The sequence below is a fragment of the Hibiscus syriacus genome, unplaced genomic scaffold (genome assembly GCF_006381635.1).
Source record: "Hibiscus syriacus cultivar Baekdansim isolate YM2019G1 unplaced genomic scaffold, ASM638163v2 tig00110716_pilon, whole genome shotgun sequence".
In the NCBI taxonomy this organism is placed as follows: Eukaryota; Viridiplantae; Streptophyta; class Magnoliopsida; order Malvales; family Malvaceae; genus Hibiscus; species Hibiscus syriacus.
The window spans coordinates 521,504-593,592 of record NW_024062835.1 but is presented as its reverse complement, the minus strand read 5'-3'; the positions used below and the strand labels follow the sequence as shown (position 1 = coordinate 593,592).

General features: G+C 34.1%; 2 protein-coding genes across 7 annotated transcripts; both read left to right on the top strand.

Annotated features, from left to right (window-relative positions):
- The first annotated feature begins 45,721 nt into the window (after positions 1-45,721).
- LOC120138928 (kinesin-like protein KIN-4C) lies at positions 45,722-49,613 on the top strand. Of its 5 annotated transcripts, none has more exons than XM_039154303.1 (13): positions 45,722-45,818; positions 45,954-46,096; positions 46,520-46,630; positions 46,705-46,818; positions 46,909-46,989; positions 47,425-47,496; positions 47,606-47,699; positions 47,778-47,812; positions 48,151-48,224; positions 48,474-48,536; positions 48,636-48,774; positions 48,977-49,407; positions 49,580-49,613. In XM_039154303.1, the coding sequence occupies exons 2-12, from the start codon at positions 45,959-45,961 to the stop codon at positions 49,316-49,318; spliced, it is 1,263 nt and encodes a 420-aa protein (XP_039010234.1). In that variant the 5' UTR covers positions 45,722-45,818; positions 45,954-45,958; the 3' UTR covers positions 49,319-49,407; positions 49,580-49,613. The 5 variants fall into 5 exon arrangements, with proteins under 5 accessions (XP_039010234.1, XP_039010238.1, XP_039010235.1 ...); XM_039154307.1 differs by lacking the exon at positions 45,722-45,818 and having other exon boundaries at positions 45,909-46,096; positions 48,977-49,271; positions 49,305-49,407; XM_039154304.1 differs by lacking the exon at positions 45,722-45,818 and having other exon boundaries at positions 45,909-46,096; positions 47,781-47,812.
- A 16,204-nt stretch (positions 49,614-65,817) lies between these two features.
- LOC120138902 lies at positions 65,818-68,303 on the top strand. 2 transcript variants are annotated; one of them, XM_039154287.1, is made up of 3 exons: positions 65,818-65,908; positions 66,504-67,107; positions 67,282-67,422. In XM_039154287.1, the coding sequence occupies exons 2-3, from the start codon at positions 66,643-66,645 to the stop codon at positions 67,357-67,359; spliced, it is 543 nt and encodes a 180-aa protein (XP_039010218.1). In that variant the 5' UTR covers positions 65,818-65,908; positions 66,504-66,642; the 3' UTR covers positions 67,360-67,422. The 2 variants fall into 2 exon arrangements, with proteins under 2 accessions (XP_039010218.1, XP_039010219.1); XM_039154288.1 differs by lacking the exons at positions 65,818-65,908; positions 67,282-67,422 and adding an exon at positions 68,129-68,303 and having other exon boundaries at positions 66,170-67,105.
- Positions 68,304-72,089: the final 3,786 nt, after the last annotated feature.

The window sequence follows — 72,089 nt, the reverse complement described above, 5'->3', positions numbered from 1 at the left end:
AAAACTATTCTTAGTTTTGGTTTTGTTGTGAATGGTTCGGATGCTTGTGTGTATTCGAAGATGTTTGACACTGAATGTGTTATCATAAGTCTTTATGTTGATGACATGTTGATTTTCAGTTCTAACATTGAGTCCATTAACAAAGTTAAAAATTTCTTGTCCACAAAGTTTGAGATTACAGATTTGGGAGAAGTAGATGTAATCTTAGGAGTCAAAGTTACCAAAACTGAGAAGGGATTTTCTTTATGTCAAGCACATTATATAGAGAAAGTGCTAAAGAAATTTGACAGTTTTGATGTCGTCCCTATTCGAACTCCTTATGACCCTACCATACATCTAGTTAAGAATAAAGGAAGTTACAGGAATTTCAAATGATAACAACTGGTTTATGAGAGTTATCAGAAATTAAACAGCTTTGTACAGAGGAGACAAGCTGTTAATATCAGGAGTTACAGGAGTTATTTGATTTAATTCCATGGGTTACATGATATAATTTCGGGAGTTATAACAGCTGAACAATGATGCAATGAACCTGGACTATTTTTGAGTCAAGTTCATCTAGACGATTACAACAACTCCAAAGACACCAAATTACCGATCCAAACAGTAAATTCCAATCTGTCGAGTCAGTAGCAAAATAATAATGTCTCGTGAGATTAATAACCACCCAATGGTTCATGTCCATGCTACAAAATTCCTCCATCGGGAAGGTTGAACCAACTGCTGCCAAGTTGCTCGGGCTAGAGTACACTCTCAGAGCACATGTGAACTATATTCAATCGCTGCACCACAAACATCACAGTGCAGACTCGTAGTCATGTGTCTTCGCCCCCTTTTCTTGTTAGAAAGTAGTCGACCTTTTCAAATGATCCAAATAAGCATTCTAACCCGAGGTAAACCTCTGTACTTCAAAAGAAGACTCCATGTAGACTGATCGGCAGTCACATCAGCATTAGCTCACTGTAGATAGGAACTGCTTGTCGTGAAACGTTGGTGCTTCTCCTATCTCCAGGTTGGTTTATCCAACCCTCCCATAGCCAAAGGAGGCCGAACAACAACGATGGACAGAATAGCCGATGTAGGGAGTAAGTCATGAAACAAATCCCACTTCCACTCACCATTATGATCAACCATGTCAAGAACCTTGGGAGAGTCGAGCAAAGTCTCCTCATGTGATAACCGCACATCATTCAAAGGACCTAGATCATCAATCCAAATATCCTTCAAAAAAAAATATACGGTGGAACCATCCCCTAAAGTCCAAATAATACCTTCACGGACATCGTTCCAAACTAAATTAATCCCTTTCCAAAAACGTGAACAACCCTTACGCGCACTAGTTTGTGGAATTCTCTCCGTAATCTTGTACTACGCACGTAGGACACGCACCCAAAGATGATTTTCCTCGGATATAAGTCGAAAGGCTGCCCTCATGAGAAAAGTTTCGTTTTGGTGTTGTAGGTGTTCACATCTAGTCCCCCTTCCTTAGTAGGTCGACATAACTCCTCCCATCGGACAAGATGGACTTTACGTTTTTCATCAGAACCGCCCCAAATAAAACGACGGATGAGTTTTTCAATCTCATTGAAAATTGCTTTGGGGAGATAGAAAGTTTGCATGGCATAAGTCGGGAGGGCTGCAAGGACAAATTTCCTGCAAGTGATAGGTGACGAGCTTTCCAACCAGATAGCCTATCATGAACCTTTTGAACAATGTAATGATAAGTTGCACAAGTAACTCGATTGTGCAGCAATGGAACTCCCAGATAAGTACCCAAGTTATCAACGTAAGTGAATTGGAACCCATCACTAATGTCCATTTGAACTTGTTCAATCACATTTTTTGAAAAATAAATGTTAGTTTTGGAGAGGCTCACACGGTGACCTGAACTATCACAAAAATCCCGAAGCACCCTTTCAATAACATCCATTTGATCAAGAGATGCTTTCGCAAAGAGGATCAAATTGTCTGTAAGAAAGAGGTGGGACAATTTTGGACCACCCCTAGAAAGGAAATCGGCTTCCAATTTCCATCTTCCACTGACCTATGAATTGCTTGCACAAGCCGTTCCATACACAGAACAAATAAATAGGGTGAAAAAGGATCACCTTGACGGATCCCTCGAGACGGTCGAAAATAATTAGTCATATCTCCATTCCATAAAATATGAGTAGTTCTGTAGAGATACAATTCATGATCAAATTACGAAGATCATGTGGGATGCCAATATCAGAGAGAGTATTCATCTATGAAATTCCACTCCAAACGATCGTAAGCTTTCTCGAGATGAATCTTTATAGCCATCCACCCTTTCATGCCATTCTTCCGCTTCATTGAGTGAATCACCTCCTGCGCTATAAAAATATTATCTGAGATGTTACGGCCTGACACAAAGCTAGTTTTCCCCTCTTAAATCCAAGTAGGAAAATTTGCTTTAATCGGTTAACCACAATCTTTGTAATAGTTTTGAAAAGCACGGTACAAAGACTGATGGTTCGAAACTAACTAAAATTTTCGGGTGACGTAATCTTTGGTATGAGAACCAGAAGTGTTTGATTATTCCTCATTAGCACATCTACACTAGAAAAGCAATCTCGAATGAAACGACAGAAAGTAGGGCACTACCTCCCAGTTGTGCTAATAGAAAAAAACATGTATTCCATCCACACCAGGAGCTTTGGATGGATGAATGTCAAAAATAACTTGTCGGATTTCATCATCGACACTAGATTAGTTAGGGACAGCAGTTCGCTAGCCGAAATTGATGAAATTTTTACGAATATGATAGGTATATCCACCCTCTCCATTGTTGGAAAAAAGTTTAGAATAAATTCCAACATTTTTTGTCGAAGGAATGATCAAAGCTCCAAGATCCGTCTTCTAATAAAAGGGGGCGAATAGTATTTGATCTTCTTCTACTCTTTGCACAAGCATGAAAATAACACGTATTACAGTCACCATATAAAACTCAATTACATCATGATTTCTGGAACCAAATACTTTTCTCTTGCGCCAAAACCAACTCCAAGTAATCTTTTAATTTAGCTTAAGATTGGACAGAAAATCTAAGTATAACACTCATAGTTCATATATGTCTCGTAATATGAGTTACATATGTCACATCAACTCAACTGACATTTGCTGAACTTAAATACTTAAAAATTTTGTTTCATTTAATAATTTACTTTTTAACTTTAAAAGTTTTTTCCTTAATCATATAAATTTATAAAATATTGTTTGATAGTTGAAAACTAATATGGTTTAAGTCTAATTAGGTAGTTCAGTTTTGTTTCATATTTACATACAAGTGCCTAATACTGCTTGATTTTAAACTATATAAAATATAAGATTTATACTATTCGCTCATAAATACGATTAATACTAAAATTAGACAAAACTAAATAAAATAACCCTAATTACTATTACAAACCCTTTTAAAATAAATCTGATAAAACAACCCAATACATATAATGTACATGCCACTAATAAGTCAAAGTTAGGATGTTTTACGGATACTATCAGTAGGTTTGATTTTGCATAAGATGCTGACAAGCTCCTCACTTCACAGCCTCTACTTTATTTTAACCTACGCATGAAAATCATCACGCGCTAAGTAAAACTTAGAGAGACAGAAATATAACTAAAGTGATATAAAACCATAAATTTCATAAAATATAAGAAATAAATTGTAATTTAAATAAAAACATTAAACTTCCAAGCGGGCTAGTCAAACCATTTTTCCTTCTGAAAATCATCATCTCATGATTTTATCAAAAATCATGTAAGGCATCATCAAATATCATAAATAACTTTTTTTTTCTTTTTATTCGAACATATTTCCTAACTTTTTTCTATTCTATGTTCTTTTCTTTTATATATTGTCATAACTTTAACACTTACTGTTATATCCCAATGTATATGTAAGAGAATAAGGTATGTGAGTTTAAAGTGCGCACTAGGATCAACACGGTGCCAAATCATAACTGAAACTGCAATATGATGCACTTCATGCCATCATAACCTGAGCACCAATGGTGCTAAACATTGGTACACGAATGTATCAAAGCATAACTGATAATTGAAAAGTACTCACTAAATGGCATGCCAAATGTACCTATGACTCTCATGCAACATACAATGGGCTTATGTATCATTATAGAATCATTTATTAATATGCGTCTGATAACTGTAAAACATATGATATTGTAAATATCTTATAACTTAAAATCATCTAATAATTGTAAACATTTAGAATTCATCATCATAAATATCATACTTGGAAGTTCATACCCAAAATCATTCAAAAAACTTGATGAAAAATTTTATAGAAATATTCCATACTGAAAATGTATAAAGCATATTGAAAAATAAAATGAGGTTGACATATCGGAAGTTGTCCTTGACTATTATAATCAAATAAACAAAATGCACTCACATTAACACTTTATTTTTTTATTTTATTTTTTCAAAATATAAGTCTCACTAAGATTTAGATTTAAATCCTCTTCCTTTCAATACACAATTTATCAAAATTTCACATTTTGGCAATTTACATTACCTTAAAAAAATATTATTCTATATTAATTTATATACTAAAAAATTGTTCTATTTTCACCAATGAAAACAAGACTCGAATACGAATCTAACCATAAGGAAATCCATCTACTTCCACTTGTACAATTTATAGCAAATTTTCAAAGTTAACTGACAGAAGTTGTTTTAGGCAGAATTTGCTGCCATGTTTTCTGACCTATCACCTGTTAAAAATTCATATCTTTTGTATATCCATCAAAATCAGTTTCCGTTTGTTCTAAACAAAACTAGACTGATATACAAATCCAATGATATAAGATTCATTCCTCAATTGTTTTTTTGTAGAATTTTTGGTGATTTTCTAAACTCCCTATTTAGAACATAACATCTAAGCAGATTTCACTAACTTGCATCCTTAACTTATTCACTAAATCTATAAGCTTACCAATTAAACTGGCTCATCGCAAGCCAATGTTTGTTTTTATAACATAAATATAAGTTAAATGCACTCACATTTGTCTCGCTATTGAACCTTCTCCACGATAATCTTCTTGATCCCATACTTTTTCCTTCCCTTCAAGCTACTTAAATCATTAGATTTAAATTGATCTGACGACATTATATAATAACATAAATATTCAAACTATATATTAGCATCGAACTAACATAATCTAAACTAAAATAAAATTCGATAGAAATAAATCTGATACTTAAATCGATATAAAACTAAATCGTACTTCCATCGAAACTTTCAAACTTCTCAAAATACTTATTTGATCCTATGAATATTATTTTCACTATCAACCCTTCAACTTTGCCAACTACACATTCAACCACTAATTATGAATTCTTTCTAGAATTCACCTTAACTTTTCTATTAACTTCATAATGATCTTTCACCATTGGGATTATTCACATTAATCACATAAAATTTCCAGCACCTCAATAAAATTTTCAAATCACACTTAAACATTCAAAAACTTGCAAATTCATCCTAAACTTTCTTAAACTTTGTCAATTCAACCTCCAATCTCTATAAAATTGTAATTTGTTTCGAACTTAATAATTAAACAAAAAAATTTAGCAAGTTTCCAGAAATTCCAGAATTGTCCTAATTTACCCAAATGATAATTCTACATTTACTAACTTGCAAACAAGTCCCATTTTCTTTAGACCTTTCGAATTCCAACCCAAACTTTTACAAAATTTGCAATTTGATTCAAAATAACTTTCCACCTTAATTTTTCAGCATCTCAATGCTAAATATTATCATTGAATAATCCAAATCTCACATTCATGCTATAATGTCCCACAATTCACAATACTTATAAATTAGCCATTATTCTATTTCAAGCTTCCAATTAATCCAAATTTATCTCCAAATCAGATGCAACACTTCCAATATCAATTCTAAATCATAGGAAAATTTTCAATATTTTCCCCATAATTTATTTCTTATGACCGAATACCCTTAGTAGACTAGGACTTAATTTCCATTAAATTTCAAGAATGAATTCAACTCCTTGCATTAAATTCGTTCTATTTCAATCATTACAACATCAAATTTATTCACAACTCAATCAACTTCTATAAACCCTGACCATGCCAAACATAATATAAGCTTACACACTTGAATTTAAGCATCACCTAAGCTTTAGAATTACTCAACAACATCAAAACATAAAAATCTCCCATCAAATCTTCAAAATCAAACATGTTCTTCAACCACCTAGTTCATGAATCTCAACATCTAAGCATCATTTTTATGTAATTTTTATACCAAATGATAGATAATTTCAAGAAGATTAATTATCTATCGAATAGCTTAACCCAAAAATCAAAGAAAATGACTTCAAAATGGAAAATAAATTTTTTTCTCCCTTCCATGGAGTTCACGGTAGCAAGGGGGAGAAGATAAACAATTTTGTTGATTTTCCTTTCTTTTTAGCCTTTACACTGTTTTAATATAAAGAAAATGAATTTAAAATTTATTTCACGAGAAATTCCCAAAATACCTTTAATGAACCTTGAAAATTACCACTTGCCATTGAAAATATCTTCCATTAAAATATCTCAAAGTAAAAGATGAACCAAATTTAAGTTAACTTTCTACTTTGTCTATGAAATTTTCAAAAAATTGCATTTTAGTCATTAAAATTCCACTGTTCTGAGCCAAATTTATCTATTATAAAATATGGAAATAATATTACAACCATTTTCTAACATCCTTCAAATTTCATAAAATTCTAGTTTGATCTGATTATCCGATTTTAATACCGAACGTTATCGCTTTATAGATTTTAACACAAATCCTGTACCAAAAAATCCGATTCCCTCAAAAATCTTTGTTTAGGCCAAAGTGTTCATTTACGATCTAAAATCTATAACTTTTTAAAATTACATTTTTGGTCCCTAAACTTTATAAAGTTTATACTTTAGCCCTCAAACTTTCAAAACTTACATTTTAGGCACTAGTCAAAATTTATGGAATTTGTCCTCGAATTTTCTATTGGTATCTACATACCTAAGGTAAAGATATAAGGGAACTGTCTTTTCGTGTCTTTGCCTCGTTCCCAAGTCGCTTCCTATGATTTCACTAAAGAACTTTCACTAGTGGAATCGTCTTATTTCTCAGTTCTTTGTCTCCATATACTAAAATCTTTACTGGTTTCTCTTCATATAAAAAATCTGACTGAATCTAGATTTTCTACTGTGTAATCACATGTCATAGTATTCAATCTATACTTCCGAATATGCGATACATAAAACATATTAAAAACTTTGAAAAATACTTTATCATCTCTTTGATATTCGATTTCCTTTCTTCTTTTTTCGATCCTTTCTGAATATCTTTTATTTTTGTTGGGAATATTTAATCAAATCTGACAATATAGGTCTCAACATCAACTCTACAACAAGTACACCATTTTTCCCTTGAAAATCAAGTATTTAAAGCTTTCAAGTAGAGAAGATCTTTCGACTAAATGTGTCAACTACCATATTAACCTTTCCAAGATGATAATCCATAATCATATCCCATCTTTTAGAAGTTCGATCTAACTCCTTTATCTTAGATCCAATTCTTTCTGAATAAGCAAACACTTCAAACATTTATAATCTGTTTAAATATAGCATCGATCACCATATAGAAAGTGGTGCCATATTTTCTAAGTAAACACCACAGCCGTTAACTCTAAATTCTAAGTCGAATAATTCGTTCATGCTCTTTAGCTGCCTCGATGTATAAACTATCACTTTACGTTCTTGCATCAAGACACATCCCAACCATTAAAAACGCCTCATTACAAATCACATACTCTTTACCTGATTCTGACTGCGCTAAAACTGAAGTTTCTGTCAATTTTCTTAAGTGTATCGAAGTTTTCTTGTCATTTTCAGTCCAAACAATTGGTAAATCTATGAAAATATTTTGATGTTTCGATATAACAAATGAAGTTAAATGAATTTTAAGATTTTACAAATGATTTTCTAAGTATATTCGATACAACTATTCGAATATCAAATATTACTCCAAACTTTTCAAAATGTCAATTTTAATTCTTACTCAAGTGCAAAAATTAAAGTTTCAATCTTAAAATATTTTAAACAATTTTACAGTATTTCGAGCTCTATTCAAGCAAAAATTACAGTTTACTTAGAGGGTATCGATTCCCCCCAAATGAAGTACCGATACCCACTGCAAGGTTTTGCTCCGAGAAATACAGATTACTCGGAGGGTACCAATCTCCCCCAGGAGGTACCGATTCCCCCATCTCATAACGATCAAAATATTGAATTTTACACTACAGGAACCGATTCCCATTGAGGGGTTACCGATTCCCCATGAGGGGTTTCCGATTCCCCCCACGCTCTAAGCTTTTATTAATTACTTTCATAATAACGACTCTATTGACTCCACTAATGATCTCCAACATTCAATCAATTGAAGGAGTATTTAACAAGCTTAGAAGCCATTGATCAACAACATTATCAAGAATCAAGAGAGAATCAAAGAGAAAGCATCAAACCTCAAGTTTGAGCAATTTCAAGCCTATTTTATTCAATATTCATCTTCCCTTTCAAGACACTTATTGTACTCAATTGTATTATTATTGAGTGTTCTTTCTTTGTTATAGAATTGTGCAAACATCTTTCCTTGTGAGGATTTTCTTGTAAGTTTGCAAATTTGTATTGTTCTCTTTGGAAAGAGTGTTCTCAAGAATTTGAGGTATAATTCTTGAGGATTTGTAAGGTTACTCTTTGTCCCTCAAAAGAAAGACAAATTAGTGAATTTGTGGAAATCCTTAATGTGATAGCTAGGTAGTAGACGTAGACTTTGCTTGAGAAGTCGAACCACTCTAAATCGCTGTGCAATATTTTCAATTTTCTGCAAAAGCTTCCACCGAAATTTTATTACCAATTCACCCCCTCTTGTTAATTCCATCGATCGATTAACTCAAAAATTGGTATCAAAGCTTGGCTCATTTAAAGGTTTAATGCCTCTTGAGTAGATCCGGAAGAGTTTACATCGATATTCAAGTCATCAATGGTTGGCGCTTCAAACTCCGACTTCATTCTCGATTCAATACCCTTAACAAGCCTCATTTCTTCAATGGAGCTAACTATGGTTATGGAAGAATAGAATGATGTACTTTATTCAAAGTGACATGGGAGCATGGAATACATAGAAGATGATACATCAACCTTCCACTCACCCAAGATTGTAGAGTGAATGAGAGACAATATGTTCCAGCTCAACTCCAAAGCCATCCATATCATTTTTTGCGCACTTGGACCGGATGAATACGAATATTTTCATCATGTACAACCGTCAAGGAGAGATGGGATAACTACAAGTCACTCATGAAGGCACGAACGAGGTAAAAATATCTAAAATTAGTCTTTTAACTCATAGCTATGAAATTTCAGGATGAAACCGAATAAAGATATCAAGCTAGACGGATAGATTTTCAACGATTTTCAATGGTCTCAAATCATATGGAGAGATCATTTCCGAATGAAAAGCTCGTGAGGAAATTAGTTTACTCACTTCCAAAATCGTGGCAATCAAAGAATGGCAATCATCGAGGCTAAGAACTTGAAGTCCTTAACCCTTGAGAACTAATAGGTTCCCTCCTCACTGAAATGATGCTTGAAGATGAGGTAGACCTCGATAAGATTGACGAGACACCAAAAGAGAATGAAATAAGAAGATGTTGGAGTTGCTCTCAAATCCACAAAAGATGAGAGTGATTCGAATGGAGATGACGATGATGAAGAAATAGCATTATTTTGCCAAACCGGTTCAGAAAATTAATGAGGCCCACCGAGGAAGAAAATTCAAACAAATGAAGGCTTCAAAACTGAACCAAAGGAGAATGACCCGATTATTTGCTACTAATGCAAAAAGTCGGGACATGTCAATACGATTGCCCTCAATTAAAGAAAAATGGTCAATCCAAGAAGAAGCACAAGGCTCATATGCTACATGGAGCGATGAGGAAGGTTTCGATGAAGAGGAACAAGAGTAGCAAACTTGTGCTTGATGGCATTCGTGGAGGATTCTCAGGTAACCTCGCTCATTAATTTTGAAGATTATTCGTTTGATGAGCTATTAGAGGAATATATTGGGTTGGCTTCAGATTATGAGAAATTATTTTTAAAATATAAAATGATATTTCAAAAATGAAAATGAAAAAAATCTCATATCCAGACCAACTATGATCTTGAAGGTAAAATCAAAGATTTGCAAATCAAACTAGAAGAGTTTGAAGAGAAAAATTCTGATTTGCATAATTTACTTTCAAAGGTCAATGATGATCAAAAAAAATTGATGATCTTAAGGCTTCTTTTGATAAAGTTGTAACGAATGTTTTGGAAATGGAGAAAGTTCCAAATCCAACTTTGTTAGAAAAAGTTTTAAAAACTACATCATAGAGGTCCCCGAAGAATCTCTAATGGAAAATCATTAGAAGTATATGGGTTCCTAAGACTCTTACTGCTAAAGATAAGGATATCCTACACAAATGGATACCTAAGGGGACTAGGATTTTGGAAACTAATGAATATGGACCCAAAGAATTTGGGTACCAAAATCAAAAATTAATCTATGATTGTAGAGAAATGAGCATTGCTACAAGGAACGAGAAACAAATCCAAACTTGTGGTACCTTGATAGTGGATGCTCAAGACACATGACCGGAGACAAGATCCGGTTCATAGAGCTTAATGCCAAAATGGAGGAGAGGGACTTTTAGTGATAATTCAAAGGTCATATTGAAGGTATAGGTACAATAAGTAATACCTCTTTCATACAATTAAAAATGTTTTATAATGGATTAAAGCATAATCTTTTGAGTATTAGTCAATTATGATAAGGATTCAATTTTATGTTTGAAATTAACGGTTGTAAAGTCATAGACATTGCTCTAATCGATTATGCTTGTTGGGCATAGAATAGGAAACATATACATAGTGCATTTAGATTCTATAGATATGACTAATTTATGCCTAGCTAAGGATGAGCATGATAGTTGGTTATGGCATAGGAGACTATGATATGCTAGTATGAGTATTTTGCAATTAATTCAAGGAGACTTAGTTAAGGGTTGCCAAAGCTAAAATTTAATGATAAAATCTGTGATGCTTGTGCTAAAGGAAAACAAAAGCGAGTTTCTTTAAATCCATTAAAGACATATCTACTAGTAGAGTGTTACAATTGATCCATTTAGATCTTTTTAGGCCATCTAGGACTACTAGCTTGGGTGGAAAACAATATGCATTTGTATTGAAGAATGACTATTCTAGATATACTTGGATTCTATTCTTAAGTACTAAGATGAACATTAGAAAAATTCATCATGTTTTTAAAAGTAATCCAAACGAAAAAGGTTACTTTTATAACTAGTGTTAGAGTGATCATGGAACTGAATTTGATAATCTTGGATTTACTGAATTTTGTAATTCTAATGGTATTAGCCATTTTTCAGCACCTAGAACCCCTCAACAAAATGGAGTTGTTGAGAGGAAAAATCGAACTTTAGAAGAAATGCTAGAACCATGCTTTGTGAAATAATTTGCCAAAATATTTTGGTTTGGGCAGAAGCCACAAATACCGCTTGTTATGTTATTAATCGAGTAATAATTAGGCTTATTTTGAAGAAAACTCCATGAACTTTTAAAAAAAAAAGCCTAAATTAGCTATTTTCATTATTTTGGATGTAAATGTTTTGTTTTAAACAACGGTAAAGACAATCTTTGCAAATTTGATGCTAAAAGTGATGAGAATTTTTTTGGAGTTATTCCTTAAAATCTAAAGCTTATTGAGTATTTAATAAAGAACTTTAGTTGTAGAAGAGTCTATACACGTTGTTTTCAATAATAATCTTATTCCGAGGAAGGATTCTTGTGTAAATGATGTAGGTATTGTAACACAAATGATGTTAGACATGACATTGGAGAACCATCATCAAGAAAGAAACGAAAAATGAGGAAACTCAATATCTTCTCGAGAATCCAACCATTGATAAAGGGAAGTCTCTTACCCAAGGAATACAACTATGTCAAGGATGGTGAAATAATAGTGATCCATCCAAAGGGGTAACATCTCAATCTTCTCTGAGAAATGTATGTATTATGTTGCATTTATTTCATACATAGAGCCTAAGAATATTAAAAGCATTAAATGATGAAAATTGGATAATGGCTGCAAGATGAATTAAATCATTTGAGAGAAGTAGAGTATGGACACTAGTTGAAAGCCTAATAATAAATCTATTGGTATGTACTATATGGGTATTTAAGAATAAGCTTGATGAAAGTGGTAACATAGTGAGGAACAAGGCTAGACTTGTTGCTCAAGGTATACTCAAGAAGAAGACAGATTTTGATGAAACATATGCTCCCGTAGCTAGGATTGAAGCAATTAGAATGTTATTAGCATTGCATGTTTTAATGAATTTAATTATATCATATGGATGTTAAAAGTTCATTTTTAAATGGTTTCATAAAGAAGAAGTGTATGTGGAACAACTCCAGGTTTTGAAGATTCAGAATTTCCGGATCATCTTTTTAAATTGAAAAAAGCTCTTTATGGTTTAAAACAAGCTCCTAGAGCTTGGTATGAAAGATTTTCAAATTTCAATTGAAAAAGGTTTTTAAAAGGAAGGTTGACACTACATTGTTTTTAAAGCATAAAGGTAAAGATTTATTAGTAGTACAAATTTATGTTGATGATATAATATTTGGTTCTACTAATGATGTTCTTTGCCAAGATTTTTCTAAGCTAATGCAAGGTGAATTCAAGATGAGCATGATGGGGGAGCTCTCATATTTCTTGGGACTCCAAATCAAGCAAAGAAAAGATGACATCTTCATCAATCAAGAAAAATACTTCAAGGTATGCTCAAGAAGTTGGATTGTAAAATGGGAAACCACATGCCACTCCAATGAGCTCTTATACAAAGCTTGACATATATGAATGAGGTAAATGTGTGGATATTAAGTTGTATAGGTCAATGATTGGTTCTTTACTTTATCTAACCGCAAGTATAACGACATTATGTTTAGTGTTTGCTTATGTGCTAGATTTCAATCATGCCCTAAGGAATCACATTTACTAGCTGTTAAGAGAATCTTTAGATACCTTAAGGACACTCCTAGATTTTCAATTATGGAGGATGCAAATATAGGAAAAGCACCTCCGGTACTTGTTAATTCCTTGGAAATATGCTGATTTCATGGTTTTCAATGAAACAAAATTGTGTTGCATTATCTACCACTGAAGCAGAATATATTTCAGCCGGTAGTTGTTGTGCACAAGTTTTTATGGATGAAACAATAACTTTTTGATTATGGAATTGAAGTAGGTACCATTCCTATCAAGTGTGACAATACTAGTGTTATTTGTCTCACTAAAATCCTATTCAACACTCTAGAACTAAGCATATTGAAATTAGACATCTTTTCATTAGAGATCATGTCAATAAAGAAATATAGTTCTAGAATATGTTGATATTTGCATCAATTAGCGGATATTTTTACAAAACCCTTAGATAAAGAACGATTTTGGACACTTAGGAGAGAATTAGGTTTAACAAACCTACCTTGACTTAGTTTATAATTTAGCACTTTTAATTAAAAATGAAAAATGCTTATAATATAATATTTTTGATTGCATTCTTTGTTATTAGTTAGGAAGAGTTTATGATTCTTGGTGAAAATTAATTATATGTTCAAATTATGTTTAAGGATATAATTGATTGTTTGAACATAGTTAATCTTCTTAATATGAGTTGTCAATACTACTAGAGCAAATTAATTTAGCATTTTGAGTGTTTGAAAACATACATATTTTAATTTTTCTGGTGCTAGGAATCGATACCCCCCTTGAATGGGTACCGATTCCCCCTTTGAGTGGGTACCGATTCCCCCTTGAGGGAACCGATACTCCCATGGGGTCTGGTTTTTAAACGCCTAAAAATCTTCTTCTCTCAAAACCCTCTCTTCACTCTTCTCTCGTCGTTCCCTCATTATCACCCCTAATCTCCATTTTTTGCTAAAATCTTCAAAACAAGTCGGATTACTTCAATTTTCAACTCTAAAACCTGCTAGCATCATTAATTTCGTGCAAACAACATTAAAATCTACTCAATTCATCTTTCAGGTAATTTTTCTAAACCTACTATTTTATTTATTTTGAACATAGGACTAGTTTTAATTAGTTCTAGGTTGAAATAGATATTGGGCATTGTTTAAATTTTGATTTATAACTATAATCTACAACTAATTTCATCAAAAACACAAGATGTTTTCAAAATTATTTGAAATTTTTGAAATAATATAAAAAATTCAAATTGTTGTTGTTTTGATATAATTATATTGTTATTATAAAAACTATACGTATATTGATTTTCAAACCTTGTTTTCAAACTTAGTTTTCAAAATTATCCATTAGGATTGTTTTAGAAAACCTTGAAATAATGAGGACTCATTTGAGTTTTGGGATTGATATTATTGCATACATGTGTTTTAAAATTACAGGTTACTCTATTCCGATTTCCTTAGTCATGTCTCACAAACGCCCTAGGACATCCACTAGTCGATCAAACCAACCACCGAACCCACCTCCAAATCCTCCTCCTATCCAACAAATTTCTAATCTCGATGATCCTAATATGACTATTCGTAATTCATGCTTCAATGAACCCGATCGTAGACAAAATCGCTTCTTTAGGTTTTTTCAATACTTTGAGTCATACAAAATTAGGGAAGAACGAATCCCATCTCTTCAAGCTATGTTAGACATATATTTTAGATATCTTCCTACCCTACGAGAGTGGAAATTTGAAAACTCTTTGAACTGAACCAATAGTTTATCATCAACTCGTTCGAATTTTCTATTCTAATGTCGTTGCATTCAAAATTGGGCTAAACGCAACCATAGGAATTCGATCCTATCTTCTAGGAAATTTCTTTTATTGACCCGGAATACATAGCTAACACATTAGGATTTAATAATGAAGGCTTAGATAATGAAAAATATATGGTAGGTTCTCATTATAAAACAAGGGATAGTGCGAGTGTAGATCTCCATGAACATTTCCTTCATCCAATGATCTCTTGGTGGTTTCGACCATCCGGAGGTAATACTCCACTCTTCGAACCTTGGATCTTTGGTGGATACATTGTATCCAAAATAATCTTAAAATAAACCTACCCATATTATCTTTGCCAAAATTGTCGAAACCGTAAACCTTGTTCCTAATAAGAAACTCTATTCATCTCTAGTTTATGATTGTATTCTGAGTAATCTATTTTCTAAAGCAGCTTAGGGTTGGCCTTGATGCCTCTTTTCTTCTTAAAATCAAATTAATCTATTTTCCTTAACTAAATCGGGATGGAAGATAATGAAGATACTGGTCAATGGGTTTCGTACTTGTGAGCAAACTCCAGGAGCTAGTTCTTCGCGAGCTCCACCGGCACAGGCTGAGGGCAGCACGAGGAACAAGCACAACAAGAAGATCAAGTGCCTCCATACTACTGATCATTTATAGAGAATCTTGATATGAGATTTGCATCCATAGAATCATCTGGCTGCTAAAACGAAACGATGAATCGTCATTTGACACTTTGGACGAGAGGGTTGATGCACTTTCACGTGACGTGGTCAACATTTGGACACGTTTATCTCCTATTGATCCACCGATAGACGATTAGCCTTGTTTCTTGCTTAGCTTTATTAGATACAACTTCGAACATTGCTTTAACATTTAATGCTTATGGATGTTTAAATTTGTGAATGTTTAAATTTGTTTTAGATATTTGAACTTATTTGGTTTGGCTTAATTTCATTTTGTGCATCATTTACATCATTTTAGATATATGACCAATTTTTCCATTTCACATTATTTTTTAATATGAATTATGAAACTAATCGTTTCTCTTGATTGTGATCTTAGCAGCTTAAGCTATTTTTAGAAAATCAACTGGCTAAAATTTTCAAAAACCTTGTAAGTGTTTTAGAGTCTTTTTTAATTTAACAAAAGGGAGAGAAGTGTTATAGTAAGGGGGAGATTAACTATGTTCAAATATAAATTATATCCTTAAACATAATTTGAACATATAATTAATTTTCTCCAAGAATCATAAACTCCCCCTAACTAATAACAAAGAATGCAATCAAAAATATTATTATAAGCATTTTTCATTTTTAATTAAAGTGCTAAATTATTAAACACTAATTCAATGTAGGTTTGTTAAACCTAATTCTCTCCTAAGTGTCCAAAATCGTTCTTTATCTAAGTGTTTTGTAAATATATCCGCTAATTGATGCAAAGTATCAACATTTCTAGAACTTATCTTCTTTATTGACATGATCTCTAATGAAATGATGTCTAATTTCAATATGCTTAGTTCTTGAGTGTTGATAGGATTTTTTCAGTTAAGAAAATCTTAAAATTACTAAATGTTTTGTTATATCAAAAAAGGGGAGATTGTTGAAAACATTTTGATGTTTCGATATAAAAATTAAGTTAAATGAATTTTACGATTTTACAAATGATTTTCAAGTATATTCGAATATCAAAATATTACTCCAAACTTTTCAAAATGTCAATGTTAATTCTTACTCAAGTGCAAAAATTAAAGTTTCAATCTTAAATATTTTTAAAACAATTTTACAATATTTCGAGCTATATTCAAGCCAAAAATTACAGTTTAATCAAGGGTACCGATTCCCCCAAATGAGGGAACTGATACCCCTGAAAGGTTTTAGCTCTGAGAAATAACAGATTACTCAGAGGGTACCAATCCCCCAGGAGGTATCGATTCCCCCCATCTCATAACGGTCGAAATATTTGAATTTTACACTACATGAACCGATTCCCCCACGCTCCAAGCTGTTTTATTAATTGTTTTCACACAATAACGGCTCTATGACTCCACTAATGATCCCCAACATTCATAATCAATTGAAGGAGTATTTAAACAAGCTTATAAGCCATTGATCAACAACAATTATCAAGAATCAAGAGAGAATCAAAGAGAAAGCATCAACCTCAAGTTTGAGCATTTTCAAGCCTATTTCATTCAATATTCATCTTTGCTTTCAAGAACACTTATTATAATCAATTGTATTATTCTTGAGTGTTCTTTCTTTGTTCTAGAATTGTGCAAACATCTTTCCTTGTGAGGATTTTCTTGTAAGTTTGAAAAATTTGTATTGTTCTCTTTGGAAAAGAGTGTTCTCAAGAATTTGAGGTATAATTCTTGAGGGATTGTAAGGTTACTCTTTGTCCTCAAAAGAAAGACAAATTAGTGAATTTTTGGAAAATCCTTAGTGTGGATAGCTAAGATAGGGATGTAGACTTTGGTTGAGAAAGTCGAACCACTCTAAATCGTTGTGCAAATATTTTCAATTTTCTGCAAAAGCTTCCACCGAAATATTTATTACCAATTCACCCCCTCTTGGAAAATTCCATCGATCGATTAACTCAACAAAATCATTTCTAAGAAACTTTTTAAACAGAGTAATCATCGAGAAATTCTTCACAATCCCCGATAACCGCCAGTTAATCCCTGTAAATTACAAACTTTTTACATTCTTTGAGGTTTTCCATTCTATTATAACTTTACATTCTTGAATCTACTCAGATTCTTTCTGCTGAAATCACGAGGCTAAGGAAAAAATTCTGACAACCAAATTCATATTTTGATCTATTTACAACTAGAACATTTGATTCATTAATCTATAAATACTGTTGGAACATTAATTGATCCAAATGGCATCACTACAATCATAGTATCTATACGGTTCTGAAATCATCTTCAAAATATTACTCTTTAATATTTAACTAGTGATACTCTAATTGAAGATCAATCTTTGAAAATTCGATGTACCTTTGAGTTGATTAAATGATCCTCGATCCTTGAAAGAGGGTACTTATTTCTTAATGTTACTTTATTCAGCTGACCGTAATCTATATATAGTCAATCTATTCATTTTGTCTTTTACCAAAGTACCAATATAACACATGGAGATACTTTCGGTCTGATAAATTGCGGTAAAATAGCTCATGTAGTTTTACCTTTAAATCTATGAATTCTATCAGAGCTATCCGATATGGGACCATCAAAATTGGAACTGTACCTGGAAAATATAAAATTTAAACTCCACTTCTTTGATAAGGAGGTAATCCAGATAATTCATCAGGGTAACATCTAGAATTTCCCAAACTATCAGAATATCCTCTAATCTAACTTCAGTTGTTCAGTTTTCAATTACACTTACCATGATGATCTCAAATTCATCAAATGACAATTCATTAGATTTGCTAGAAATATTATTCCTTTAATTTTAAAAAATTCCTACTTATTTGTTTATTATAACGCTAAGACCTAGCGGTTTCGTTATTATAATAAATTCTAAGAGAATGTTTGTTTAAGGCAATTCTTTTATTACAACTATTCATAAATTCTATTTTCAACAATTAAATTACTACTCATCACTTGGAGTCATTCATATACTTTCTCATTTTTATAATCTTGCTCTAATTGCCATAATAGTGAAATCCTTCAAGTCTTTCAAACCAACAACTACTCTTTTTCAATCTCATTTTAGATCCTTTAGAAGATTAACATAATTATCATCTGCTTCATTAAAACTTAACTTTCTTTAAACTTTAACAGACAATTTACTTACCTATAGACATTCCAAAATCATCGATAATTTCAATAATCCCGGCGTCTCTTTAATTTCGATTTCTCTTATATACTTTCCAAACTTTCTCATAGTTTCCTTTAATCCAGCTATCTTATTAAACATTGGGGGTATATCTCCTAAATTATAGAGGAAAATCTTTGACATCCCTAACCTTACTAAGGCGAGATACTAAAGTCTCCCTGGATCTAATTGAATCGGTTTTAGTCTTAATTCTAATTCTAATACTATATACATTGTTACCATGGTTCTTAACTCTCCAACACATACATTTTCATATTACATTAATGTGGAGTAACATCATCAATATAATCATAAAACCATACCAGATCAGAAATTCTGACATCCTAGTGGCAATACATATTTCTAACATAACATAGGCTTGGTTCAGGTCGAGAATCAACTAAACTTGCTACTCTGATACCAAATAAATATAACACCCATATCTCATATATGTCTTGTAATACGAGCTACAAATGTCACATCAACTCAACTGACATTTGTTGAATTTAAATGCTTAAAAATTTTTTTTTCATTTAATAATTTCCTTTTTAACTTTAAAGTTTTTCCCTTAATCATATAAATTTATAAAATAATGTTTGATCGTTGAAAAATAATCTAATTTCAATAAGTAATTAGGCAGTTAAGTTGTGTCATATCCAAATACAACTGCCTAATACTGCTTGATTTTAAACTATTTAAAAATATAACAGTTATACTATTCACTCATAAATATTAATACTAAAATTAGATAAAACTTAGGAAAAGAACCCTAATTACTATTACAACCCTTTTAAAATAATCTGATAAAGCAAACCAACAAATATAATGTACATACTACTAATAAGACAAAGTTAGGATGTCTTACTGATATTGTCTGTAGATTTTATTTTGCATAAGATGCTGGCAAGCTCTTCACTTCACGGTCTCTACTTTATTTGAATCTACGCATTGAAATCATCAAGCACTAAGTAAAACTTAGTGAGTAGAAATATAACTAAAGTGATATAAAACCATAAATTTCATAAAATATAGAAATAAAATGTAATTTAAATAAAACATTAAACTTCCAACCGGGCTAGTCAAGCCGTTTTTCCTTCTGAAAATCATCATCTCATGATTTTATCAAAAATCACGTGAGTCATCATCAAATATCATAAATAATTTTTGTTCTTTTTCATTCGAACATATTTCCTAACTTTTTTTCTATTCTATTCTTTTCTTTTATATATTGTCATAACTTTCACACTTATTGTTATAACCCAATGTATAGGTAAGAGAATAACGTACGTGAGTTTAAGGTGCGCACTAGGCACAACACGGTGTCGAATCATAACTGAAACTGCGATATGATGCACTTCAATGCAATCATAACCTAAGCAAGAAGGATGTTGAACATTGGTACACGAATGTACCATAACTGAACTGATAACTGATAATTGAAAAGTACTCACTAAATGGCATGCCAAATGTACTTATGACTCTCAATAAAACATACAATGGGTTTATATGTATCATCATAGAATCATTTATTAATTTGTGTCTTATAATTGTAAAACTATGATATTGTAAATATCTGATAATTGAAAATCATCTGATAATTGTAAACATTTAGAATTCATCTTCATAAATATCATACTTGGGCAGTTCATACCCAAATCATTCATAAAACTTGATGAAAAATTTATAGAAATATTCCATACTGAAAAATAAAATGAAGTTAACTTATCGCAAGTCGTCATCGACTATATAATCAAATACACAAACTGCAATAATTTTAACACTTTATTTTATTTATTTTATTCAAAATATAAGTCTCACTAATCTTTAGATTTAAATCCTCTGCCTTACACTACTTTCAATACACAATTTATCAAAATTTCATATTCTGGCAGTTTGCACTACCTACAACAAATACTTTCTGTATTAATTTATATATTAAAAAAATATTATGTTTGCCCCAATGAAAACTAGACTCTAATACGAATCTAACCATATAAGGCAATCCATCTAGTTCCACTTGTACAATTTATAGCGAATTTTCAAAGTTAATTGAAAGAAGTTTTGGGCAGAATCTGCTGCCATGTTTTCTGACTATCACTTGTTAAAAATTCACTTCTTGTTGTATACCCATCGAATCAGTTTCCATTTGTTCTAAACGAAACTAGAATGATATACGAATCCAATGATATAAGATTCATTCTTAAATTTTTTTTTTTTGTAGAATATCTGGTGATTTTCTAAACTTCATATTTAGAACATAATATCTAAGAAGATTTCAACAACTTGCATCCTTAACTTATTCACAAAATATATAAGCTTACCAATTGAACATACAGGCTTGAAAAACACTTCTCATGCACTATGAGTCACTTCTTAACATAACTCCGACACTGGCTCATCGCAAGCCAATATTTGTTTCGATAACATAAATACAAGTTAAATGCACTCACCTTTGCCTCGCTATCGAACCTTCTCCACTATAACCTTCTCGATCCCATATTTTTTTCCTTCCCTTCAAGCTACTTGAATCACTAGATTTACCTTGATCTGACGACATTATATAATAACATAAAATATTCAAACTATATGTTAGCATCGAACTAACATAATTGAAACTTAAATATAAAATTCGATTGAAATAAATCTGATACTTAAATCGATATAAAACTAAATCGTACATCCATCTTAACTTTCAAACTTCTCAAAATGCTTATTTGATCCTATGAATATTTATTTTCACTATCAACCCTTCAACTTTTTCCAACTACACAATCAAACCACTAATTATGAATTCTTTCTAGAAATCACCTTAACTTTTCTATTAGCTTCATAATGATCCTTCACCATTGGGATTATTTCACATTAATCACATAAAATTTCCAGCACCTCAATAAAATATTCAAATCAACACTTAAACATTCAAAAGCTTGCAAATTCATCCTAAACTTTCTTAAACTTTGTCGATTCAACCTCCAATCTCTATAAAATTGTAATTTGATTCGAACTTAATAATTAAACAAAAATTTCAGCAAGCTTCTAGAATTTCCAGAATTGTCCTAATTTACCCAAATGATACTTCTACATTTACTAACTTGCAAACAAGTCCCCATTTTCTTAGGACCTTTCGAATTCAAACCCAAACTTTTACCAAATTTGCACTTTGATTCCAAATAACTTTCCAACTTAATTTTCCAAAATCTCAATACTAAATATTATCATTGAATACTCCAAATCTCACATCCATGCTATAATGTCCCACAATTCGTAATACTTATAAATTAGCCACTTTTCTATTTCAAGCTTCTAAATTACTCCAAATTGATCTCCAAATCACATGGAAACTTCCAATCAATTCTAAATCATAGGAAAATTTTCAATATATTCCCCATAATTCTTTCTTATGACCCATTACCCTTAGTAACTAGGACTTGATTTCCATTAAATTTCAAGCATGAATTCAACCTTCTTGCATTAAATTCATGCTATTTCAATCATTACAACATCAAATTTATTCACAACTCAATCAACTTCTATAAACCCTAACCATAGCAAACATAACATAAGCTTGCACACTTGAATTTAAGCATCACCTAAGCTTTAGAATTACTCAACAACATAAAAAACATTAAAATCTCCCATCAAATCTTCAAATCAAACATGTTCTTCAACCACCTAATTCATTAATTTTAACTTCTAAGCATGATTTCCATGTAATTTTTATACCAAATGATAGAGAATTTCAATTATTCTCTATATAATAGATTAACCCAAAAATCAAAGAAAATGACTTAAAAATGGAAAATAATTTTTCTCTCTCACCTTTCATGGAGTTCACGGCAGCAAGGGGGAAAAGATGCACACTTTTTCTTATTTTTCCTTTCATTTATTAGACTTTACACTTGTTTTAATCTAATAAAAATGAATTTAAAATTCATTCAATGAGAAATTCCCAAAATACCATTAATAAATCTTAAATATTACCACTTGCCTTTGAAAATGTCTTCCATTAAAATATCTCAAAGTAAAAGATGAACCGAATTTAAGTTGACTTTTTACTTTGTCTATGAAATTTTTAAAAATTACATTTTAGTCACTAAAATTCCACTATTTGGTCAAATCTGAAAAGTTACACTGTTCTGAGCCAAATTTCTCTGATCTAAAATATGGAAATATATTCCATTTTCTAACATCCTTTAAATTTTATAAAATTCTGGTTCGATCTGATTATCCAATTTTAATACCAACGTTATAGCTTTATAACTTTTAACATAAATCCCGTACTAAAATCTGATACCCAAACAAATCCTTGTTTTAGACCCAACTCTTCATTTACGAGCTAAAATCTATAACTCTTTAAAATTACATTTTTGGTCCCTAAACTTTTATAAAATCTATACTTTATCCCTCAAATTTTCAAAACTTACATTTTAGACACTAGTCAAAATTTGGGTATTACATTGAGTCTCTGAAAGCTAGATATCGGTCGATGCCTCTAAGTCTTGCAATCAATTCTGACTTTCGTCGTCTGATTTTGCCAAAGATTTCTTTATTCCGATCAATAAGATTCTTCTTAAGCATCTCTAAATTCACCTCAATTGTGGACGAGGTAGACCACATTGACCGAAGAAGCTCTTGGAAATTTGGATGGTCTTGCCAAGCTAAAACAAACCGAAAAGGAGTTGACATCTTAGGAGCATGTTATTTTAATTTAAAAAGAATATGCCTTTGGTCTAAACCATGTCTATCGAAATGGAGTTGCACCGATTCTAGAAACAAAGTCATCCAAACATCATTAACCAAGCATATGTTGATCCTTTTTCATAGAGAACCGAAAACCCAAGTAAACGAATCACCACAGAACCCAACATCCAAAATAGCACTATCAAAGACAAAGTTAGTAAAACTCGAACTAACGTCGCTTCTCCCAATAGCACCCATTCTCCTCTCCCCAATATTGAGAATTCCATTGAAATCACCCCCAAAGAGCCAAGGTTGGTCATTTATGGGATTAATCTTCTCAAGTTGTTTCCACAGGTATTTACGTATTAAAATAGAAGGGTTTGCATACACAAAGGTGATATAAATCGACCTAATTAAAATACTATAGTGAACCAGAACATGAACAAATTGATTAGAAAAGTGCAAGACTTCCACTTGAATCTCATCCAACCAAAGAAGCCAAATTCCTCCACTGAATCCTTGAGCTTCTGTAGATGCTTAATTTGTCTGGGGCCTATATCATTTTCAAATGAAAGCAGTTCTAGGGAGTTAAAAACCAGAAAAAAAAACGTGGGGGGAGGACACGATCAGATAACAGAAAAAAGGAGACAAAGAAGGGGCAGAAGGGAATTTAACCGAGTGGTCATGGGGAGAGAAAAAACAGAAAACACAAGGAGGAATTTCAAAAAAAAGGAGATCAATCATTATCAAAGGAGAGCTTTGTAAACAAGGGTTTGGGATTATTGTAAAAGGAGTTTTTCCTTTCATGAATGAATAAAAAACAGAAAGCATTGAAGAATAATTCCATTTGAAATTCTTTCTCAACACAAACCTCACAGATCAACAAAATAGAGTAAACTTAACAATCAAACAGAAACAAATAGTAAAAATCATCCTCAGTCATCGACATCACAATTGAAGAGGGAGGAATTCGATCGTTACTACCTGAGTTCGAGGCCTCCATTGCGTGAGATTTGTCGCCGGTTTCGTTTGGCTTTAAGGGAGCATCCAACCACCTAAAGGTAATACTTTTAATGTTCAGCCGAGGGTTTTGTTAGGTGTCAAGGGTTGTATCTTCGGGGCTAGGTTGGGATATAGGGCTAGATGGTGTCCTATTGGCTATTTAGGTAATCTTACATGGATTTAGACCCTCGTCGGAGCTTCTAGGTGGTGGTCGTTCGTTTTGGTTGAGGGCTAGAGAAGGAGAAGACATGGTGGCTTGGGTTCTTCAAGGTGGTCGCGTAGTTTGTTTTGAGTTGGGGTTTTCAATTGTATTTCTTTATGAACCTTAGCTCTTCGTTGGAGCGGCTATAGGGCAGAGGCCACGGTGGCCTTGTGTGGTCGCCGGTTCGAAGAAGTAGAGGGCAAAGGAGAAGAGAGATATGCGGCTGGTAGAGATGAAGTAAGCTAGGTTTAGTTTTCATATGAAATTACATATATATTAGCGAATTAAAATAGTGTCGTTTAGGGGATTTAGGGTTTCCTGTTTCTGTGTGGTTTATTCTTAATATGGGCCATCTAGATTTTCAATTTCATGTAGTTTCGTCCTTAAATCGATGTTTTCATATTTTTAATTTTGTCTCTGTATTTTACTCGTATTTAATTTCAGTCCTAAATGGTAATGTATTTAGTTTCTGCTTGTTTATACATTTGACTTGTACTTTTACGCACGTTATATTTTAGTCCTCAGGTTGTTTTCTTTTGGGTTTCTGTTCGTGTCCTCTAGGTTTATGTATTTCCTTTTTTCGTCCTAGATTAGGTTGTCTTTGATTCTATTTTGTTTTTACATTTAAGCTGTAATTTTGTGAATTTGTATTTTAGTCCTGGAGCAAAGTTATTTTGGGTTGTGTATGAATTTTCGTATTTAACCTTTAGTTTTATTTCTTGTGTATTTTAGTCTTTTGAGCATGACTTGTTGTTGTTTTATAATTTCATTTTTTATTACTCATTTTTATATATAGGTTCGTTCTGGCCTTAGATGTTCATAGTTTCCTTTTTTAATAGTAATGCCTATATTTTTTAAAATAGTTGATTTTAGGCCATAATATTTTGCTTCATTTCATGTTAGTAACCTCTAATTTTTGTTATGTTTATTTTAGCCATTACATTGCTTTCTTTAGTTTGTATGTGATTTATCTTGGTTGTATTTTGGTGTGTTAAGCACGATTGTGGCATGTTATTAAATTAATTGGTCTAGGAAGTGTTTATGTAAGCATGTTTGATCATACACATATAGTTAGATGCCATTAATTTTTACATGACAAACATTTTTTGCATAATTTGTATGATAGTCTCATTTGCATAACTCGACATATTACATAATTGGATTAAGGGTAATATGCTTTTAATTTAAAATTATTTTAAGTGGGCTATCATAACTGATTTGAAGTCCGCTTTTAATGATTTTAAATTAAAAGTGTATCCCGAAAGTGAAACAAAAAAATTGATTCGTCACCTAAAATTTGGGAACGAGAGAAAAAGAAATGTTCGTTTATTTAAATATATCGAGAAAAGGTTGTTATATCTTTAAGATCTGGTCTCGATATTTGTAAATAATCGAACATTCTTTATCTTTCTAAAATGACTTGGTAATTTAATTTGTTTGAGTGCTTTTGAATGTTTTTAAATTTACATCATTGTTTTATGGGATCAAAAATTAAATTAAGTTCGAATTTGTAAAGTTCATTGCAAAGACGTTAATTAATCGACTAGGTACCGATTTAGGGCGTTGTGAGGTGCTAATCCTTCCCCACACGTAACCGACTCCCGAACTCGGATTTTGGTAACGCAGACCTCAATTTGTTGTTTTAATTAAAATTAATTTTTATTTAAAATGATAAAGCATTTTTGGGTGCCCAATCACACCCTAATCAAATATTGGTGGCGACTCTTCGAACCGTATTTTTCGATCGTAAAAGAAATCCAAAAATTTTCGAAACGAGAGGTCTTTTAAATCGCATTTGTTTTTAAATTAAAAAGAGATAATTAAGAATTAATGTGGTTTTTAAAATCTCACCTTTTTTTCACCTTTTGAGGGAAAAATTGTTTCGACAGCTTGGCGACTCTGCTGGGGACTTTTTTTAAAGAGTCAAGCCGATAGTCGATTAATTAATTGTCTTTGCAATTGAAAATTACAAATTCATTTTAATTTGATTTTTGATCCCTTGCTTTGTTTTTAATAAGTTTGTTTGATTTTGATTTCTTTAATTTAATTTGATTGACAATTAAATAGTTTTCTGATCTGTTTGCTAATGATTTCAGAATAATTGTGTGTTTTGGGAATTGATTTTGAGTGTTTTTATTGATTTTTTTTTTTCGCTTTTCCACACACTGCACACTGCATTATCATAACATGAGCTAAAACCCCGCTCCGTCCTAATTAAGTAGGAGTGAGAGACTATGCCCTCGTGTGGTTTTCACCTCCGCATGGGATAGTGGATCGCTCCTGGAGCTCACGCCTTATGGTCCTCGTGATGGTAATCACCTCCGCATGGACATAAGGAGGTGTGTCCCCTCGAAATTGAACTCGATCCCCTAAAGCCTGTGATGGGCCAGGATTGAGGGTTCGGCAGCCCAAGGGGGCACCGGCAAGGATAATTCGAGAACCTATTGCTTTAGAACCTAACCCGGCATATAGTGAACGTAGAGCCCGAACTTAGGTTGAACTAAACCCGAACCTTAAGAATCCCATGAGGAGGGTACACAAGGAAAAGCTTTTTTGAGTCATTTATTTCGTTTTTTTTTCGAATAAATGCATGCGAACTAGATATCATGCGGTTAGGTTTATTTTTTGAATAAACATGCGAATTAGATATCATGAGGTTAGGATTTCTTTTTGTGGATAATAAAGCATGGGGGTAGATATCATGTTGGGTAGGATCTGATAAAGCATGATGGGGTAGTCCGCTATGTGGGTAGGATTTTTATTATTACCGATATTCCTTATCTTCTGGATGTTCCTATTGACCGAAATTAGAGCATTGGCGCAGTTCTGGAATCCGGCTTATGTTTCACATTTGGTAGAGTGGATCTAACACCAACAATAGAGGAGTATCAAGCATTGGTCCGTTATCCGGTCCCAGATAGATAGAATATACCAAGCTGCCAGTCACTCCTTTTATTAGAAGAAATTACTATTGATGACCGGAATGAGTGAAGATTGGTAGTCAAAAACATTAAGAAGAAGGGAGACAGTGAGTGCATCTCTTGGGCTGCTCTGAAAGAAGTAATTCCATCATCCTGATAGAGAAAGAAGCTTAACTTGTTTTAGGGATTTATGGGCTCGTTATTTTCCAAAAGTGCTAGGATATGTAGATGTATCAGTCGTTGACCTGTTTGAAACGATTAGACAAGCGCGTGGATCCTGCTCCAGCTATTCTAGCTGAGACGTTCCGGTCTTTGAGTTCTTGAGGCACGAGGAGAAGGACGCTTTATAGGATGTGCGCCTTTGCTGCTAGTGTGGATTCTGATTCATTTCAAACATGTTGAAAGGCACCAGGACGATTTTCTAGACGGTTTTCCACCTTGAAGGATTTTCTTTCTAAAGAGTGACCTGGGGGTTTACTGAAGAAAAATGGATGGTCATCTTCAAGGATATCAGAGATGGAGATATTTTGTGGCGAGCTTCGTGGAATACCTCTAAGGATATACTTTACCGATGTGGAGAGCGAGATTGGGTTCCTTTGCCAGGTATATGGGGTTCTGTTGGGTATGCACCGCTACTAGTTTCCAGACAGTATGGATCGAGGCAGTTCATTCCAGCCACGTGGGACTTGGTAGATCGGATTTTGCATTCAAAGGAGATCAGTATAAGGGTAAAGTTAAAGGGTTGCTGAGGCTTGGAAGCAAACTCATCGTGTGAATCTGTTCACCTATGATCTCGAGTTATCTCAGAGTATGAGCAGTGGAGAAGCGGTCGAGTAAACGACAACATCCCGATAGTGAATCCTGAAATATTCATCGGTGGAGGAACAGTTGAGAGTGGTGCCATCTCCATTAGAGTTAGCCAAGCGCGATTTCGAAGCAGAACGAAGACAATGGAGAATGACTTTACAGAGGCTAGAAGACGAAGTGTATCAAAAGGGATTGGAGATTGAGATTCAGAAGAGTATAGCAGATCGAATTGAAAAAGTGGAGAAGCAACTTCGGCTAGACTTTGACGATCTTCAGTCAATTTATCAGCGAATGGTAAAAGCTCAAGTAGGTTCTAGCTCGAGTAAGTCTGTCGAATTGAGGCAAGAGGTGGCGAGCCTCAAAAAAGTAGCCGGAGAGAGTCAAGAAGAGCTCAAGCAAAGCAGGCACCAAGTGAAAATTTTATCGAAAGAAAAGGATTCTTTAGAGCAGCGGTTACAAAAGAGTAAAGCCCAGAATGAAAAGTTAAAGGAGAAAATTTCAAGTTTAGAGACTGCATTACGACGATACCGAAACAAGGAAGGTAGCTCGAGCCAGGGGATGTTGAAAGTCTGAAAAAACAAGTGAGTGAGCTTGAAGCCATGGTTCAAGATTTTCAAAGGCAAGCAAGTGAGCTATCGATAGTTCTTTATGAGGGGGATATACAATGGCATTTTCGATGGGAGCGAGCTCAGGCGAGAGTTAAGCAAAGAGAAGACCTTATTGCTTGTTACTTAGGACACGCGCGGAGAATAGCTCAATATTTGGTCATTTTATCCGAGGAAGTTGTTGATGTGACTGAAGAACTGGATCCCGAGGCTGAAGAAAACCAGAAGATCGTGGAGTTGCTAGCACATGTACAGCAAATTGGAGAGATGGTGCATATTTATTTGTGATATGTTTCAACTTTGTAATTGAACGTCGCTCTAATATAAAGAGTTGTTCTAAGGAGTCGTTCCAGGATCAACACCCTGCATTTTGCATATGCATTTTTAATACATTTAAATTTTTGCATCGCATTTTATTCACTCATAATCATATAAATCATATTATTTAATAAACAATAATGTTAACAAAATAACTCTGTGACAGAGTAATACTGGAAAATCCCAAGCATATCTACAGAACCAGGAAGAAAGTTATGGAAGACAAACTTGCCCAAATTGAGAAGGCTCAGTTGGAGTTACAAGATAATATTAAGAAAATGCAAGAAGATATGATGAATGCCCAAAAGGAGATGTTTGCTAAGTTTGCGGGTATGTTGAAAGGAAGAAATCCAGAACATGGAAAAAACCCTATGCCAGAAGGTGTAACTGAAGACCCACTTCATCATCCAGGGTTAACCCCAGAACAATCTCAGAATGTTCATATGACCCCTGTTCATGTCGGGAAGGTGCACATTAATCCAGTCGGTGCTTCTGTTAACGTACAGCCTGGATCTAGTTCATATCAGGAAGAACATCAATATCATCAAGTTCCGAACCTTGATGAAGAAGCCAAGAAGGACCAAAACAATCTGTTGGAAGAGAAATGGAATCAGTTAGAAAGAGAGGTCAGATCCATGAAGGAATATACCAGTGTATATGGATTTGACGCAAAGGAGTTAAGTCTAGTTCCTGATCTGGTCTTGCCTCCAAAGTTTAAAGTTCCTAACTTTGAGAAGTTTGATGGTACCAGGTGTCCCTCTGCGCATATCACAATGTTTTGTAGGAAGATGACTGGATACATAGGGGACGATCAATTGTTGATACACTGCTTTCAGGAAAGCTTAACTGGCTCGGCAATCCGGTGGTATAACCAGCTGAGTAGAGCTAATATTAAATCATGGAAAGACTTGGCTAAGTCATTTCTTGAGCAATACAAACATGTAAAAGATGTCAGACCTAACAGGATGATGTTACAAGGAATGGAAAAGAAGTCTAACGAGAGTTTTAGACAATATGCTCAAAGATGGAGAGATGTAGCAGTGCAAGTCCACCCGCCATTGGAAGATGAGGAAACAAATATGCTTTTTGTCAACACCTTAAAGGCTCCTTTTTTCTCGCATCTTATCGGTAATCCTTATCGAAGTTTTGCTGATGTAGTTACGGCAGGAGAAATGATTGAAATGGCTGTTAAGAGTGGGAAGCTCGAGGGAGGAGAGTCTAGTAAGAGGCCACCAGTGAGGAAAAAGGAAAACGAAGTCAGCAATATGAGGCAATACGATTCTAATAACATCACTGTTTCCCATCCTCAGGGAGCATGGCCATCAACACAAAATGATAATAGACAAGGGGCAAGGGACCAGAGGAGAGAGAGGCCTCAATTTGATCCAATTCCGATGACTTATAAGGAATTGTTTCAGATTTTGTATGATAGACATGTGGTTTTGCCGTATCACGTGACACCAATGCAACCTCTTTTTCCCAAATGGTATGATGCTAGTGCTTAGTGTGAGTACCATGCAGGGAACCCTGGGTATTCCATTGAGAATTGTATAGCTTTTAAGAAGGTTGTCCAAGCTTTGAGAACGAGGAATGTCATCAACTTTGGTGACAGTGAGCAGCCAAATATAGCTCAGAATCCGTTGCCAAGCCATGCAGGAGCAAAAGTTAATATGATTACTGAAGAGAGAGGAAAAAGAATTGTAAGGAATGTTAGTGAGGTGGTATCACCCATGAGTTGGGTGTGGTGCCAGATGGTCAAGGTAGGATTGTTGAAGCCCAGTTTGACGGGTGAACAGTTTAACAGTGGAGAGATATGTCAGTATCATAACAGTGAAGGACACAATATTCAGCAATATCCTGACTTCCTATCTTTGGTACAAGACATGATGGACAGTAAAGAAATTGAGTTCTTTAAAGAGATTGTTGAAGAAGAAGAAGCGGAAGTTTGAGCTTCAGAAGGATCGCCTAAAGGGGTATACAATGCCAGTTGTCCCCTAATTATTACTCCCAAGAATCGAGTTACTAAAAAGGTAGCTCCGAAAGTGGTTATTACACCTCCATCTCCATTCCCATATCGGGATAATAAACAAGTGCCTTGGAGATATGATTGCCAGATGGGAGATGCAACAAAAGAGAATGATGAAGTAGATGAGGTGGGACGCTTTACTAGAAGCGGTAGGTGTTATTCTCTTAATCCACCTAAAGAGTCTAAGAAGAAGGTTGCAGTTGATAAGGGGAAAAATATTGATGTGCAGATAGAAGAAGATAAGCTTGTTATCAATGAACCAGTAACCGAGAGTGAAGCAGTAGAATTTTTGAAGTTTTTGAAGTATAGTGAATACAGTGTTGTGGAACAGTTACACAAGTTGCCTGCCCATATTTCTGTTTTATCATTACTTTTGAGTTCAGAGGCCCATAGGAATGCTCTGTTAAAGGTTTTGAACCAGACTTTTGTTCCGAAAGAGTTGCCCATTGAAAAGTTGGATCGGTTAGTTTCCAATGTACAAGCTGATAATTTTTAATCTTTTTCTAAGGATGAAATCCCTTCTGGGATGATGGGTAGTCAGAAGGCTTTGCACATTACAGTTAAATGTAAAGGGCATGTGTTGTCCCGGTCTTGGTTGATAATGGTTCAGCTTTGAATGTGATGCCCTTAGTGACTCTAAAGAAGCTTCCATTAGATAGTACGCTTATGAGAACCTGCCAAAGTGTGGTTCGAGCTTTCAATGGGACTAAAAGAGAAGTGTTGGGCAAGATTGATGTTCCTCTGAATATTGGTCCAGCAACTTATGAAGTGGAGTTTCTCGTAATGGACATTATGCCAACGTACAATTGTTTGTTGGGAAGGCCTTGGATTCATCAGGCCGGTGCAGTTCCGTCCACATTGCACCAGAGACTGAAATTTGTGATTGATGGAAGGTTGGTATGTATTCATGCTGAAGAGGACATTATTGCTTCTGTTTCTACTACTGCTCCATACATTGAAGTGGATGAGCAAGCAGTCGAGTGTTCTTTTAGATCGTTGGAGTTTGTCAATGCTACATTTGTGGCTAAAGGCAGGAAGATACCAAAGCCTAGACTGTCAAATTGTACCAAAATGGGACTCAAATTGACTCTTGGAAGAGGAGCGAAAGTTGGGAAAGGGTTAGAGAGTCAGTTACAAGGACCAGTGAATCCAATATGCCCTGTTACTAAAAGAGATCGATTTGTTTTGGGGTATCAGCCAACTCCGAGGGATAAGCTGAGGGGAATTAAGAAGGGCCAGGAAATGAGAAAGGCTAGATTGGCTGGTGAAGACCTTAGCTGGGAACCCATGATCTTCCTGCCGTTGAGCAGTATTTTCATATCTGGGGGACATATGTTTCAAGGGAATTCAAGGAACACCGAGGTGATGGTTGAGAATGCCTTGGGAGATTTAGGCATTAATGTTATAACTGATGGTGAGTTTGAGGAAATGAGAGCTATGGGCATTTATCCTGCACCACCGGGCTTCGTGTTGAACAATTGGACTGCGGAAGAACTGCCTGTAGTTTACAAATCTTTTACAGAGTAATGCACTGGAACTTTCTCCCTTTTGTTCATACCCTGGGGCAATAGGTGATTTTATGTAAAGGGTTAAGCTGTTTGTTTTTTCTTGCTTTCAATAAAAGATGCATTATGTTAGTTCCAAATGGCAAACATTCTCCCATGCATTTCATTCATTCATTCTTTGTTGTATATATGTATGTATTTATTTCTTTCTATTTATTTATATGGGAAAAAATCCTCCCATATGTATATATGTATATATATCTTCTCTATCATTATTTTTTCAGGAGCTCAGATATCAATAATATGAATGCCAATGACTCTGACCCGAAGATTGATTTCGAGAAGCCTATATGTCAAGGGGAAATCGAGGATTGTGATGATGATGAGGGATGTGAACTACCTTCTGAATTGCTGAAAATGGTGGAGAATGAAGATAAGTAGATTCTACCTCATAAAGAGTCTACTGAGAGTTTGAATTTGGGGACGGATGAGGATAAGAGAGAAATAAAGATTGGTACCACTCTATCAGTTGGAGGTCAACATGATTTGATAGAATTGCTTCAAGAATACAAAGATGTGTTTGCTTGGTCATACGAAGATATGACGGGTTTAGATACAGAACTGGTTGTTCACAAACTGCCAATAAAGTCTGAATGTAAATCGGTACAACAAAAACTGAGAAGAATGAGACCCGAGATGCTGCTCAAGATTAAAGAGGAAGTGAAAAAACAATTTGATGCCGGGTTTCTTAAAGTGGCTAAATATCCTGAGTGGGTGGCAAATATTGTCCTAGTACCGAAGAAGGATGGAAAAGTTCAAATGTGTGTCGACTACAGGGATCTCAACCGAGCTAGTCCAAAAGATAATTTTCCTTTGCCACATATAGACACGCTAGTGGATAATACTGCTGGAAATTCTTTGTTCTCTTTTATGGATGGTTTCTCTGGCTACAATCAAATTAAGATAAACCCTGAAGATATAGAAAAAACGATGTTCGTTACCATGTGGGGAACGTTTTGTTATAAAGTAATGCCGTTTGGACTGAAGAATGCAGGGGCAACATATCAAAGGGCCATGGTGACGTTATTTCATGACATGATGCATAAAGAGATAGAAGTTTATGTCGATGATATGATTGTCAAAGCCAAGATAGAGGAAGAACATATTAGGAACTTGAGAAAGCTTTTTAAAAGACTAAGAAGATGCCAGTTAAAACTCAACCCAAATAAATGTACTTTTGGGGTGACATCTGGGAAGTTATTGGGATTCGTAGTAAGCCAAAAATGAATTGAAATAGACCTAGATAAAGTAAAGGCTATTCAAGACTTGCCAGCCCCACGAACACAAAAAGAAGTCAGAGGATTTTTGGGGAGATTGAATTACATAGCTCGGTTTATTTCGTAATTGGCTGAAAAGTGTGATCCCATATTCCGCCTTCTTCATAAGAATAACTCAGGGGAATGGAGTGAGGATTGTCAAAGAGCTTTTGGAGCAGTGAAAAGTTATTTGTCAAGCACTCCAATCTTAGCGCCACCCATCTCAGGCAAACCCTTGCTTCTTTATTTGTCAGTTTATGAAAATTCAATGGGGTGTGTGCTGGGGCAACGTGACCAAACTGAGAAGAAAGAAAGGGCTATTTATTATCTCAGCAAGAAGTTCACTGAATGTGAGACAAGATACTCACCCATTGAAAAGTTGTGTTGTGCTTTAGTATGGGCTACCCGAAGGCTTAGACAATATATGTTGTATCATACTACTTGGCTTATATCGAAGCTTGATCCCTTGAAATATCTAATGGGTGTGCCTGCATTATCTGGAAGATTAGCTCGTTGGAAGATCCTATTGTCTGAATTTGACATCCAGTATATAAACCAGACGGCAATTAAAGGAAGTGCTATAACGGAATTCATTACAAGCAGGGCTTCGGAAGAATATGAGTCATTGAGCCAGATAAAGATCTAATGGCCATTTTGGTAGAAGAAGCAGTGACATCCACTAGTAAATATTGGAAGTTGAACTTCGATGGTGCTTCAAATGCCATGGGATATGGAATCGGGGTAATTTTGGTCTCACCAGAGGGAGAGCATTATCCTTTCACCAGTCGGCTTAATTTTGATTGTACAAACAATATGGCCGAGTATGAAGCTTGTGTTCTGGGTCTTAGAGCTGTTGTTGAACGCAAAGTAAAAATGCTTAAAGTGTATGGGGATTCAGCTTTGGTAATTTACCAACTCAGGGGAGAATGGGAGACAAAAGATCCTAAGCTTGTAGAATACCGTAAGTTGGTTATGGAACTTGTTGAAAAATTTGAAGAAGTAACTTTCAATTACCTCCCCAGAGAAAAGAATCAAATGGAAGATGCCTTAGCCACACTGGCAGAAGCGTTTAAGATGAGTGAGCATTCAAATATGATGCCCATTGAAATGAAAGCTTATGAGTATCCAGCCCATTGTTTTAATATTGAAGAAGAAGAAGATGGAAACCCTTGGTATTATGATATCTTGCAATATATAAAGTATCAGAGTTATCCAGAACAAGCCACTGAGAATGATAAGAGAACCATTAGAAGAATGGCATCAGGGTATGTGCTTGATGGTGAGACTCTATACAAGAAAAGTCTGGATCAGGTCTTGTTAAGGTGTGTGGACACGAAAGAAGCCAAATTGATTCTTGAAGAAGTGCATGAGGGAATATGTGGTACCCATGCTAATGGGCATGCTATGGCTAGGCAGATTATGAGATTTGGGTATTATTGGTCAACTATGGAAACAGACTGTATCAATTATGCCCGAAAATGTCACAAATGTCATATTTATGGAGATAGGATACATACTCCTCCTCATCCGTTGCATGTAATGACAACGTCGTGGCCATTCTCAATGTGGGGCATGGATGTTATTGGACAAATTTCGCCCAAAGCTTCAAATGGTCATCGTTTCATTCTGGTAGCCATAGATTATTTCACCAAGTGGGTAGAAGCGGCTTCTTACGCAAATGTTACCCAGTCTACAATATGCAAATTTTTAAAGAAGGAGATCATTTGTAGATATGGTTTACCAGAGAGGATTATCTCCGATAATGCGTTGAATTTAAATAATAAGATGATGGACTCTGTCTGTAAACAGTTCAAAATAAAGCATCATAATTCCACCACTTATCTCCCGAAGATGAATGGGGCAGTAGAGGTGGCCAATAAAAACATTAAAAGGCTCATAGAGAAGATGACTGAGACCTATAAAGATTGGCATGAGAAGTTGCCATTTGCTCTGTTTGCCTATCGAACTTCTGTACGAACATCAACTGGGGCAACTTCGTTTTCTCTGGTATATAGGATGGAAGTTGTCTTACCTATTGAGGTGAAAATTCCCTCACTTCGGATTTTGTCAGAAGTAAAGCTCGATGAGGCAGAATGGGTACAGGCTAGATATGACCAATTGAATCTGATTGAAGAAAAGAGATTGAAAGCTATTTGTCATGGTCAGATGTTCCAAAAACGTATGATACGGGCACATGGTAAGAAAGTTCGCCTTCGAGAATTCCATGAGGGAGATTTGGTGCTTAAAAGGATTTTGCCTATTCAGAAGGATTTCAGAGGAAAATGGATGCCCAATTGGGAAGGACCTTATGTTGTCAAGAAGGCCTTTTCTGGGGGAGCTCTAGTCCTAACTGAAATGGACGGATCAGAATTACCATATCCAGTGAATTCCGACGCTGTTAAGAGATATTTTGCTTGAAGAAGAAATAAAAGAGAAAAAATGAAAAAATGAGAAAAAAGAAAAATGATGGAAAAAAACGAAAAGAAAAAAAAGAAGAAAAAATGGAAAAGGGAAGAAAAAATGAAAAATGAAAAAAAAATGAAAAAAAGAGAAATAAAAGGAGGGTTCAAGATGAAAACCCGAAAAGGGCGTCTTGGAACCAAATGAGGTCTCAAGTTGAAAACCCGCAAAGGGCGACTTGAGTTGAATTTGAAATTCAGAATTCGTGCATGGTGGAGGTTCTAAATCAATTTTGGAAGTGGAAAGAGCTCCTGATATGGATAGTAACAATGACAGTTGGTGATCAGGGATGAGACTAAAGATTAATGAGTCTCGATTGAAATAACCAAGAGAAATTGAATGCACATGAGATTCAATACTGGTTTAGGGCATCCAATGATAGAGATATGGGAGTTTAGAAGAAGCTTCATACTCTTAAGCATCACAATTTTGGAGATCTTTTTGACAGAAGCTACACTCGAGACATTCTAACGGCGTGCCAGTTCAAAAGCATTTGGATTATTGATATTTGAAGACGCCTACTCTTTTGTTCTTTTACTGTTTCCAGTTAAAAGTTTGCCATGAAATTACCTAAAAATTCTCTATATTTATATAAATAAAGAGATGTCTTTCCTTGTTCGTTTCCCTTTTGTAAGCATCTTATTTTGAAAAGTTAAAACATATAGCTTAACTTGAAGTACATGAGATCACTTTGTATTATTGTGCAAAAGGTTTTGGAAAATGCAGGTATTCTGAAGTTGACAATGGTTTAAACATGTAAGCTTGTGTGGCTACGGGAAGCTAAAACCTTGGAATTCATAGAAAATCTCAGCCATGATAAGAAGACCCAAAGAGATTGTCATTGGTCAAGAAGTTGGTCATGGGTACTGGCGGGTTTCAAGAAAGGAAAGAGTCAAAGTTCTGTTAAGCCGAGAGATACGGAATTGAGATTGTTAACTGGGGTAAATTGGTCAAATGTTCTGTACCCAAGATGAAACCGAGTTCTATCGAGATCAAAAGGAGATAGAGTTCCTTCGAAGAAGAAAACACATTGAATTGCATAATTGCATACATTTTAGGCATGATTAGGATCATAACATTCATAGTTGCATGATGACTTAAGCAGTTACAGGTTTCCCAGGGATAGTTGAAGATATTGAAGCATCGAGATGAACATAACTGGTTTTAAGATTTTGAAAAGAAAGATGTTTATACGAAAACTGAGCCAAAGCAGATTCACGTATCCAATGGTTTCCAGACAAGTTTTCGCGATGGAGATGGATTTTCAGAAATTTTATCAAATTCTAAATTTTTGAGTATAATATTTTCAAACATACATTAATAATTGGTAATGTTTGATTTTCAGGTTGGACCTTTGAAACAATTCAAACTGAAGCCTTCATGGAAGAGTAGTGAAGCCAATCATCTATAAGCCTTCACGGAAGAGTAGTGAAGCAAACTCGTTTGTTGAAGATTGAGTCATATACTCTCTGAAGGAATAAGGAGCGGACAAGTTCGTTGAAGATTGTTCGAGTTCTATACTCTCTGAAGCAATAGAGAGCGGACCTGTTTCATGAAGATTGTTCGAGTTCTATACTCTCTGAAGGAATAGAGAGCGGACACGTTTGTTGAAGATTGTTCGAGTTCTATACTCTCTGAAGGAATAGAGAGCGGACTCGTTTTATGAAGATTGCTCGAGTTCTATACTCTCTGAAGGAATAGGGAGCGTACACGTTTGTTAAAGATTGAGTCCTATACTCTCTGAAAGAATAGGGAGCGGACCTGTTTATTGAAGATTTCTGAGTTCTATACTCTCTGAAGGAATAGAGAGCGGACCCGTTTTTTTGAAGATTGTTCAAGTCTTATACTCTCTGAATGAATAGAGAGCAGACACATTTTATGAAGATTGTTCGAGTCTTATACTTCCTGAAGGAATAGGGAGCAGGCTCGTCATTTGAAGATTTTTCAAGTCTTATTTATCCTGGCATAACATTCTCATGACCAGACAAATTCGATCATCTTTTGATCTTTGCCCTATTCTTGTTACACGACAATGAGCAAAGAGGGGCAGCTATAGATGCTTAATTTGTTTGGGGCCTATATCATTTTCAAATGAAAGCAGTTCTGGGGAGTTAAAAACCAGAAAAAAAAAACGTGGGGGGAGGACACGATCAGATAACAGAAAAAAGGAGACAAAGAAGGGGCAGAAGGGAATTTAACCGAGTGGTCATGGGGAGAGCAAAAACAGAAAACACAAGGAGGAATTTTCAAAAAAAAAAGAGATCAACCATTATCAAATGAGAGCATTGTAAACAGGGGTTGGGATTATTGTAAAAGGAGTTTTTCCTTTCATGAATGAATAAAAAAAAGAAAGCATTGAAGAATAATTCCATTTGAAATTCTTTCTCAACACAAACCTCACAGATCAACAAAATAGAGTAAACTTAACAATCAAACAGAAACAAACAGTAAAAATCATCCTCAGTCATCGACATCACAATTGAAGAGGGAGGAATTCGATCGTTACTACCTGAGTTCGAGGCCTCTATTGCGTGAGATTTGTCGGCGGTTTCGTTTGGCTTTAAGGGAGCATCCAACCACCTAAAGGTAATACTTTTAATGTTCATCCGAGGGTTTTGTTAGGTGTCAAGGGTTGTATCTTCGGGGCTAGGTTGGGATATAGGGCTAGATGGTGTCCTGTTGGCTATTTAGGTAAATCTTACATGGATTTAGACCCTCGTCGGAGCATCTAGGTGGTGGTCGTTCGTTTTGGTTGAGGGCTAGAGAAGGAGAAGACATGGTGGCTTGGGTTCTTCAAGGTGGTCGCGTAGTTTGTTTTGAGTTGGGGTTCTTCAAGGAGAAGAGAGATATGCGGCTGGTAGAGATGAAGTAAGCTAGGTTTAGTTTTCACATGAAATTACATATATATTAGCGAATTAAAATGGTGTCGTTTAGGGGATTTAGGGTTTCCTATTTCTGTGTGGTTTATTCTTAATATGGGCCATCTAGATTTTCAATTTCATGTAGTTTCGTCCTTAAATCGATGTTTTCATATTTCTAATTTTGTCTCTGTATTTTACTCGTATTTAATTTCAGTCCTAAATGGTAATGTATTTAGTTTCTGCTTGTTTATACATTTGACTTGTACTTTTACGCACGTTATATTTTAGTCCTCAGGCTGTTTTCTTTTGGGTTTCTGTTCGTGTCCTCTAGGTTTATGTATTTCCTTTTTTCGTCCTAGATTAGGTTGTCTTTGATTCTATTTTGTTTTTACATTTAAGCTGTAATTTTGTGAATTTGTATTTTAGTCCTGGAGCAAAGTTATTTTGGGTTGTGTATGAATTTCCGTATTTAACCTTTAGTTTTATTCTTGTGTATTTTAGTCTTTGAGCATGACTTGTTGTTGTTTTATAATTTCATTTTTTATTACTCGTTTTTATATATAGGTTCGTTCTGGCCTTAGATGTTCATAGTTTCCTTTTTTAATAGTAATGCCTATATTTTTTAAAATAGTTGATTTTAGGCCATAATATTTTGCTTCATTTCATGTTAGTAACCTCTAATTTTTGTTATGTTTATTTTAGCCATTACATTGCTTTCTTTAGTTTGTATGTGATTTATCTTGGTTGTATTTTGGTGTGTTAAGCACGATTGTGGCATGTTATTAAATTAATTGGTCTAGGAAGTGTTTATGTAAGCATGTTTGATCATACACATATAGTTAGATGCCATTAATTTTTACATGACATACATTTTTTGCATAATTTGTATGATAGTCTCATTTGCATAACTCGACATATTACATAATTGGATTAAGGGTAATATGCTTTTAATTTAAAATTGTTTTAAGTGGGCTGTCATAACTGATTTGAAGTCCGCTTTTAATGATTTTAAATTAAAAGTGTATCCCGAAAGTGAAACAAAAAAAATTGATTCGTCACCTAAAATTTGGGAACGAGAGGAAAAGAAATGTTCGTTTATTTAAATATATCGAGAAAAGGTTGTTATATCTTTAAGATCTGGTCTCGATATTTGTAAATAATCGAACATTCTTTATCTTTCTAAAACGACTTGGTAATTTAATTTGTTTGAGTGCTTTTGAATGTTTTTAAATTTACATCATTGTTTTATGGGATCAAAAATTAAATTAAGTTCGAATTTGTAAAGTTCATTGCAAAGACGTTAATTAATCGACTAGGTACCGATTTAGGGCGTTGTGGGGGCGCTAATCCTTCCCCACACGTAACCGACTCCCGAACTCGGATTTTGGTAACGCATACCTCAATTTGTTGTTTTAATTAAAATTAATTTTTATTTAAAATGATAAAGCGTTTTTGGGTGCCCAATCACACCCTAATCAAAGATTGGTGGCGACTCTTCGAACCGTATTTTTCGATCGTAAAAGAAATCCAAAAATTTTCGAAACGAGAGGTCTTTTAAATCGCATTTGTTTTTAAATTAAAAAGAGATAATTAAGAATTAATGTGGTTTTTAAAATCTCACATTTTTTCACCTTTTGAGGGAAAAATCGTTTCGACAGCTTCAACCCGAAAGGAATTAGGAAAACCTAACTGTCTAACCACATTTTCATCCTTACAACCACTAACTCTAGTTTCCATTAAAGACACAATTTTGGGACGATTCTCAACCATAAACTTCTTGAAATGACGCCAAAAAGAAGGGCTTGTCGCGCCTTGACTATTCCAAAACATAAAACTTAACATGGAAAACCAAAAGAGGGATTAAGATTGGCTAACCTCAGCATCAACGAATGATTGCCAACACTATCTTCCACCATCTTATTCAGATTTGCATCCACATTCTCTTTGGCTCCACCAGGATGATTAAAATCCCAATTTCTTAAAATGATACCATTAATCATGTTAGTAGCTGATTGTACCTATTCCGTGAGAAAAGGTTTTCCTGGGGTTTTATGGCTAAAAGATTTTTTGACTTGCAACCCTTTAGCATTGGCCTCCTTAGTACCTCTTGATACATTGTTTTTGCTGGAATCCCCACGAAATCTACTTCCATCTCTGCTTCCTTGTCTACTTTCATCAATTGTGACAGCTACATGGCTCTCTCCTTGTAAATTTGGCACATTTACGGTAACGTGGGGCTCTTTGCCATTTATCATTTGCTCAACTTGAAGCATATTCTCCTTTAAAGTAATATGGCCAGTAAACCTTCTTTGACTTTGGCAAGTCAACATGGTGCGAAACTTGCATAGGTATTCTCGAGGTACCTATTCCTCCACTTGTATCATGCTCAGTACTAACCACCACGTCATTGACAACAATTTTTCCTTTAGACTTATTCCCTGACGCCTTAGAAGGTGGTAAGCTAGCTTCACTTGTAATGTTCGGGATCACATTCTCCGCATCAACGTCCTCATCAGCAGAAGCTAAAGCATCAAACATTTTTGTAGCATGCGTAGTCTTACCACCGGTTGGCACCACGTCAGAACCTGCTACCTTCTTTGCTCTTCTTTTTCGGGGAGCCGTAATCATCCATGATCCATAAAGCTCAGCTTCTTTATCAGATGAGCCACCAGTTGTAGGAGAAAGGTTAGGTTGATCCACATGAAATTCCTTAGAACCATTCGAACGAGTATCGCACGAATCCTGAGTGTGCCCATAAACCCCACATTTATAGTAGATGTTCTACAATCTCTCATACTCCAAATGTTGCACAAAACCGTCAATACCAATTCACGATAATAATGGTTTATTTAGATTCACCGCCACCGTTAACCTAGCAAACTTACCTCTTCCACCAGCATTAGTGTTGTAATCTACCTTGATCACCCTTCCAATCTCCCCAATAATCAAACGAAATAAAGATTTTGTGTAATAGCGGTACGGGAGTCTTGGGAGTCTAATTCAAAACATTACATGCGAAGAGTAGTTATCTGAGGTACTAAAATTTCAACTCCAAGATTGAACCGTCAAATAACTTCCATAAACAACCTAAGGACTCTCTGTGAGGATCTTCACATAATCACTATCAAGTTCCAGTCTGACCAGGTAATATCCATTATCAAGATCAACCAATTGGAATTTGCCTTGAGACTGCCAAAGAGCATTGATTTGATTCCAAAAAACTTTATATCCAATGGTCTTCCTAAGAGTCGAACAATCACAATTTTCCTCATATTATCATCTATCGAATCATGGACACGTTTTGAGAATTGAAGAATTGGGTAAGGGCCACTCCTATCAACAATCACGTCTCTTTCCTTCAGGACAACATCATCATCTCCAAAATCAAATTTCTCAGTTCGTTCACGTGTCACACCAACAAGAGTAGCCACATACGACTTCGCAGGGGACACAATCAATGGCACAGGGGTTCCATCACTAGTAGGAGATGCTTCATCATTAAATATACTACCAACCACCTCTACCGCTACCTCATCCATTGATATATCCTGATCGTATTCCAAGACTACATCCTTAGTAGTCAAATGAGTTGTGTCTTCACAGTGGTCAGTCTCGTTCCTAGCTTTCTTCACTTGTTGTTGGTTCTCCAAAGGAACTGGGGATCCTGGGACTCTAGAGTTGCTGACAGATTAACAGTAGCCACCTCCGGAGCCGGTGTCACTGACTCAATCATACACAATCTCAAGACTTTCGCAAACTTTCGTGCTCACTTGGATTCTGGTTAGTTCCTTGAAACAAACATTATTTAACTTATAATTATTTTTGAATTTAATGAATGTGTTATGAGAGAATAAAACAGAAGATAATGAGATAGACGCCCTAACTCTCCATTTCCTCTATTTTCCTTTCCTTCCACTCTAAGCCTCATTCACAATTTTCTTTTTGTTTGACTCATTTTTTTTTCTTTCAATCCAAACAGTATTGAAACATGAGTTCTTCATCAAGCATCCTATATCCTTGGATGTCCTATGAAGCTTTCAAAGATTGTTCTAAAGGTATATGTAGCATGTATTGTACGCGATGGTGTTATTTTATTTTTCCACCGCCTCCTCATTTCCCCATCGAAAATGATTTCTTATATGATTTCTCACCTCTAATTATAGCCTTAATCGAGATCATGGTAAGCACATTCATCTTGATAAGTTACTACACGATCATCTCCAAGTATTGTAGAAGATATAGGTAAAGTCATACGAACTTATCTTTCAATGAAAATAGAGAAGTAAGGAAAATAGCCGGTGAAGAAGATATTCTACTTTATTCTCTCATATCACATTCATTAAATTAAAAACTAATTATAAGTTAAATAATGTTTGTGATATGAGAGAATAAAGTATAAGATAATGAGATGAACACTCCAACTTCCCATTTCCTCCACTTTATTTGCCTTCTTCTCAAAGCTCTCTTCACTATTTTCTTTCCTTTGACTCATTTTCTTTATTTGCAATCCAAGCAATATTGAAACACGAGTTCTTTATCAAGAACCTTGAATTCTTAGACGTTCTATGTAACTTTTAAAGATTGTTCTAAAGGTATCTGTAGCATATATTGCCCATAATGGTATTATTTTATTTTATTCGCTACCTCCTCCTTTCCCCATCAAAGACAATTCCTCCTCCGATTTCTCACCTCTAATTATAGCCTTAATCAGGATCTTGGCAAGCATATTCATCTTGGTAAGTTACTACACGATCATCTCCAAGTATTGTAGAAGGCATAGGTAGAGTCATATGGGATTAGATTCCAATGAAAACAAAAATGTAGAAAAAACGGGTGATGAAGAAGATGTTAGAGACATGGAAGTGTTAGAAATCGAACAAGAAGAGGATCGAATCCAACCATTGATAAATTCGGTTTCAATGAGTTATTTCTTGTTTTCGATGCGAATGTCAATGAAAAAGATGAGATATGTATAACCAATTGGAAGCTCTAGCTTGATTCAAAATTGATGGAGATAGAATTAAGAGGGGAAAAACTTTGATAATTTAGGGTTTGGGAAACAATTGGAGTATCCCGTTTAAAATTTTACTCATGATATACTGAAATGTGTTAACTTTTCCATTAAATTCAAAAATAATTATAAGTTAAATAATGTTTTGTTTCAAAGCATAAATAAAACAAATAGCTTAATCTGGTGGTTAGAGTCATTTCATTTCAAACATGTGCAACCTAGGTAACAAAATTTTAATACTTTGTTTACACTAGTACCAATCAGATAGACAATTGTCACTTTTTGGTTGATTATAAATAATTTAATATACAAATTATTTATAATAATTTGTATTTTTTTTTTTGAAAAATCTGAATTGACAGACTACCACATCATCACCTAGGGATGGACACCGGCAGGGCATGCCATTTTTTGGCTACTCGACCCCGATCCTGACCTGAAAATATATTGCATATACCTAACCCCGCTCGTCCGATGGATTCTAGCTTTTCTCCTGCCCCGAATTTGTTCCGATTTTTAGATTAAAACCCTGACCTCGACCGACCCGAATATATTAATATTTTAAAAATAATTAAAATAATATATTTATAATCATTTATTATATTTTAAAATGTTAAAATAATATATTTTATAATAATTTTTATATTTTTATAATTAAAGAGCATATTTTAATAATATAAAAATTAAATTCTTAAATATATTATATATATAAAAGGATAAATTAATAATTTATATCGGGTTGGCTCGGTAATTTTTCACCTTAAATCCGACCTCATCCTGTCATGAAGTTATATACTATATAAACCACCTCACCTCGAACCCTAAATATTTTTTAAATTAACCCTATAGAGTAAAATAGGTTCGTGACCCATTAAATTCGAGAATTTTGACAATTCCTAGCATCACATGCTCTCATATAGACATGTCACATCAGTATTTCTTTCCACCTCTGTTGGTTGAGTCAACTCCAAACATTAATATCAATCGACTAACGATTTTCATCTAATGAAAGATCTTTTAACACAAAATAAAATTTTGAGTAATGTCGAATGTATTCAAAAAGAAAAAAAAGTAAGATTAAAATAACACTATTATCAAATATTAGGGAAACTTTTTAACAGTATGCAAACTAAAATTAAAATTCAATGTATTTACCCTTGGACAAAAAGAAAATCTGCCAATTAGAAAACAGTTGTGGTGGCATAAGAATAAGATAAATACATCATGAGGCGATATTTTATTCGCCGAAGACGAAATTCAAATTTTGATTATGAAAGAATAGCGCTCCTTTCTCCAACGGCCAGACGCTAAGCTTGAAGCTGGGTTGAGAGAGAGCCAAGAAAACCTCAGGTATAATATTGGGGATTTTAATCTTTTTTTTTCTTTGGAAATTAATTGATCGATCGATTATTAACTAGAATATTTGTCTTCATTTTTCTTCTGATACAACATTGATTCGGCTTTCAATTCACTTCGCATAAAAAGGAAAAATGAAGAAGCCAAATCGTCGTTCAAAGCAAAAGAGCGCTTCCGCCGATTCTTCTACTTCGCCTTTGATCTTACCAGTTGATAAGGAAAACCCGGATACAAGGATCCGAGATCTGGAGCTAGAAAACGAAGCTCTTCAGGTGATTCCACGATTTGATTTTCGTTTTGTTGTTCTAGTTCGTTTTTGTAAGGTAAATCTGGATTTTTTAGTGAGTATATTTGGTTTCTGATAAAATGCAGGAGTGTAATAGATCCTATTGCAGTTGATAAACAAATATGTTGTCCTCTTTAAATTTAATATTTTATTAATCTAGTGGAATCTGTTTGGTTGCTGAAAAAAATGTGGTGTAATAATTTAGGGCATTGAGTTCAGGAATTTGTAAGAATCTGAATGACTGAGATTCTATTGAATGCAGCAAAGGAGTGATTGAATTGTGCTTGTATCATCTAGATTATTGATTTATAGTGATTGAGGAAGAAAATAAAAATATCACGGACTGCATCAAATATAGAATTCAGTTTTATGTCTTCTGCTTTCAATAAGTGTGTTTCTGGAATGGCAGAGGGTGATTGAGGAGCTAAGAAGCAAACTGATTGATGTTACACCAAACTCCTGTGTTGGTGTTCAAAAACTGGATCAATGGTATCCTCGAAATTCAGGGACCTCTCCAAAGGTATTTGATTCACATTATTGTTAAATAGTAGATTCTATTAAGGTTCAATTGTAAACTATATTAAGCATTCTCAGGTTGTTGAGTTGAAAAAACTAGGCATACAGTCTCAACTCTCAGCCAAAAAGCCTAAATCAGATGAACTGTCAGTTCAGTTTCAGGATGAGATTCAAAGATTAAAGGTGCAAAAGGTGAGTATTTTCTCTAGATGAACATCTATGTACAACTATGATATTCATTTTGTTGCTTTTATTATTGGTGGAAGTTTTCTTTTATTTTAGGTTCAGCTTCAGTGCAAGATGAAGCTTGACTCGATGCAGTTCAGGTTGTGTAAGGCTTCACAGGAGAAGGAAATTCTTCAGGTACGTACATTATCGCATTGAAGGCATGCCCATGATCTAGTCATCATTATAAGTTCTAGGAAATTATATGTTTAGGTGTTACATTTTATTATTCTATGAGATTTTTTGTTGTATTCTGAATGCTAAATAGATTTTGGTTTCACTCTTACAGTGCGAGATGGTTAAATGATCAACCATACATACATTTTCTACATGAGACATACAATAAAAAGGAAGCAAAGCTCTTAACTTGCCTATGCTGATAATTACATTGTCTGTATGAAAGCTGAATATTAAGCATATGACACTATCGAAATTGTTTATTGTTGCTCATAGTTATCCTTTCAAATCATCAGTTAAAATATAGGCTGTTCATTTCAAGAGGACACATTATGATAGCAATTTCGAGTTGCTAAGGCCTCATCATATGTTAATTATCCATTTTCCTTTTAACAGCTTAAGAAAGAGCAAAGAAGGAACATGTACGAGAAGCATGTTCTCTCAACTCGCTTTCAGAGGCAAAAGCATGTATATCATTCTTCTTCTTCATTTACTGTGTTTTATTTTTATGTTGATTTCCATTTGATAAATATATTTTGAAGCTATTCTTTTTCTTTCATTTTTGCCCCTATCTCAGGTGTTGCAGCGGAAAACAGAAGAAGCTTTTGCGGCTGTAAAACGTCTAAAACAGCTAACTGAATCCAGGAAGACTTTGTCTCACAAAATAGCTGGTTAGAAAATAAGAAGTCCTCATTTTTTCAATTAAAATGATTATGATTTATTGACTTTTCTTTCTCTTAAACCTTAAGTAGGTGCTAGAATTGGCATCAAAACTGGAACTCAGGTATGCATGATTAATCTTCAAAGAAATGCTTTCTTTTTAATATTACTTGTCGTGTACCAATTGCAATTGGAATTGAAAAGAGATTTGTACATGTACCATGAGGGGTTAAATGGATCATCCTGATGTCGTGCATACTTCTATTTTTTTAATTGAATGGTAGGGACAGTTTTCTACAATTTTATACCGTGTGTGAAAGTTGCTTTTGGTGTTTTCGCTTTTTCTTTTTACTCTTTATTTTTTTCTTTCTTCGTTTTTATCTTGTGTCTATGGAGCCTGGAGGGCAGGAGCAGTTGTTTGATGATTGTAATGGTAGTGTTCCTGAAATGGCACTGGTGCAGGGTATGGAGAATGATTTTGAAGTCAAAATGAAGCTTGACGAAGTAACTTCAAAATACGAACATCGAATTGAAAAGTAAGTTCCGGAAATTGTTTTAACAATAACTCCCCTATAGTCCTTGGTTTGAATCATCTCATATTTTACCTTACTATATATATTTTTTATTCCCTTTTTGTTTTGGCTGTTTTTGATACATTATACTGTACTTTCTTGAGGTCTAGTTTCTTTAAGGGATTTGAGAGTGCGGGTTGATGCTCCAAATTTTTATTGCTGGCATGAATTGCTTATACCTAAAATTGATTTAAGTGGCACATTATTTGCTAGGATGGTTGATGAGATAAAGAAACTCAAGCTAGAACTGGAGATGCTAAGGGAAGAAAATTCCAGGTGGGATCGAGCTCTTTTTCTCAGTCACCGCAAAGGTTGCTTTGTGCTTTCATTACTACTGCTACAAGTATTAAATCTGTTGTTTCCTGCTCTTTCAAGCTACAGGACAGGGGATAATGAAGCTGCCATAAATGATTTAGAGTTGATAGATATAAGAGAAGAAGTTGCTAAACTAAGTTGTATGATTAGCAAGATGAATTTGTCGAAGACACAACTTGTTCCAGCAGATAGGTCACAGGTTAGAGCAGTTTCCTTTAGCATACCGCTTTTAATTACGAATAGAAAATACTCACATGGATTCAGATTTCAGTTGAACTTGCAAGGGGAAGTAGGAAAAAAGCAAATGACATCTTAAACCTCTGTAGATCAAGATTGAAAATGAAACAAGATTCTCTAACTTTGTAATATCTAACTGTTCGGATTTAACGTTTGTTAATCAGGCTGACTTGGTTCAGACCTCTATTTCCATTGGAAGCAATATTCATACATCAGGCACGGACGCATCTGAATTGGAACAGTCTGAAGGACTTGCTTCCATGATAAAGAAAACTTCAGGAGTGTGCTGCTCCTGTTCTAAAAAGTCTTTGTGTAAGACCCTCAAATGCGGTTGCCGGGCAGCAGGGAGCAGCTGTGGGGTGTCTTGTGGCTGTGCATCGGGCAAGTGCACAAATAAAGAGAAGTTCCTCTCGAATTGGATGACATGCCGCAACCAGAGATGCCGAAAGACATTACACCGGACTCTATTGAAGAACAGAAGGGCACAGTTGACGAGGCTATCGTGATTCAAGATAAAACTGTTGAAAACCTTCCAGAGATGAATGAAGATTGTGAACCTAGAAAGCAGCCATTACGTGAGATTGGGAACACAATGGTATGCTTTCCTGGTCAGCCCTTTTTTATGCATTGAGCCTGTTTCATGTTCACATTTAGCTATTAGGTACATTAAAGATCATTTGAGTGTCCCATTCCCTAAGCATTCAAGTAAACATAAACAGAACAAAATTCTCTTCTGGGTTGCTAATGGAACGTTCAAACTCTTACAGATCAAACCAATTGCTGCGAAACTTGGCCCTGGAAAGAAAAGGAAAAAAACAGTCATTCAGCCTGATACTATTGATCCACCATTATCTCTGCTGGAAAATACTAGAGGAACAAGAAGAACTAGAAAAAATTCAGGTCAGTCCCATAAAAATTCAGCCTGATACTATTGCTCAAAAGTACTGTAGCCAAGCAAACAACAGTAATTGGCTAAGAGATTTATTCCTTTGCCTTCAATGATCAAATGAGATTTTGAGAGTTTCTTTTTCTGTATCAAAACTAGTATACAAATTCTGCATAATGAATTTGCTCATAGATTGCCAATAAACTTGAAACACTGGATTAATCATCTGCTGGTAGATCAATAGTTTGTTCGCTTACATTTTAAGATATTCTTATATGCAAATTAAAAAGGGATTATAAACAATGTGTTATTAAATCAAGAGAATCAAGCCGAAATACAGAACGTGTACGACATATTGAGTAAACAAAAAAGGTGATTATTACCCATTGAGTTTTCCAAGCTTAGATAATTTTGTTATCTTCAAATATATAAACGTTTACAAAATTTCTTTAACAATGTTCCATTTTCTTAGGTTTTCACTTAAAAATATGGGTAAAGTACACAAATGGTCCCTCATCTATGGTGTATTGTTTTGTTGAGTCTCTTAACTATTAAAAATAACAAAATGGTTTATTGACTATAGGATGTTGATTTGTTGAGTCCTTCGACTACTAATAGTTACAAAATGGTCATCCCACTATTTATATGTTTTAAACTCGTCATTTTTCGTTAAAAATTTGGTGGTTGTTTGAGATGGATGTTAACATGTTGACTGAGATATGAAAAAAAATCTAATCTCATAATTGTTTTAGTTGTATTTTTTGGATTGAACTCAATTTACATTATGTCATCAAGCTAATGTTTGAAACTAGGGTTGTAAATGAGACGAGATAGATCATGAGTTACTCGATATAGACTCAGTCAAAGCTCGATCAACACTCGAATCGAATGAACTCGACTCGAATTCTTAATGAGCTACTTAACACTCGACTCGAAAAGCTCGCGAGCTACTCGAAAAAATGTTATATTATAATTTTAGATTTTTAAAATTACATTATTAAAAATACATCAAAAATACATTATTGATAATTATAAATTTAAAAAAAATATTTTTAAATGTAATATAAGATTTTTGTAGGTTCAAATTTGAGTTTGAGTTTGAGTTTGAGTTCGAGCTTGAATCGAGCTCGAGTCTAGAGCTTCAATTGAGCTCTTGAAATTTTTTGAGTTCGAGCCTTTTCGATTTTGAGTCGAGTTTTAATATTATATTTCGAGCTGAGCTTGATAATTTTTAGCTCGCGAGTTTTTGAGTTGAGACGAGCCTAATTTTAAACTTTTCGAGTTCGAGTCGAGCTCAGCAATACTCGAGCTCGACTCGTCTCGTTTACAACCCTACTTGATACATTATGTTGGCGACTCGGTGCTTGAAAGCAACGACGGTACCAATAGGCATCATTAAAATATGATTTGATCATATCTCAATCAACATGTTAATATCCAGCTCAAGCGGATGTTAATTTCTTAACGGAAAATGATAACTTTAGAATATATGAATAGTCGAGTGACCATTTTACAACTTTTAATAGTCAACAAAATATTGTTTAATAATTAGAAGACCATTTTATAACTTTTAATAGTTAGAAAACTCAACAAAGTAACACCCTATAATCAAGGGACCATTTGTGTACTTTATCCCTAAAATATATTCTTTCGCTTAATCCTTATATTAAGATCTTGAGAATCTTAATATATCAGGTACGGTTGTTCGAAAACAGATAGACTGGAAATCGGAAACACTGCGGTTGAACCGTAAATCAGAAAAATCAGTTGCATTGCTCTTAAGAAAAGGGGGAAATTAATAATAGTGATTAAAATTTTTCAGTCCATATCTCTCATAGACCTTGAATTTGATACCTATGAAAAGAAAAAAATTTGTTAGACCAATTGGACCGATTTTCTACTTTTTGAATTTTTTTTGTAAAATTTTCTTTTTTAAAAAAATACTAAATTAATCAAATAGAGAATCAATGGTTTGATTGATCCAACTATTGGTATTCAAAAAACTTTGATTTCATGCTCAAGTCTTAGATTTGATTTTCATCATGTATGTCTTATTTATCTAAATTTTTAATTTGATTTAAGTTTTATTATATGCTGGATTTATATGTATATAATCTAATTTTTATTTTAATCTTTTATATAATAATTAATTTTTGTGCTAGTTTTATTAATTTGATTATATTTGAAAAAGTTAATTGCATTCTCAAACTATGACCCTCATTTTAAATTGGTTCTTAAACTTTTGAATATTCAAATTTCATCCTCAAACTATGAGTCTTATTTAAAATTAGTACTTAAAATTTTGAATATTCCAATTTTATCCCCAACATGACCCTCATTTTAAATTGTTCTCCAAACTTTTGAATCTTCCAATTTTATCTTCAAATTCATCCAAATATGTAAATAGTTTCAACCATAGTTTAATCTAAATTTTATTTTTTTTAAACATATAATAATATAACTTGGCCCAATGATTTTATTAACAAGGGCTATGATAGTATGTACGTATAGTTTGGGATGGAATTGAAATTTTCAAAAAGTTTGGGGACTAATTTAGAATGAAGATCATAGTTTGGGGATGGTATTGAAATGTTTAAAAGTTTAGGGACTAATTTACAATGAGTATCATAATTTGAGGACATGTGATGTAGTTAACTCAATTAAAATGATTATATTTTATTATTATTATTTGGATTTGTATTATTTATGATGATAATTAAAAGTGTTCATCTTTATTGGTTTTAAGTATCAATAAACCAAAGTTTATAGGTGTATTTATTAAGTTAGCCAACTACCAAACCAAAATCTCTGCAATATTTGTTTGTTAAAATATGGTGGGCTTGGGTGTTTGGGATATACTTATCCATATTGCGGTTTGAATTATTTTGTTTTATGTGCAGGAGTGACTACGCGTCAAGTTTGAGCTTATCTTCTAACTTGAATTGTTATTAGAAAATAATAAGATTATTTTTTATATTAAATTTAAATAACAATACTTTATTAACATACAATAATTTATATGTATAGACAATTAAGTTTTATTTGGTTTAGTAATATTATTATATATAAGAATAAATATAATATTTTTATCAGCATGTAGATTTAAAAAAGAGAAAATAACATCAGTGACCAAAAATGCCTTATAATATACGAATTTAACCAACTTTTTTTGGATTTGTCAAAATGACCAACAAATTCACAACGCGAATTTCAATTTCGCAACCCAGTTTCCAATTTCGCAACGCGAATATGTAAATCGCATTGCGATATTCCAAATTCGCGACGCGATATTCCAAATTCGCGACGCGATATTCCAAATTCGCGACGCGATAGTCAAATTCGCGACGCGATAGTTAAATTCGCAACGTGAAAGTCAAATTCGCAACGCGATAGTCAAATGTTTTTACGTGAAACACAATATTAATTTCGCAACACAAATGTAAACAGTATTATCGCAAAATCATCTCTAACCTAAAACCCTAAAGCACAACTCAGTCCCATCTCCATCTCTCACTCTCTACGGCGACATCCGTCCCCATCTCCGACAAAATTGTCCCCATTTCCAACGAAATCCGTCTATCTCCATCTCTCAGATCAACCCTCACAACCATTCACGGTCAGAAATGGAAAATCAACCACCGAGGGTTAGTTTTTTTAATCTCTTATTTTTATTTTGAAATTTTTGTATTATTATTAGATTAACCACTTCACTGAGATTGCTAAATTCATTCGGTTGCTGCCAATACTGCTAAACCGTTTAGTCTTTAACCCTGTGAAGTTAGTATTTGTGTTTGTTTTGTTTTTTTGTTGAAGAAACCCTAAATCGCAACACCAAATTCGCAAAGCAAAAATCGTAACGCGAAAATGAAAATAGCAACGCGATTTTAGTTTCGCGTTGCGAATTTAAGTTTCAGAAACTTCTTTTATTCGCCAAATTGAAACTTGAATGAATTGTCTTACTTCAACCAAAAAACAAAGAGAAATACTAACTTCACAGTGTTGCTAATATAAGTTTCAAGAATAAACTACTACTCTTTATGTTGTCCTTGAACCTGCACTAAACCTATATGTTGTCATTTTAAATGTTTATATAAGTGCTTACTTCTGGAATGTTATCTGATGCATTTTGTGAACTATGATGGAATAATGACTTGGGTGAATACCGTGCTAGTTTGAAACATATTTGGCTTTGTTTTCACTGTTTAATATCATGTCTGTTTGTAGTGTATAATTTGTAGTTTTTGGTATATCTAACTTGGTATGTTTATTGTTTTTGTAGAAATGTTTTTCAGTTGCATTGACCTTAAGGAGTAAATTGAACCTAGCCACTAAAATTGCGTCGACGCTTACACCTCTACAAAGAAAATTGTTTGAGGATACTTGCTTCGGGCCATGGCTGAAAGTACAACATCCGGGTGGAGATACTAAGTTGACACATTTGTTTCTTCAGACCATGACTAACGATCTACCCGAGGGGGTACAATGTGGTGATGAAGAGATATGGTTTCATTTTCCTCCGGCACCGACGTATACTTGTTTTGGGCGGGAGGAGTTTTGCTTAATCACCGGTCTACGCTTCAGACACGATGATGTAGGTCGGTACACTAGTCATATCGCCCGCCCATTATGGTTATATCGGGTTTTTCCTGAGCTGGCAAAGTCGAAGCCGAGTATACATGTCGACGACTTGAAGAGATTATTTGATAAAGATGGTTTTACTCGGATGGATGACCTTGATGTTGTCTGAGTATGCCATTTACTACTTTTGCAAGCCGACTTTTTAGGCAAAGAGGGCAGACAACCAATCTCCGAGGACCTAATATTATTGGTAGAGGACCTAAATGTATGGAACATTTTTCCGTGGGGTTCATATATATGGAAAGCTACCTGGAAGAAGTTGTCGTCTGCCTTCGAGGACCAAAACAATTTGTGCGGCAATGGTTCTAAATACACTTTGACAGGCTTTACTTGGGCTTTTAATGTAAGAATTTCTATATAATGTTTCCAAAATTATAATTAATTATTTAACAATTACTAATGTTTGTGTATTATATTGTTTGTAGATTTGGATATTTGAGACTTTCCCCAGCATGCAGATATATGCGATAAAAAGATCAAATGATATTCCTAGGGCTATTACCTGGAAGAGGAAACACATGTTGGATTGGGAAGACTTACTCCCATATACGACGATTAATGATGTAAGTTAACACACAAATACTACCATATATAAACAAGTTATTACTAGTACACGTTTAACTTTGTTTGAGCTTTTATATTGTTAGGAGGCCAACTACCCATTATAGAGGCTGACACCCTCAGATGCTGAGCTTGCCACTGATTGGTGGCAAGCTAGTAAGCGGTTTTTTGATGGGACGGATGATGAGCACCCCCCACTTCGAGAGCCATCACCCCATCGGGCCGATTGCATAGCTCGACATTCGGAGCCATCACCTGGTCGAGCCTCTTCTCTACCTCCACCATCACCTATTCCATCACATCATCGAGCCTCTTCTCCACCATCACCTCATGATAGGTGACTGGTAAAGAGGCTCCGTCTATCTCCATCTCCTTGTTCTCTACCTCCACGGGATGAGTTAGGGGAATTTCGTGTTGAGGTCGGTGCTTTGCGTCATGAGGTCGGTACTTTACGTGAAGATAATGGTGCATGGCATGATGAGGTTCGATCTTTACGTGGTAAGGTGGATTTTTTACGCGATGACAATGGTGCGCTACGCGGTGAGGTATCTACCTTACATGATGAGGTTGCCGCTCTACGCTAGATTGTTTCATTGTTGTAGAATGAGGTTAATACTCTACGCAATGAGGTAAATTTGTTTAATACTATACTAAAAATGCAAATAACTTTTTTTGGTATTATTTATTTATTTATTTACTGATTTATATATTAATTTATTTTCAGCGGCTGTTAAGGTAGATGCTTTATGTCGGGTTTTTCTTGCACGACGGGGTTCATGCATTAGACGTCGTGCACGTGCCATTACGTCTCCGTTCACCCCACTAGTGCCAAGACTCCGTAAGAATAAGCCTGATGCACCTATCATCATTCAAGAGGTGCCTCCTATTGTTCAAGAGGTCCCTATCATCATCGAAGAAGTCCCTCCCACCGTTCACGAGGCCACTGTCATCGTTCAAGTGGTCCCGCCCGCCGTTTAAGAGCCCGATTCATTTGGTGTCATATGTCGACATATTGATAAACCACCTCTCGTGCCCGATATGATGGATGCGTGTTGGTTTTCGTATAAGTTACCGGCCAGTACCATTCCTCAGCAGGAGATGGAAACACTACCAGACACAATTACGGATAATAACCTTTGGGCTAAGACCGCAGTTGATTTTTATCTACATGAGCGGAGCAAGGGGTGTTATTCTGACCTATGCCAAATCGACGATGCTATTCATTTGTTTCTTGATCGGTTTTGGTGGGGTATTTTAATAGGGGTTGAAGATAATGGCTACCTCGAATGGGGGTAAGTATTATATTCTTCTTATATTGCATTTTGATTAATTTTTTTTAAATTTTTAATAAATTCACTTATATATTTATTTTTTATAAAACAACATATTGATGCATGGGTGTCACGTCTTCTAATAATAAGGAAATTGAAGAAAAGAGGTATTCGATGGACTATTATGCCGACGTCTTTTCACGCAGCTCACTTGAAGGATCAGAGAGATGCTTCATATAAGTTGGCTAATGGAAAAGCTAAACTTTATCCTGCGTGATGGGAGGTCGATAAGGTTAGTATTTATTTTTTGAATATTTTAAAGGTTTTCATAAATTTTATTTGATGTGCGCAATTATTTATGATTTCAGGTGTTTATCCATGTTTTGGAAAAACGTCATTGGCTTCTCGTCGAGCTTCAGCTCCCATCCCTGAAGACAGTGGTATATGACAGCATATTGAATTACATACCATTGTCTGATTTGAGAGATATTACTACAAAGAGATGGAGCGATCATTTGGCTAAATTCTTGAATGCGATTGATTATTGGACAAAATCTGGAAACAAGAAGCCAAAGAAGTTCAAAATTACAATGATCAGAGACGAGACTGTGCCACAAAAAATGTAGGGATCCAGAGGGAATTGTGGTCCTCTCGTATGCTTGTGCTTGGAACGTTTGACGATAGGAAGTATACAATATCTACCTCCCACAGATAGAGATAGAGCTGCAGTAGGCTTGTGGTTTCAGTATTATATGGCCAGATCGATATATTCGAGACGCTGCCTACCTGCATCCGCATGCTGAAAGTTGTACATAAACAATTGGTAAGTTTGAGCAAGTGTTGTTAACATATATACTCTTTAATTGGTTTGAAAATATTTTGTTAAGTACCTAGAATTCAGTAATTTGCTGTTTGTTGGTTTTAGATGTGTAGAAAGTGTTGTTTGAGCAAATGTTTGGTTTCTGCAGGTTAATCCTGAAGTGGGCTGCGTGAAATGTATTTGTGCATAAACAACAGTCTGGGGTACACTTTTTTTCTTTGTTTAATTGAATTTTACATTGAAAGTTGATTTGTTACAATTGATGAGGAAATAAGATTTATTTTTTGATTAATTGATTTGTAAAAGTTGATTTGTTTAATTTGATTTGTAAATAAGAATTATTTTTTTGCTTGTTTAATTGATTTGTAAAAGTTGATTTGTTGTTTCTAAAAAATTCAATCTGCATTATGTTTGAAGGCAAAAAAGACATGTTGAAGGTAAAAATTCGTAACGCGAAAGTTAAATTCGCAATGCGAAATAAGCGTTGCGATAGTTAAATTTGCAACGCAAAAGTCAAATTCGCAACGCGATTTTCGGTTTGCGAATTTGACTTTCGCGTTGATCGCAACATACAACATCAAGGTATATATAACATCAAACACATTCCAAGCTATAAATACAAGCTAAGGACACTTGAAGAAGCAAGAGAACAACTATCCAAGCAATCAAACACGAGAAAATCCCAACATGATAACAACTGAACATATCATATCAATGTTCAAACTCAAGTTACTAATAAATGTCTAACTGAAAATGTATGCATTCACACATAAAATACACATAATACAACGTTTGCATTTAAAAATCACCTAAGTTAATAAGTCCCAAAAGGTGAAGCCGGTTGTGATTGGGATTTTAATTTTGATTACGATTTTGATTTCCTTTTGCTTGGCACCATATGAGCTTTGGATTTTGATGAGGATCCATTTTTTGGTAGAGGAAAAGATGATTGTGATGGCACTGGTGATCCACAAGTCAACCTTGTATGACCACTCTCCTTGCACCGAGTACATGTCAATATCCTCTTCTCTTTACCCTTAGATGGTATACGATCGTGATTTTTTTGTCGGCCAGTTAGCCTGCTGTCCATGACTGGTGGCAAAACTGTTTGTAAGTCATCTGGTATGTCCCACTCAGAAGGATATGGACATGGGTAGACAATCTCGGCATAAGTCTGTTGATATACTCTATAGTGTAGCAATCCATAGCGTATGCGCTTGAATCATCTTGGTTTAGATGAAGAGTAACTTTTATAACATGGCCACACGGATAACCAGATGTTTGCCATTTCTTACAACTACACGTCTTTGCATTTAGATCGACAAGCCCATTTAAGTTATTATCCAATACTTCAAACAAAGTGTTTGAACATGGTTCAACTCTCTAGGACGTTGACTTCACAACACGTTTCGTTATCTTTTTTTCAGTCCATGGTGTAACCCGACGTTCCAATGTTCCTGTAAATTTAAATAAATAATACTTAGTAAAATATATGATAAGTTACGAATTTAAAGAAATAATACATGCATGGTTTCTTTTCTTGTAGTACCACTGTTGAATAGATGCTTGAAAAAACTCCATTAACATCGTAATGGGTAATTTTCGGGAATGACGACTTAGAGCGTTGATTGATTCTGCACTATTAGACGTCATGAAACCATATCTTGCTCCAAGTTGATGTACTCTTGACCATCTTTAAAACCCGACATCTTCTAGTGTTTGAGCACATTGAGGCAAAACATGTCTTAAACAATTTATATGCTTATTAAAATCCATTTACCGATAAGCTTTTATAGCCTTCCAGTATGTCCATTTGTGATTTTTTATACCAGCAGACCATGATTTTAGATTTCTATACAAATGAACACCACAAAGTCCATGAAAAGTATCTGGGAAACACCTTCTAACAGCGTTGTCAATTGAGTTTGCTCTATCGAATATGATTGTCAGATTGCTAATAGGACCTATACAATCCCTAAGATGCCCCATAAACCATGTCCATGAATCAGAGGTTTCAGATTTGCCAACCCCGTAAGCTATTGGCAGTATCCCATTGTTAGCATCCATGGCTACTGGTAATAAGTTTACTCCAAGGTACCGACCTTTCAAATGTGCTCCATCAACTATAATAAATGGGCGCATGCAAGTAATAAACGAACGAATCTACAAAATCATATACACAAGAAATATAATCATTTAAATGTGAAATGCATGCAACTAACAAAAATAAATCAACAATATTATAATTATTTACTAACCGCAGCACCAATGGCGATAAACAACAACTCAAAGTGTCCATCTCTATCTGTTTTGATATGAGTTACCGACCTAGGATTTTTCAGCTTTAAATTATGACAATAAACCGGCAGTTGGGCAAACAATGCTTCTGGCGACCCCCTCAACAATTCCAAGGCATAAAATTTGGCTCTCCAAGCTTGAGAATATGAGATACTAATCTTGAACCAAGCATTCATGTCAGTCATAATTTCATGTCCCCGATATACCCTTTCATTCAAAAACATTAACTCAGCTAGAAAACCACCCAACACATTTTTGTTTGCCTGTCTATGGTGAGGAAAAACTTGGGTTCTTGAACATGTATGTTTATCAATAAAAGTCCTAACCTGAAACATTTCGTTATCTTTTATCCTCTTAGAAATCATACGCCACATATAGTTTTTGTCAATCATACACCTTGTTTCAAAACGATCTTTGCTTGATTTGTTAACTCTTAGTTGATAGCCATCTTCCACACATTTCGTATACAAAGCTATCTTCAAGTCTTCATTTGTATCAAAACAATCATCTTTCTTGATACGAATAACTTTTGTGTAACAATCAACTGATATCTTTACCAACTCTTCTTCCGGTATCTGAAGTAATTATGGCATATTCCAGTTATACTCCCGTGGCATTTTCTTTTTTTTTTTCCTTTCTTCGGGGACTTCTTCTTCTTTTTCTTCTTCAGGGTTATATGAATTACAGAATGGATGTTCAACATGTTCATTCACAGTCGTAACTTCCTCCTCATTATCATCAATAACATCTTCCTCGGCAGCGGCTGTTTCATCATCAAAATTCAGATTTTGACCAATATTAAAATAATTACATGTAGGGTATGTTTCTTCTTCCATCACACCATCAAAATCCGAGTATTGACCAAGATCAAAGTCGAGTATTGACCAAGATCAAATTTCGAATACTGACTAGTACTCACAATTTTTCCTGTTAGCTCATAATCGTCTAACTGGTCAATACGAAAATCGAAATTCGGTGCTGAAAGTTGATTGAGATTTGGATTAGGAAAAGGTTGTGGGTTTTGAGATTGTGTTTGATATTGTGTTTGGTGTTGGAAATGTGGTGAAACAAAATTTGCTTGGTGATGAAATTGTGGTAGAACCATTAAATTTTGGGTTGAAGAACTTAGTTGATTACTACCCGCTACTGACCCAACTTCACTACTTCTAGGTTCAACAACATATAATGTAACATCATCTTCTTGCGAAACACTAATGTAAGCAATGAATCGTTCAACATCTTCATTGTCGGTTAACAAATAAACTTTACCTTTTCTCAGATAAGATAGTCTAAATCCACTTAGAGGCTCTAAATTCAATTTCTTTACAACACGTAACATTAGAGTTTCATAAGTTAACTTTTTTAATGACAGTTTTAGTTGAAGATTCATGGGTAAAGGCACATATTGTAAAAACACCATGAACATTCTCCCATGACCCTCCAAAACAAAATATATCCAAACATGATCAACATTAGATGATTTCATTCTAAAAATTGTAAATTAATTTACTAAACAAACGAGCTAGAAACTAGATATCATCACTAACTTAGAGAAAAAATACCTTTATTAAGTTGATAGTTGATAATTTGGGAGAGAAATCATTGAAAAATTATATAGAAATAAAATTATGTAAAAAAAAATAGAGATGGGGAAGGATGTCGTTGGATATAGGAACGGATGTCGCCGGAGAGAGTGATAGATGGAGATGGAATGAGTTGCGATTTAGGGATTTAGGTTATGAGTTGCTGCTGATGCGTTGTTATATACCCAAAACATTTGTGTTGCGAAACTAAAACCTGTTGCGAAATTAAATTCGCGTTGCGAACTTGGAAAATCGCAATGCGATTTACATATTCGCGTTGCGAAATTAGAAACTGGGTTGCGAAATTGGAATTCGCGTTGCGAATTTGAGATCGCGTTGCGAATTTGTTGGTCATTTTGGTAAATCCACAAAAAAAGTTAGTTAAATTCATATATTATAAGACATTTTTTGTCACTGAGGTTATTTTCTCTTTAAAAAATTATAAAATAAATTTAGGAGTACAAAATTGAGTCAAATGGGTGCGAGAAAAGTGATCATGGAGATGGATGTCAAATGGGTAGTTGACTTCCTTAATGGTGACCTAACCGAGGATTACCAAGATAACGTGCTAATGAACGACTGCATGAAGCTCAGTAAAGAAGGTTGGGTCTGCAAAGTTAGACACACTTAGAGAGAAGGGGAAAAATGCACGAGCATGGCGTTTCAACAAGGGGATGAGCTCACCGTTTTAACTGAACCTCCGAATTCTTTAATCCCACTGTTAGCAGCTGACGCCGAGGGGATGGCGTGCTAAGGCTGTAAGGATGTGAATCCTCCTTTGTACCAAGAAAAAGAAGAACATATAACTATACTTCAACACCTATTCAGTCCATCTAAAGTTGTATATGAACAAGAAGTGATCTAGTTTTTGCATTTAATAACATTTAATTTATGAGTGTGAAATAAAATGAATATTATATATAAATCTTGCATGGTAATAAAAAAAATTATCCCATATTTGATGTGCTCGAAGGAATAACCCACTTTTAAACATATTTATAAAAAATATTAATTTTATTTAATAAAATATGGATCTAATTGAAAAAAGATAATATAAAGAAGGGTATTATTTCAATTATCCCTAAATATATAAGATAAAATTATATTTTTTTGTCAAGTTAAGTCGGGTCGGATATTTTTCACCTTAAACTCCAACCTAACATAACTCGAACTTCACCTCTAAAAAATCGACCCGACTACAACCCAATTTTTTTTTATAAAAAATCTGACCCAATTAAATCAAATTCAAATCTCGTATCTATCTCTAAATACAATATTGAATGGATCCCAAGGTTTCCAATTTATTTTCCCAAGTCATATTATATTATTTGTGGCCAACATTTACTTTTATCAGGTAGAAATATACCCAAGTTGATATTGAAAAAGGTAGATGGGTTTGTGGCATATAATAGATGTTCCATGTGCACATGGTTGACGTAGGATTTGTCGTCCCTCTCGTGAATGATTGGAACGAGACAGCTGAAATTTGATGAAAAGATTTTTGGACCCATTTTTCCTTTTAAGCCAGTCAATGATGTTGGCTTATGAAGTTATCTTAGGTTCATGTGGATTGGATAATTTGATTTTAAAGTAACAGTGATGTAGCAGTTAAAGGTGTTTACATAATAATTTATAATGTTGAAGTAGTTTATGTGGTGAATGATATAATAGACGGACTAAATTGATTTTTTGATCGAGTTCGAGGCTCAAATTGTTTTTTAAGTTCAAGAATTGAAGTGATTTTTAAAAAAAATAAAAAAATTATTTTAGATTTTAAATTTAAAATAGAAAAATATTCAAAATAATTTAGATTTTAATTTCTTAATTAATGTTAATCTGGTCTCTAATTGGAATTTGATAATAAATTTAGCCTTAACTATTAATTAATTCAGTTCAGTCCACAATTTGAAAGTAGTTAAAAAACTGGGCCTAAATCTCTTAATCAAATTAGAGACCAAATTAACATTAATTAACAAATTAAGGGGCTCAAATATTAATCTAATTATGAATTTGGGACCTAATTGAAAGAGATTCTGAATCTAAGGGTTGAAAAATAGTTAACTAAATTCAAATAAAGACCTCATTACAATTTCCTCATATACGAAAGGTCTAAAAATAAAATAAATATAAAACCATGCAAACAAGGACTAAGTTGCATGTGAGTATAAGGGACTAAACGACCTGGGCCTAAATCTCTTAATTAAATTTGCTAACCAAACATGATAGTCTTATAATCCTGCAAACAAACTAAACAAGCTAATGTAACATTCCTAGTAATATATATGTCAGGTAATGTTATATTTCGGGAATTCTATCCTCAAAAATAATCTTACGTTCCGTGAACCAAACACGATAATTGACTCTCAAACCCAACTATGATATTGGTGAACACAAAACGGCTTCAACAAAATACTGTCGTGTTAACAAATTTAACAACAAATGATGTGGTTAACAACAATTGTAATTAGAAAGACTAAATTGATCATAATTTTAAAATAAAGAATCAATTAATTTATAATTGAAAATAACAATTTCCTTCATTTTTAAGAACAATTAAAGGGTATTCAAGTCTAATAATAAAGCAGCAAATGTATACCATTTCTTTTTCCTCCTATTGGCTTATCATTGTAGTATACACATAATTCATTGTTTATCTCAAATTCTTTTTTTCCCCTCTAGACGAGGACTATGGGTGTAAATGAATATAGTGTTCGATGAACTATTCGTATAACGTTCGTTTATGTTTGTTCATTAAGCTAAATAAACGAGTATGAACAAAATAAGTTATGTTCATTTAATAAATGTACGAAAACAACAGAGGTATGTTCGGTTCATTTATGTTCACGAACAAGCTCGTTCATGAGCTCGTTTGTAAACTGATTTATCGACTCGTTCGTTTATGTTCATGAACAAGATCGTTTACCATGTTCTCCTTTTCCTTTTATTTTTTTTATATTTTAAATATTGGTAAAGGTAGAGACTAAATTGAACACATGACAAAAGTTGAAATTTAAATTATGATTTTAAGGAGTTTAAGAACTAGTAGGTAATTTTATCATTTTTCATTAGCTTGCAAATGAAAGGGTAAAATTAAAAATTGAATATGTAAACTAACGATAAACGAACGATAAATGAACAATAAACGAATATGTTCATGAACTCTAAAAAAACACGTTCGTGAACATATAAATGAACATGTTTACGACCATTAAACGAACATGTTCGTAAAAAATAAATAAACAAATACAAACACCATAAATAAACAATACGAACACGATATTAAAAATTTAAACAAACACGAACTGAACATAAACATCTTAAAAATAAACAAACAAATAAATACGAATATAATCTTGTTCGTTCAAGTTCAGTTAGTTTACACTTTTAATGAGAATATGTACGAAAATATCCAATGATTTCTTAAGCAATGATTTTTCACCGTGAAAACTTTTTATTTTTAATTAGCTTTCTTCCAATTTATTTATTTGGGGTTATAAACTTTTGATGGATAAAATCTTGGCTACTTATAAGGGTAAATTACGTATTTAGTCATCCAACTATCATTTTAGTTTCGTTTTAGTCATCTGATTATTCTTTTTAAAATCATCACTAATGTTATGTATTGATTTTATCTTGGTCACCCGCAGTTAAAAAATTAACGATAATACTGACGTATTGCCATAAAATAATGCCACTTCATAATTGGAAAAAATAAAAAATATCACTTCAACAATTCTATTAATTTTTTTATCAACGGGTGACCAAAATAAAACCAAAACATAATATTAATGATGATTTTTAAAAAATAATTAGATAACTAAAATAAAACCGAAGTTATAGTTGGGCTACTAAATAAGTAGTTTACTCTAATTTTTTATGCACTCATCCAAAGTGGCCATCTAAATAATTCGCAATAACTTTATAAAGAAGATACAAGGCAAAGAGGTTTGAATTTCCCACGAAATGGGCATGGGTTTACTCAAGCTACCCTCACACGCTTTTTTCGGGTCAAACCAGCCACGTCACCTTTTCTAAAGCCCCACATTTCTGAACTGGCAATCAAATTCAGTGGAATGTTATTACCCGCTATGCCCGATCTCATCTTAAATAAAATGATAAATTACGTATTTAGTATCTAAATTATAAGTTTTGATCTGTTTTAGTATATAAACTTTTATTTTTATCAAAATTATACCTAACGTCTAGTTTTTGTTACATTTTAGTACTCATCTTTAAAAACTTAACAGACGGGTTGATGTGGCATAGCTTTGGTGGACGAACGACCAATCCGAATGATGGATCACGAGAGAATGACGAGTTGACTAACATAGTCTAGTTTTAAGCCCATCGAACGGTATACCATGGAGATCGGAGGATGAAGAAATCGAAGAATCTATCGTCGATTTGGGAATATTGAGGCATTTTTCGGTGAAATGGAGGCCGAAATCGTATTAAGAGGTTAAAGAGATATAGGCTGGAAAGTTTGGATTTCATCAGCCGACGAATGCGATGGTCGACGACTGTAGAGGCGGCGACTGGTGAGCTTGTCCTTAAATTTTTAACACAAAAACTAAACGTTAAATATGGTTTTGAAAAAAAAATAGATACTAAAACCAATAAATACTAATAGATTATATCCTAAATGCATGGTTTAACCTAAATAAAATAGTCCCACCTATCCCCATTGTCCACAACTACAAAAAGTTAAAAGACCCTTGCATTTACCAAACCTATAGGAGCTTCTTCTTCTGCTCTTGATTGCCGAGAATAGAACTCCTTATTAATTTTACTTACTTTCGTCCGCTTAAACTATATTATTTGAATACGTGTAGGACTGTTCAATATAAAACCCAAAAAGAACTCTTTCTCTTATGGAATCTTTCTCTTTTTAGTTTTTAAATCCCACCCAAAAGTTGATTCTTGGATGTAAACTGATTGGAGAGAGTAAAAAGCAAATTGTGGGATTTCGATTCCTTTTTGGCAGAATATCTGAAAATCTGGGTGGTGATTTCTTTTACTTTGGGTGGCTTTTTTTTAAGGTCCTTCGATGATTTTTGTTCTTTCAAGTTTCCATTGAATCTTCTTCTTTATGTTCGAATCCCAAGGAACGAATTTTGTTTTGTTCTTTTGGCTTTCCTTAAAAAAAGGAAGCTTTATCTTCAAACTTTTCCCCTTTTATAGGACTTCAAATGATTTGTTTTGAGATTTCTTTGAATTCTGTTAGGAGCTGATTGAGAACAAAGAATGTAAATGGAAATGCGAAAAGAAATGGGAATAGTTTCTGTTTTATGGGTTTTTTTAGAGTAATTTGAGATATCTGTTTTTAGCAGAAAAGGCTTTGTTTCTTTTCTCTTTTTCGGATATTTTGTTTGATTTGATGGGACCAGTTATCTCTTAATTATCTTTAATTCTTTTGGAATATGTCTAAATTCATTGTATTGACAGTAAATATTGTCGAAGTTTATATTCTCTTTGTTGCCTTTCTGTTCTTCAATCATAAAAATGGAAATGTGAGAGGAAGCCAATGAAAATATATAAAAAAGTTTAAGGTGTTGTTCTTGCTGCAATCTAATTGCTTCTGATAATTGTGATTTGGATGCAGTTTGTTAAGTATGTGATTTGTTTTAAATGCAGAAAGTCCAGACTGAATTGCCTATTTATTGATTTGGATATCTCTGGGGATTGCATATTAGATATATTTGTGTTTCAAAACTGAAACTTCTTTTGGTACAAGAAAGATTGGAAGAACAGCTCGCTTTAGTTGCTCATATATATGGCTCTGGCCTTTAGTAATCTTTCATGGTGGTTATGGAGTGGGAAACATGAAGAGCCTAAAATCTCCAATGGATCTCCTTTAAGTTCTTTGCCGGATTCCGGTTTATGGGAATCAGACAATCTGAAGTTTCCATTGGTTAATAGAGATAACACAGCTTATTCATCGAGAAAAGTTAAGAGGAAATGGCATAGCCGGGAAGAAAGAAAGATTGATAGGGAATATGATGTTGTTATTGTGCCATCTGATGGAGGATGTGTTTCAGGGTCTGAATCTGATGGTTCAGATTACTCCATTGGATGGTTGGAGCCTCATGGACCTGATTTCGGTAGTGATGAAGATTCAGACAACAGTTTTGCTGTGTTGGTTCCATGTTATGGGCATAGGCAAGGTAATATGATGGAGGATCCAAAGACCAACCTTGTGGGTGCCATTGTGAACATTTCTAGCTATTATTCTGATGGTAATTTCCATTTCTTACACACATCTAATATTGAGAATATTTTGTAACTTTCAGTTATGTCTTGTTTGTTGCTTGGCAAGTCAATGACTACTATTTTTTATTCTGGGGTTTAGATCCTTTGCTATCATATTCATTCGAAATAACTTGGAGATGAATTAGTGAAACTCTGTGTAAGATCATTTCTCATTTACCATTTGCTAACACTGGTTTTGGCTCGTGCATTTGTGAACTCAAAGCATCTATCAACACTATGAACCCAGATGAAACTTCTTTAGTTTTTGACTTTTATGCTGTTGAATGGCTTAAATTGTTCAAGGGCTCGACAGGACGTTTAAGGTTGCATTAGGAATATGGTAGGGGCAGACTAGTTTTGTACGTTTAACGCTTTAATAGCTTCTGCTAAAATAGTTATTTGAAAACACTCCTTGTTATTCTGCATTGATCTTTGAAATGTATCATTTGAATTCTGATGAAGATGAGCCTCCAGACTTTAATGAAAAAATCTAATGGCGTTTAGTCTAGCTTGTATTTAAATGTTATTCAGAACATAAGTGATTTTTATCGACAATTACTCCCATAACTTCATGTTTCTTGCATACTCTGCTAAATGGTTTCTGACTACATTTGGCGATGCGAGTTTTCATCCTATGTATGCTTAGCTTAGCATACATTGGAGAATTTTGTACACACTGCTGCCGTTCAGCTATTATCCTTAATCTCGTTCGTTTACCGACTACTGCTCTTCGTTCAACCCCTTTAACCAGATTCTCATACTTGCTCAATCTCTTTTGCATAATTCCTCTATCATCTATTGGGTGTCTTGTGGTGCTATCTTAACTGCTTTTGTATCTTACAAGTTTTATCATTCTTGTGCTGCCATGTGAACTGCTGTACATCTTAAGATTAAATTGCTGAAAATTAGGCCAGGCCCTCGTATTTCGTATTTCTATAAGCTTTGTAGAATTTGCCGAGGCAAATGCATTATTCTAACTCGGTCATTGTCTTATTTTCTTAAATGTGAAGCAAGCAAAGTTTACGTGGAACAGTGGCTCTCGTCTCTACAGACTAGCTAATCCCATACTGACGAAGATTGTGAATGTATCTGTGTTCTGTTGCTAATCTGCTGGAAGAATATGGTCTGGTGTTTTAATGCTGATATAGATATTGTATATACTGTATATACCATAAAATTAAAAGGAAAAAAAAAAAACTGAGCGAATGCAAGGAGATCGCCTGCTTTATTATTTCTGATACAAGAGAAACACGATAAGCAGCTGAAATAGATGTTCAGCAACGCGAGATGTGTATATCAGACTGGACGTGTCCTTTTCTGCTGTTTCGTTTAGGAGCTGAAGACGAACGAGCCGACTTTTTGTTTTCCTTGCTGTTGGTCGAAGAAGATTGATGTTCATTTGTTGGTGTCTAATGTGTTTGTGAATTGTTTAGGGAACTTCTCTCTGAAGATAAAACAGGGAAAGTCTGTGTGCGTGTGTATTGAATTTTTTTGGCTGTAAATAAGGCTCTTGTACATACTAAAAACAGATACAGATTTATGCTTTTGTCGTGTTAATGCAAATATTATGTGAATAAAATCAAGAATTTTGTAGTGTATAGCTGTCGATAGATAACTCATTGGTATATTTAGAACTATAAACGAACCGAGTCGAGTTCAAATTTTGTTGAACCATGTTTCTATATGACAAAAATTGTCCCTTCCAAAACATAGAAGACAACAGCATCGGTATGAACGGCTGTATACCTTGACCCCTGAACTTCCAAGGTCTAAACCCTTCTCTCTAACATACACTCTTGAGCCATGACCATGACTCTGTCATCAAATATATTGTCATAAATGGTTATATTTAAAATTGTAACACCCTAATAAATAGAGGTGTGAATTTAGTAAACTGTTTGTATAACATTTATTTATGTTCGTTTGTCAAGTTAAATAAATAAGCATGAAAAAAAAAATTATGTTCATTTAATGAATGAACATAAGTAGATGCGTGTTCGGTTCGTCTATGTTAACAAACATACTTGTTTATGAGCTCGTTTATCCACTCGTTCATTTATGTTCATAAACAAGCTCGTTTATCCGATTCTCCTTTTTCTTTTTACATTTTAAATATTGGTGAAGGTGAAGACTAAATTGAACACATGATAAAAGTTGAAATTTAAACTGTGCATTTTAAGGAGTTTAAGCACTAGTGGTGTAATTTTATTATTTTTCTTTAGCCTTTCTTTAGTTTGCAAATGAAGGAGCACAACTAAAAACTAAACATATAAACGAACGATAAACAAACACTAAACAAACGTTAAATGAACACTAAATTAAGACTAAACAAAAGGTAAACGAACATGTTCGTGAATGCTAAATGAACACATTTGTGAACATATAAGTGAGCACATTCACGAACATTAAACGAACATGTACGTAAACAATAAATAAACGAACACGAACACCTTAAAAAATAAACAAACGAACGCGAACATTACCTTGTTCGCTCAAGCTTGATTCATTTACACCCCTAACCCTATACCCATATGGACCTAAAGTATCACATTAGACTGTCGGGGCAACTACTAAAAATTTAAAACCTTTTTCATTGTCATTTACAAACATGACATGTTTATCAAAATAGACATTCATAATAGTTACAAAATACTTTTATAAATCAGAGCTCTGTGACACATACTTTAAATCAAAATAATACAACCTCAGAGTTTACAAACTCACATATGTACACTAGTAGAAAAACCCCCTTAATGACGCGCATTGCGTGTCACCTATGGGTGCGGATGACACACATTTGCCTGTCGTTGAAGCCACCAACATGAATTTAAGATGACGCGCAACTGTGCGTCATAAATTTATGACACACATTTATGACGCGCATTTATGACGTTCATTGAGCGTCATTGAAGCCCCGTCATAAATTAAGATGACACACATTTGTGTGTCATAAATATATGACACACATGTATGACTTACATTGCGTGTCATTGAAGCACACATCATTAAAAAAGATGACACACATTCGTGTGTCGTGATTGTATTTCGTAAATATATATATATATATATATATATATATATATATATTGTAGATTGACAAATAATTAAACTAAATCACATTTAATGCCTCATAATACTAAATATATCATATTATATATAAGCAATCCATTTGCATACAATATATTCACATTAAGTTATCAAAAATATTGTAATCATATGTCGATACAAAATATCACGGCATAATAAAGTTCTACTAATATGCCCTCGCCATCCGGGCGTGTACACAAGAAATAATTTAAAATAATTTAAAATAATTTTAACAGTTAAAACTAGTTACAATATATAGAAAAAACACATTCCTAATATGCACATTAAACTTCTGAAAACACCTTCCTTGGTCCAGTATATTTATGCACAAACATGCATTCATGTTTCAACAAACCAAGTGACAGCTTACTTTTTGAAACTCTATCAGATTTTTCAGCAACTTTGTATTCTCAATTCCAATGGAGTTAAGGCTTCCTGATTCTAGTTGTGTTTCATCAACCATCAAGTTTGAGTTCGCAGGTAGTTGAAGAACTCCAGGAATCAATCTGCAATACAACGTGAAGTTATTTAGAAAAGAAAAAGCTGAAGGTTCCAAGCTGCTTTCTTAATGCTTGCAGACATTAACTTCCCCTAGTTGCAGGGATACGATTAAGGATACCTGTTTGTTTGATAATCCTTTTTTGGGGCAAGAGAGACAGTGTTTAGATATTCCAGTGGAGAATCATTGTAACACCCTCAACCCGTATCCGACCCGAATACGGGTCTGAGGTGTCACATTGACTTTTCAAACTTTGGCTCTTGACAAAATTCAAAGAAAATTCAAAACTTTCATTAAAATAAAAGTTGTTTATTTACATAAATTGACCAAAATAACCAAAAATCGATTAGAGCCTATACAACTCACTCAATTAGTGCATTCCAACTATATTCAGATTAACCAAACACATTTAAATCATCTATTTTCTGATCTGAAACTTTGTAAGGAAAATGCTGACCTGTCTTGATCCTCTTAGCTCTTTACTCTTCTCACTTCTGTAACCTACGTGTGAAACAATCACACGCTAAGTTGTTGACTTAGTGAGCCATAAAACATATAATAAAACTCTAACTCGTAATCATGCTTGAACAATTTCTACTAATATATCACATACAAGCATCACACCCACATATACATATAATTATCTTCTTTCCTATCATTATCATATTATCACCTTTCATATTTCTATTCTCTTGTTTATATGATCAATTAAGCTCATATCATATATCTTATAGCATATACAATAATCACTAACACACATATATCATATCATATAATTCATATCACAAAACACATATATACATCACATACATTACATTCAATGTTATCTCTTATTAGCCCATGTGCACCTGTGAGAACTGTAGATATGTGAGTCTATTAAGGTTGTGCACTATGCTGTCACCACAGCTCGTATGGGGTCCCACTAGGGGCTATGAGATTTGTCCCAAAGGACCACTATGAAATATCCCGAAGGATTACTGTATGTCTCGAAGGACTGCGTAGACCCTCGACTCTTGGCATGCCAAATATACCTATAGCTCTCGTATCATATAACATGGGCATTATATTCATATCAATTCACATATTCACATGTACATTTCACTTTTCATATGATTTCATAATCATCTGTCACGTAGCTTATAACACTTCTCTTGTGTTCATATGGCATGTAACTCATTGTCATCTCTTATTCTCATATAATTCTCATACATCAAGTATATCACATAACATGTATTATTCAAGTATATTCACATGTCACATGGCTATGTCTTCTCATGTATTTACTTTTATCTTATTCTCCTATGATTACATATTTTATCTCACAACCATATGTTCACATAGCACATACAAAACATATGCATTCATAAAATCAAACATACATATAT

Bases quoted from the DNA above. Each gene is read 5' to 3' on its own strand.
- LOC120138928 (XM_039154303.1), top strand. From the start codon at position 45,959: ATGAAGAAGCCAAATCGTCGTTCAAAGCAAAAGAGCGCTTCCGCCGAT. The intron at 47,813-48,150 runs GTATGCATGATT...GCACTGGTGCAG, and splicing joins GCATCAAAACTGGAACTCAG to GGTATGGAGAATGATTTTGA. The intron at 48,537-48,635 runs GTGGGATCGAGC...TGCTCTTTCAAG, and splicing joins CTAAGGGAAGAAAATTCCAG to CTACAGGACAGGGGATAATG.
- LOC120138902 (XM_039154287.1), top strand. From the start codon at position 66,643: ATGGCTCTGGCCTTTAGTAATCTTTCATGGTGGTTATGGAGTGGGAAA. The intron at 67,108-67,281 runs AATTTCCATTTC...CTCTGTGTAAGA, and splicing joins CTAGCTATTATTCTGATGGT to TCATTTCTCATTTACCATTT.